The following is a 72,089-nucleotide window of genomic DNA, read 5'->3' on the forward strand; positions in this document are numbered from 1 at the left end:
CAGAGGGCCAGCAGGGTTGACCCTTACCTATTGTCTATAACTAACACCAAGGCTGGACCTTGTATCACATAAACCCATGTATTTTCTTGGTCTTATGGAGTCATTTGCCTTGAAAATATCCAACAGCTGTGCATTCCACAGTCAATTGTACATTAATCATGCATCATAGGGGAAAATGCCATCATTGCTTCCAAATCTGCTAATGTGCAGACGGGCACCCAGCTTCTGAGCTGCAAGGGAAGAGAGGCAGGTCTCCAAATTCCAGCTGGCTCCTTTCGGCTTGCTGCGAAGCCTCAGACATCTGGCTAGGAAGATTGGCTAATGTGCCGTCCCTTGGCTGTGGCGTGCATGGTTACATAAATGTTTGAGCACCACTTGACAAAGCCTCACTTGCTCTCTCCAGCCCTGCGGTGCTCTGAGACGCCCACCTCAGCTCACCTCTTTTCATTCTTTTTTTTCTCTTTCTTTCTATTTCTTTCTGTCTGTCTGTCTGTCACTCTTTCTGGCTCTCTCTTTCTCTCTCTCCCACTCCAACAATTCAGGGCAGTGTATGTCAAAAAAACAAAAATAGACTGGAAACATTAATTTTTAACAGTTCCTATTTGCTGAAGACCTATTATGCACCAGGGACTTTGCATGCACTGGTTCTAAGTCTTATCAACACTCTGCCAGCTGAGCAGTATTATCCCCATTTGCAAATGAAGAAACTGAAGCAAATGGAAATTAAGTGACTTTCCCAAGTCATGCAGCTGGGAAGTGGCAGAGCCAAGATTCAAACCCTGATCTGGTTGATTCTCTCATGACACATTTTTTTCTGTCCCGCAGTCCTATAGGGTCCTCCTATTGGACCCGGGTGATTGCCTGCATCAGCTTCCTTAAGCCCAGAAATGAAAGATGACTCACTAGACAGGCCTGGCTAACTCAGGGCGGAGCAGGGGGCAGCGGGGAGGAAGGGGGAGGAAAGAGGACTGGCAGAGCAAGAGAGCCCTATAAGGGAGGTTTTGCAGAAGGAAACTGTTTGTTGTGAAACGTTTAATTATTGCACTTCAGGGTAATTTATTATCAGGGAAATTAAGTGATTCCATTAGCCTCCTGTCGCTTTCCAAAATAAATCTGTCAGGGCAGGGTGAGGGGGGAAAAGGAAATGAGAGCTTCTCTGTTTTAATTTGTTTTTCTACAGATTGCCAACTGGAGGTGCGGGCTCCATTGATCCATGGGAAGGGAGCTGGCAGCCATCCTGGGTGAGCCTCTGCTACCCTCAGCCCCTCTGCAGCCACATTTCCATATCGGAACAAAACCTGAGCCCAGCTTGGGAAAGTGGGGCAAGTGCCCAGTCAACGCAGAAAGAAACCGAAGGCCTGGGAACAAGAGACAGCTCTGCCACCAGCTGGATCTGGCACCTTGGGCAACTCACTCCCCAGCTAATAAATGAGGCTCTCAAATGGTAATGCCCCTTCGCCCCTAACCTCCTCTAAGTACCAGCTGCACAAGCCTCCAATAATCCTGTGTCTCGGGTACCTTAACACAACATTGGGCTTCTAGTAACAGCTCAACCAATGGCAGTGCTCTCCTTCTATCCTCACCACCAGATACTCTTGCTATCTCTGTCTAATAGATGTGGCTCTCAGGGAGCAAATTCTACAGCCAGAACAGGAATCCAGGTCTGAGTCCTCAGCCAGCGCACTAAGACACTGCCCCTCACTGTCATCTACTTCTGTGCGTGCCCAGGAATTACTCTACGTACACCTCAATTGTCCTCATAGCAGCAACGTGAAATCCTGCCTCCCTGGACTGTGGGCAATTGAAGACAGGGCACTATTATTTTGTTCCTTATATCTGAACCAGCCAAGGGCCTAAACAAATGCAAAAAGCACTTTATTACTTTCCTAGCCCCAGTGCTTGGCACTCAGCAGGTACCCAATATGTATTTGTTGAATTAATAATTCTGTAATATGAGATTTCTCACTTAGCCGAATGGATAACTAGATCTTAACTGAGGGAGAGGACACTGTGCCTTTTTCATGGAAAATCTAAATACGTGGAAAGAAAAGAGCTAAGAACGGTCTGCTAATTTTACTAGGGAGAGGCCAAATTGTGCTCCTCTGCCTAAGAGCTTCAATTTCCTCAGCAACTCCATTGTGACTCTGCAGAGATGAATGCCATCAACTGATAAGGGTGCCCGAGGACATGAGCCACTGAAATCTTCTTCCCACAGATGCTCAGCCCTGGCCATGTCTGCAGGGGGCTGCAATCTTTCTCTGGGCACAGTTTCCTGCTCATTTCCTCATCTATAACATGATAACAGGGTAGCATCACTCAGCCCCTGGAGATGGAAGCAGGAACTATAGGGTACTAAGATCTGTGTTCTGGCCACTGGCAGATCCAGACAACATACAAGATCTTCTGGAAGATTTAGCACCCACTGGGGCACTTCAAGATCAGATGCACCAAGCTCAATGCCAAAGGGACCCAATTCTGTCATCTCAGAGGCACCAAGACAGGTGACTGCCATTATCAAGATATTACCCTAGCTCCCCAGTCATGTCAAGTACAGCCAGGGTGAGACTTCTCCACTGTAGACCCAAGTCTGACTTCACCTACAGCCCATGACTGCTGTTTGTTCAACAGATCCACAGCTGGGAGGAACGCACACCCTAGACATATGATCTGAGTGGTTTTCTAGGTCAATAAATAGCTTTGGTTACCACCGACCATTCAAACTGGCTGAGGATGTATCTGCCAGGGGAGCCAATGAACACGAGCTGGGAGGGAGCTCAAATGCCTAATTCAAGTCCTGCACATCCTGATTCTTACTCTCCCCACAAGGGATGGTAGGGCAGAGTGGGGATGCCATCCTATCTCTTGAGCGATCGCTGCGTGGGTCCCCTGTCTATGAGCTAGGCAGAGATCATCAAATGAACTCCCCAAATCAATGTGTCCCAAACTTTAACATGCACACAAATCACCTGGGACCTTGTCAAAATGCAGATTTTTATATAATAGGACTAGGAAAGGATCCAAGATTCTTCATTTCTAATAAGCTCTCAGGTGATACTGATGCTGCTGGTCTGCAGACCACACTTCTAGTAGCAATGCCTTAAACTCTCTAAGCCTGTTTCACCTACAAAATAGGGCTAATACTAGCTGCCTCACAAGGTTGTTGGAGATTTGATGAGATAACATACATGAAGCATCCAGCAAAGTGTCTCGCACATAATGGAGCATGTACTACACACGAGTTTTACCTTCTTTGCATTTCCACACCACTCCAGCTGACCCCTGAGCCAGTGGTTCTTGATCTTGTTTGGCTAATAGACTCCTCTGAGAACCTAATAAAAACCTGGGACTCTTTATCAGTCAGGATGGGCTAGGCTGTATAAGCAAAATCTCCATGGTTTAACACAGCCAAAGTTTAATTCCCGCTCCTGCAACATTTCCAGCATGGGTCAGTGGGTTCTCTGCTCACTGAAGTCATTCAGAGACTCAGACTAATAGATGTTCCATCTCAATATACAACCCACGATCATGATGCGATCATGGTGGAGGGAAGGAGCATGGTGAATCATACATTGCTATTACAGTGTCTGCCCAAAAGAGATACACATCACTTCCACTCACATTTCAGAGGCCAAAACAAATCCCAGGACAATGCCTCATTTCAAAGGGGCCAAGGAAGTACAATTCTATCCTTTGCCCAGAAGATGGAGAACAAGAAGCATTTGGTGAAGAACATAATGATCACCACCAATCTACTTCCTAGGGAAAATAATGCAAATAGAGGCCGGGCGCGGTGGCTCATGCCCATAATCCCAGCATTTTGGGAGGCCGAGGCAGGCGGATCATGATGTCAAGAGATCGAGACCATCCTAGCCAACATGGTGAAACCCCATCTCTACTAAAAGTACAAAAATTAGCTGGGTGTGGTGGCATGTGCCTATAGTCCCAGCTACTCAGGAGGCTGAAGCAGGGGAATCGCTTGAACCCAGGAGGCGGAGATTGCAGTGAGCTGAGATCACACCACTGCACTCCAGCCTGGCGACAGAGCAAGACTCCAACTCAAAAAAAAAAAAAAAATGCAAATATAGAAGCATGCCTATAACTCCAAGAGGTCTACAGACCTGCTCACTCCCCAAGCCCCATCCATCCTTAATACTGTCTGAGGGTGACCAACGAGATTTGGGGAGAAAAGGTGCTCATTCGTCAATTCGGCAAATGCTATTGATTGTCTACTATGACAGTACATGTTGTGTGGGCAACAAGATAGACCAGGTCCACACTCTCACAAGGCTTATATTCTAGAGGGAATACAAAGACAGTAATCAGGAAATTACAGCAGATAGTAAGTGCTCTCAAGGTAATGGACATAGTGTGATGTAACGCAGAGTTACTGGGAGGTAGGAGGGACTGACTCTGTCTGAACATGGAGAGGTCAGAGAAGGTCACTCTGACCAGTGAAGCTCAAAGATAAGAAAGAGCCATACATATGCTGAGCTAGAAGAAAATTATTCCAGGCAAAAGGAATAGCAAGTGCAAAGGCCCAGTGGCAGAAAGAGATCACTGCGCTGGATGAATAGGCGAAGGTCAGTGTGGCAGGGGCTTTGTGAATGAAGTGGTCAGTGATAGGAGATGTGGTTGGAGGTGAGCTCAGAGAGGTGAGTGGGGGGCCACTTGTGCAGACCCTGGGTATGTGTTCATGGCCTGACCCAGATCCTTGGGTATCCTTCCCTCATGGCAAGGGGAGTCAGAGGTAATCCTGAAGCACATGGGGAAAAGTCAGCTGTACTTGCAGGACAACACAGCCTGAAGCTGAGGCCAAGGCCCTCAGGGTAAATGACACTAGTGCTAAACCCAGCAGCCTGAGGGACAAGACCCTCTGTAAACACCCACCGTCTCAGTCTTCTCTCTTCCCCTGCAGGACCAAGCTTGAGAGCTCCCTCTGGAACTCAATACTTCTCCCTTTTCTCCTGTACAAAGACCCATGCTGCCTTCCTCTCCTCCCCTGGTCTATGTCAGACTGGCCTTCCTGTCTCCAGTTTCCTGCTGTCTTCCCTCCAGGCCATTATGATGGTCTTCCTCCTTAGAATACTGTTCCACGTCCTCCCTACATGAACATGTACTGCTCTTCCTGTAGAAAACCGCATAAATCCCACCTCCTCTGACACTCTAAGGACCATTTGCAGCCGAGGCCAACTGGCCTCTTGAATTTTTTACTTCTCCCAAGCAGCCTTGATTTGGCCTAGTGGCATTGGTTACCATCACACCGAAAATTCTCATCTCTCCAAGGAAACTGCAGGTTCTTAGAGGGCAAGAATGATGTAACTGAGCAGGTGTCCCCCCTCACTCACCCACCAGAGGGCCTAGCTCAGAAATGGTACTCAGGAAATGGCTTGACTCCTGAAGAAAGAGGCAGCAAACTGGGAAACGTGCTGACTCTGCCCTCTGTGCCCAGGCACCACATTTGTCCAGGCAGCTTGCCTAGCAGGGCCTGGAGCTGACAGGGGCTCAACCAATGCTGGTGGAATAAACCACCGGACCCATCTTGGCTTGGAGACTTGGGATGGATGAGCTGACACCTCTGAGCCTCAGTTTCCTCCTTTCTAAACTAGCGATGATGTGAGTTCCTTCCTCATGAGGCTGTTGTGAAGATCAAATGAAACATCAACGGGTTTTGTGAACCGTGGAGTCCTCACATATTATGAGTGGCTGAATGAGCCACTAGTCAACAGCACAGTGGACACCACACCCAGTGGAGAAGGATGTGAACCAGACGGCTGAGTGGAGTACATCCTGCTTCCTACTAAAGCAGGTCAACCAAGAGCAAAGAGTAACAATAGGGTCATATTCCAGGAAAGGGTGTCTGAGCTTTGAAGGATGAGTGTCTTCTATCCCATCATGTCTCACATCAATTCTGCTTGCCCTCTATTGCCTTCTCCTGGCCTTATGGAAAGACGGGAAGGAGAGTTGGCCAGTCAGGTGGGGAGGGACGCCTGGGCGGTGAAGTTTTAGATTGCATTCTTGGTCCCCAACCTCCTTCCACTTTCCTTGCTTTTTAGGGAGCTTATTTAGATTGGGTTGCCCTCCAGAGGCCTGCTCTGGCTTCCTGCATATTCTGTCATTCAGAGGAGAACCCTGGGCCCTGAGGAGCATCAGGAAAGGTCAGTGAGTCCTTCCATGTGCTCAGAACAAGAGGGTCCAATCCTCCCAAGCAGAGAATGATGCAGAAAATGGTTCAGGAGCCAAACTTTCCTGAAGTCCAACACCGTTCTCAGCACTTCCACACCGAGGTAACATTCCACAGGCACACAGGGCTAAGTGGAATTCAGTCTCTGCCATGTACCAACTGTGTAACCCTGGGCAAGTCCCTTAATCCTTCATAGCTTCGGTTTGCTCCTAGTACCTACTACTTAAGATTATTGTAAGAATATATCAAGAGAATGTTTGCAGAGCACTTAACATAGTGCCTGGCAATATATTTTAGCTATTTTCATTATTATACCATCAACGCATAGTTGTAGGATTTGACCTGCAAAGGACTGGAAGCTCCAGTCTTTGGTGTTCACTCACAGACCTCCCACCCCTAATAGGGAAAGAGCCACCATCCTATAATGCCTGTCCCTGAGACACTCGGGAATCTCCACCGTCACCCGTTCCCACTCTCCATACTCTCAGAGTAGCCACTGGATAAAGATGTCTTAGTTCAGAACAAACAGGAAAATGTCTACCCTGGCAAGTTCCCAGACCCTGATTGCTCACATAATGGCCACATTTTGCCACTCCTCTTATAATTAGAAAGTGAGGGAGATGGCAGGGCAGAAGGCAGAGATTTAAAACTTTTTTATTCCAAAACCAAGCCGAAGTCCAGGCACACACTCAACACCCACCATGGAAATCCCACCCTGTCAGCTGGTGAACCAAAAAGCACATCGGTCTCCCCCAACATTCATGCAGAAAAGTAATGTTGTGCTGGTCACCTATATGCCTCTCTGAATCTCTCAAAGGCAGAGGAAGATTACGCCTACCCATCTTTAGAGACCCAACACCGTACAAACAGTACACGTGCAATAAATTCTTGTTCAATTTAATTGCATTGAGAGAATCCTATTCTCTCCAGAGGTGCAGAGTAGAAAGTCCTACCTGGGAGAACTGCTCCCTAAGAACCCCATCCCCTGGGGCAGATGCACATCCAGCCTGGTGGCCAATCCTTTCTGCTCCACACAGGGGTTTCAGTCTTGGGCTATTGGTTACCTGTTCACACCTGCCCCTCTATCTGGACTTATAAACTTCTGAAGAGTAGAGACAATCTGTCTTCTGGAGCAGAGGGAGTAGAGGCATCAGTATGAGGTGCTGGCCACTCTCCATTTGCCCCTCCAGAGCCTCCCTCCACCTTTCTCTGCTCTGCTCTCTGTCCAGGGAGGCCAAACTCCATGAACTGCATCAACAAGCCTTCCTTGGTGTCTGGCTTCCAGATGGTTTCAGCCAATGGGAGGTGCTAAAAGGAGATCAGAAGGTGGGAGGAGAGACAAGTCAGGGTATTTATTTCCCCAACTCCCTCCCTGATGGGCCAGGGCTTGTTTGGGCTGCATTCCTCTACCCAAGGGCATAGCTTCTGTCAGGGGGCCCTCTCCTTTGCTTTAGCTCTCCCTCCCCTAAACTCTACAGGCACAGGTGTAGCAATGGTTTTCTGCTATTACTAATCCTGGCATCCTTCCTCATCCCTTGTTAGTGTCCTTTAAATCTGCCCACGCTCTGTAAATAGTCCCCTCACTGAATTCTCCTCAATTACAACCCAAGTGACATGTGCTTCCTGCCAGAATCTTAACACATAGACCTGGAAATCTGAAGAGCTGGGTTCTAGTGCTGGCACTGGGGCAGCTATGTGCCTTTCACAAGGCCCTTCCCTTCTAGGTCAGTCTTTTCCTCTGCAAAATGGATGACATAACTAAGTGTCTCTAAGACCCCGTTAGGTAACAAAATTGTTCTTGCATCATCTCTCAGGGTCCCTAAGACACTGCTGTACCCATAGATGGTGCTGGAAACGATTTGATCAGAGGCTGCTATGGTGAGGAGAGGAGAGAGCGTCTGGCGAGTGCAGGGGTATCAAGTGCAGGGGTATACTGTGTTGTACATTGGCAGAGAAACAATCAGTGCCAGAGGAAACTGTTTTCCAGAAACCTATGTTAGTGCTTTAAAAGGCTGAAATGGCAGAGAAGTTTGGCTGTGTATAGGTGTATAGAAATAAGAGAGCAATGGCTAAGAGCATGGGATGAGATGGAACAGTCCTGAGTTCAGGTCTCAACTGCCATTTCCTTATTTTGTGATGATTGAAAGCCCTTTCACCCCTCTACATTCCCCTCCCTTACATGTAAAATGGGGGTGAAATGAACACCTCCCTGAAGAGGCTGATATGACAGTGAGAAATAGATGCATAGCATTTACCACAATGCCTAGCACACAGTGAGTGCCACATAGTGGGAATAAATACTACCTATCACAATAAAAAATGTCTTTGTCCTTTGAAAAAAACCAACAGCCCTTCATGCTAAAAACTCTCAATAAATTAGGTATTGATGGGACGTATCTCAAAATAATAAGAGCTATCTATGACAAACCCACAGCCAATATCATACTGAATGGGCAAAAACTGGAAGCATTCCCTTTGAAAACTGGCACAAGACAGGGATGCCCTCTCTCATCACTCCTATTCAACGTAGTGTTCAATTAGGAAAAGAGGAAGTCAAATTGTTCCTGTTTGCAGATGACATGATTGTATATTTAGAAAACCCCATTGTCTCAGCCCAAAATCTCCTCAAACTGATAAGCAACTTCAGCAAAATCTCAGGATACAAAATCAATGTGCAAAAATCGCAAGCATTCTTATACATCAATAACAGACAAACAGAGAGCCAAATCATGAGTGAACTCCCATTCACAATTGCTTCAAAGAGAATAAAATACCTAGGAATCCAACTTACAAGGGATGTGAAGGACCTCTTCAAGGAGAACTACAAACCACTGCTCAATAAAATAAAAAAGGATACAAACAAATGGCAGAACATTCCATGCTCATGGGTAGGAAGAATCAATATTGTGAAAATGGCCATACTGCCCAAGGTAATTTATAGATTCAATGCCATCCCCATCAAGCTACCAATGACTTTCTTCACAGAATTGGAAAAAAAACTACTTTAAAGTTCATATGGAACCAAAAAAGAGCCCGTATCGCCAAGTCAATCCTAAGCCAAAAGAACAAAGCTGGAGGCATCACGCTACCTGACTTCAAACTATACTACAAAGCTACAGTAACCAAAACAACATGGTACTGGTACCAAAACAGAAATATAGACCAATGGAACAGAACAGAGCCCTCAGAAATAATGCCACATATCTACAACTATCTGATCTTTGACAAACCTGACAAAAACAAGCAATGAGGAAAGGATTCCCTATTTAATAAATGGTGCTGGGAAAACAGGCTAGCCATATGTAGAAAGCTGAAACTGGATCCCTTCCTTACACCTTATACAAAAATTAATTCAAGATAGATTAAAGACTTAAATGTTAGACCTAAAACCATAAAAACCCTAGAAGAAAACCTAAGCAATACCATTCAGGACATAGGCATGGGCAAGGACTTCATGTCTAAAACACCAAAAGCAATGGCAACAAAAGCCAAAATTGACAAATAGGATCTCGTTAAACTAAAGAGCTTCTGCACAGCAAAAGAAACTACCATCAGAGTGAACAGGCAACCTACAGAATGGGAGAACATTTTTGCAACCTACTCATCTGACAAAGGGCTAATATCCAGAATCTACAATGAACTCAAACAAATTTACAAGAAAAAAACAAACAACCCCATCAAAAAGTGGGCAAAGGATATGAACAGACACTTCTCAAAAGAAGACATTTATGCAGCCAAAAAACACATGAAAAAATGCTCATCATCACTGGCCATCAGAGAAATGCAAATCAAAACCACAATGAGATACCATCTCACACCAGTTAGAATGGCCATCATTAAAAAGTCAGGAAACAACAGGTGCTGGAGAGGATGTGGAGAAATAGGAACACTTTTACACTGTTGGTGGGACTGTAAACTAGTTCAACCATTGTGGAAGACAGTGTGGCTATTCCTCAGGGATCTAGAACTAGAAATACCATTTGACCCAGCCATCCCATTACTGGGTATATACTCAAAGGATTATAAATCATGCTGCTATAAAGACACATGCACACCTATGTTTATAGCGGCACTATTCACAACAGCAAAGACTTGGAACCAACCTAAATGTCCAACAAAGATAGACTGGATTAAGAAAATGTGGCACATATACACCATGGAATACTATGCAGCCATAAAAAATGATGAGTTCATGTCCTTTGTAGGGACATGGATGAAACTGGAAACCATCATTCTCAGCAAACTATCGCAAGGACAAAAAAACCAAATGCCACATGTTCTCACTCATAGGTGGGAATTGAACAATGAAAATACATGGACACAGGAAGGGAAACATCATACACCGGGGACTGTTGTGGGGTGGGGGGAGGGGGGAGGAGGGGGGAATAGCATTAGGAGATATACCTAGTATTAAATGAGGCTGTATATGTTCAGGGTGTAACTATCTAGATCTTATCAGAGAATGCCTACTACAAGTTTGAAAGTGAAATAGAGAGGCTGAAGAGTGCTGGTGGACATTAGCACTCTGACCCACACCTCATTAACATGCTGAGTACCCAAATAAGATATCAGACTTAAAGGAATTAAAGAAAAATATTATCCTAATTCATAAATAGATGGCTATCTCAACAGGAAGAAAAACGAGAACTGTACAATCGCTAATGCAAAAATTTTACTAGATGGGTTTAACATCAAATAGGAGATAGCAGAAGAAAGAGTTAATAAACTAAAAAACCCATTGAAAGTATTAATCTGAAGAACAGAAAAAGATTAAAGAAAAATAACCAGAGCCTCGATGACTAATAGGAAAATATCAAATGACTCTGTATGTCTATAATTTGAATGCTAGAAGAAAAGAGAATGGAAATTTCTCCAGAAAAATCTTTGGAGTTATTAATAGAAAAAAAAATCTAAATTTGGGGAAAACTACTGACTTACAGAACCAAGAAGCTCAGTGTTTTACCCTGTGTTTTTCAAGTAGGATAAGAAAATTAGAAATAAAACCACAAAACAGCAAAACCTGACACATGATAATTGAATTGCTGAAAGCCTCCCTTGCCTCACTCTGCCCCAACCCCTATTCCTCCTAACCAGTCTGATTGGGACATTACTATGACCTCAGAGTTGCGCTGGGCCAAGCAGCAAAGTTGAAGGAGAGGTAACCTTAAGCTTCATCACCAGCGTGATAGGTACTAGGAGGATCCAGAGCCATGGGAGCAGCAGGCCTGGGTGTAAGCATGTGAGATGCGACTGCATAACCCAGGTCAGAGCCCAGGTGCACACCGCTGTCCATCTCTGCAAAGCTGAGCCCAGTGAGAGTTATAGGATGAGGAACACTATCTATTTCTTCAGAGAAATAAGGGTTGTCCCTCGGTAAAACATCAGCTAGGCTTCCCTCTGTATTCATCCAACTCCTCTGACCCCTAGAGCCAAGTCCGCTTAAAACTGTGAATTCTGACTCCAGAAAAGAGAAGGTGTGTTAGGGTTCTCCATAGAAAAAGAAGAAACAGGACAGAGAGAGAGAAAGAGAGAGAGAGAGATTAATAGAGAGAGGGGGAAAAAGATTTATCTTAAATAATTGCCTTACATGAATGTGGTAGGCTGGCAGGTTGGAGATCCAGGGAAGAGTTGTAGTTCAAGTCCACAGGCAGTTTTCTGGCAGAAATCCTTCTTCTTCAGTCTTTTTCCATTAAGGGGGAGGTCAGTTTTTTGTTTTTTTGTTTCTATTAAGACTTTCAACTGATTGGAGGAGGCCCACCCATTTTATGGATGGTAATCTGTTTTACTCAGTCCACTGATTTAAATGTTGATCTCATCTAAAAAATACCTTCATAGAAATATCTATAATAATGTTTAATCAAATGTCTGGGTACCATGGCCTAGCCGAGTTGACTCATAAAATTAACCATCATACTATCATTCTGACAAAATGTGTCTCCTGCAGGAAGGGGCTGTGCAGGACAAAGATGAGCCTGAGGACAGCACCAACTAAGGGTATAGAGAAGGGGCTGTGACACCAAAATCTAACATGCTCCAAGGCAGCACCAGTGGAAGTAAAGAGGCCCATTTCCTTCCAAGGAGACTAGATCCAGAGCTGCTCCAACTTAAGCATGTATGTGAACCACCAGCCTCCTGATCCAGGAGGTCTGGATGTGGGCGTGAGAGTCAGCAGTTCTCACAAGGCCCCGGTGGCTGCCTGTGCCGCTAGTCTCTGGGCCATACTTTGAGTAGCAGGGTGCAGGGCCTCAGAGCCTAGATTCCTAGGTCTCATCCCAGCTCTGCTCTTCATTTGCTATGTAACTTTGAGCAAGGGAGGTATTTAACCTTCCAGAATCTCAGTGTCCTCATTGATAAAGTGGGAGGTAACAATATCGACTTCAAAAGGTGATTGTGAGATTAAAAGAGAAAATGAACATGAAGTATGTGGATAGTTTGAGCTCAATAAAAGCTCTTAGCTACTGTCATTATTATGGGCACCTGATTTTTAAAGAGTATAAGTCAGGTAGGGTATAAATAAATCTTACATTTGGTGATCAGCATGGGGAAAGGACCTAAACATACAGCCACAGGAAAAAACGTTGACCAAATTGAAACCATTCACCCTAGAGAGGAACAGATGTAGGAAGGAGGTGGGAGGGAAATGGAGGCCCAAAAGAGGTGATGAAAAGCTTCCTGAACATACTTGAAATGGAGTGTTCGTGGAAATGAAGTGAGAATTATCCTGCAAGCCTCCATGAAATTAACAAAGACCAAGATGTGGAGCTTCCTGGTAAGTCAAAATGAGATCAGTGACAAAGCTTGGGAGTATCCAAAGCCGACCAGAAATGAAGAAGGTTGTGTGGACTGAGTTGTCCACCTACCACCAGAGGCACGGCAGCAGACTGTGCCACCACTCCTTCACCAGAAAGCCAACAGGCTATTGCCACAGATTCATGTGACAACTGCCCACACCCTCCAAGCACTTCTGGAACTCCAGAGCAACTCTGTTGATGTCTCTCCCGGAGCATGGCCTCCTTCCTGCATGCAGAGTCCTGGCACGCCAGCTCTGCTGTCCAAGGGCCACTCCTGGGGGACAGTTGGCACATTCCAAGCTTAGTCATGATGCATCAGACAATTCATTCAGATTTCTTCAATTCCATTATCAGGCCCTGTGGGAGCCAAATGGGAAAAAGAATCAATGCATATGCTGGCCAGGGAAGCAGCAGTGTCCAAACAGCCTGCCCCCCATGAAAACATTGGCCTGTCCTTTCCCCAGACCCCCAGACCAGGACTACCATGTTGCCAGGACAGTCAGACAGTCACACTGTCCCATCTGACAACCACTGCTACACAGGCCATCTGCTCCATGGCCTCGGGGTTGCCCCTAGGCCTCCTCCCCACGTCTCAGCAGTAGCAGTGGCCCCTAGGAGCAGCCCCACTCTGCTCCCCTCTCTGGGGCCTCCACACTGCTCTGCATTGCCCATGTGCTTGTGAGGTCATCGAACCTCTTGGAACCTCAGTTTCTTCATCTGAAAAATGAGAACAAGGATAAGAATAATACCTACCTCACAGGGATGTCATGAGGTTAAAAGAGATAAAGATACACAAAATATTTAACCTGATTCTTGCATTTGGTACTGCAGAAATGTGGGCATTGCACCCCGTGAGAGAGATATCCTCCCTGCTACAGACGAGGCTCTAAGCAAGTGTTCATCAAACTGAATCCTGCTGGAGAATACTCATGGCTCCCGGGTCTGAACTAAAGCAGATACCGGAGGGGAGGCAGTTGCCTCCCTCACCTCCTCACCCTTGTCAGCAGGAGCCAAGGTCACGAAGCTGGGGCCTCACCCTCTAAGCCCTACCCAGGGCTTAGAGACAGGAGCTCTGCAGGGTTGCAGAAGCCCAGAGCTTACGCCAAGGGAGCTGCTTCAAATCACAGCTCCTTCCAGGCACCTCCCCAGCAGGCCTTGCTCCCAGCTCTGTCAGGCTCAAGCAGCTTTAGTCTGAACGTTCTGGCCTCGGCCTGACGCTCCCCTGCCCTCGATTAAAGGGCCACCCCCGCCCACTGTCTGACCTATCGATTGGGACAGATCTGAGGGTGGCTGTGGCCTTGGACCCCCAATCCCCAGCCAGCCCAGGCTCCTGCCACTAGGCTTATTCGGGACAACTCAGTTAACAGTTGGACATCTGTCGTGTGCCAGGCTGTGTGCTAGGAACAGGGGAGAACCAGTGCTTGGTGTGCAGAGGGAGGGAGAGAGATGGCAGCACCAACACCTGTCGCCTGGGGCGGCTGGGCATGTCCACAGGGACCTCTCACAGATTCTGTAACAATGCAGATTTGTAGGGCTCCTGGAAATGCTTGCTTGGGGATACAGGGCACTTTCCTCAGAGAGGAACTTACAGACCAGTGGAGGAGATGTGCTCCCAGCAGAAGACAGAGACAGGGGAACACGGGTCAATCCTGGTGGGGCGGCAGGCATGAGCACCTGAAGCAGGGAAACATTTGTGGAGGGTCTTTCAGTGCCTGGAATCTGAAACTGGCAGCCCAGGATGCTCAGAGAAACACTGACTGGAAAAGGAAGACATGCACCTGCAGGTGCTGGTGTGTCCTGGAAGCTTCCATGGAGTAGAGGGCGATCTTAGAGCTCACCACCTCCACCAAAACCCACCCCAAGGAGAAAGGCAGGTGTCATCTCAACCTCCTCCCTCCTTCAGAGCTGGAGACCCCAAATCATTCAGGCACCCACCCTCCTCAAGTCTACCGGAGGGCCACAGGGACAGGGCTCCTTGCAGGGGGGCTGGGCCATCGCACCCACATCTGGATGCTGCACCCTGGGGGTGGGCATCCCAGGGACAGAGCTGAGAGAGCCTCGGGGTGGGTAGAGCTGGAGCTCTGGAGCCTGAGGGGGAAACCTGCCTGGCCCTGGACTCCTTGCTATGAGCGACGATAAATTTCCTCACTGACTATGCCCCTTGACTTGGGGTTTTCTTACTGACAGCTGCAGGCCTTCTGAGAGACATAGGGACCCTATCTCCTCTCCTCTCCCTACGTCATGCTTGAAAAACATCCAGACCCTATCCAAACTAGGGTTGCCAAACAAAACTAGGGTTAGCAAATGAAAATGCTGGGTGCCCAGTTAGATTCAAATTTTGGGTAAACAATGAGTAATTTTTCTAATATATTATGTTTTGTGCTATACTTGAGGCATACTTATACTAAAAACATTACCCATTGTTTAACTGAAATTCTATTTTAAGCAAGCACCCTGTGTTTTTTCTGGCAACCCTATCCCAAATCCCTCATTTTTCTCGCCTGGCAGCACACCACCCTCCAGAATGGTTTGTCACCAGGAGAGGCTTCTGAGATGGCACCCAAGCACCCCCTGAGGTGGCCTGGGAGGGGTCAGAGAGCCCCGCTGACCCCCTGGCACCTCCTCATTGCTGTGGATTAGGGCTGGAGGGGGCTCAGTAAATGGCCTTCTCTTGCCTGCTAGGTCCTAACAATGGTGAAGAGAGAGAAGTGAAGAGGAGGAGAGACCGAAATATCACCTTAGCAGCTGAGAAAGCTGATTTGGGGGAATAGGGCTGAGAGCTGCAAGCACCTGGGCCTTCTGATATCGAACCCCAGAACTCGACAAATCACCTACTCTGTTCCCGCAGCCCTGAACCCTCCCAGTCCTGCTCCAGGGCAGCTCAGGCAGGGGAGGGAGGCTGCCACTCTCCTGGCTCACTCTGTGATCAAGAACAGTAGCAACCCAGGCACCCTGCAGGCGGGAGAAAAAGATGAGGGTTCCTGAGACCTGTTTCTTCTCCCAAATTCACCTATCAGCGAAATCATTCATCCTACCTATCCCCTTGGGAGAAGAGAGGTCAGGAATATTGGGCTACTGACGGGACTCCACGTGGAGGCATCCACCACTCTCCTTGGCAGCACTAGGGGAACCCCGTCGGTCCCCACTGGTGGCAGGCCACTCACAAGAGCACCCTTTGATGAGCCAGCCTGGACCATGTAGTCACCAGTCAAAAGAAGTCCTGGCCAACAAACACAGCTCACTTCCCAACCTGTGCCTGCCTCAGTTTCCTCATCTGTGAGAGGGGGAGAAGAGCACTCACCTGGGCTCGTTCATGGATATGCCTGCAGCACACCTGGCGCACAGAGAGGGCTCACGAGGGCTGTGGCTGTTACTATCCCTGGCTCTGACATGGAGGGGAAGTGGGGGTGACGAAGCAAGGACAAGGCCCTTGAAGGGGAGAGAAGAGAGGAAGAAAGGGAGAGTTTAGCTGGGCTAGTGTAAGACCTCTGCTTGGAGGGCTGCTGGGGGTCGCGCAGTTTCAAGGAGGAAGAGAGATAAACATCAGTCTGGCCTCCCAGGTGAGGCTGGTGTGGAAGCAATGAATGGGGGGAAGCACCTTGTCCTCATCACACCCATAGAACCAGATGCTCTCAGGGTGCTGACAAGCTCGAGATGCAGGAGCTGAGGCCACTTCCTGGGGAAGTGCAGAGACTGGCACAGCTAGCTGGGAACTTGGAACCCCCGCCAGGCAGGCTGTGACTCAGAGGGTGGCTCCAGGCCCAGCCGGAACAGGGATGTTCACCGGGACCCAAACAGAAACCACAATAGACCAATGGACAGAGACAAGGAGGGAGGATAAAGGGCAGCAGTTGTCACATGGATACCCCGAGTTCATGCTGGATTTCAGGCTTACTAACACTTACCCTCAGTAGTCCATTCAATGAAAGTTGGTTGTCTCATCTGCTGTGGGCTCTGGGGATAAAAGAGTGAATGTGGCAGCCATGGCCCCAGCCTCTGTGGGACAGCATTCTCACACATGAAGCAACTGCACATTGTGGAAAGCGTCTGAAGGAAACATAAGCGCTGAGACAAAGAATCAAAGAAATACGGCTTTCTTTGGTGGTGAGGGGCCTCACCAAGAAGTGACATGTGCACTAGGCTCTAATGGAAATGAAAGCTCCAGCGCTGGGAAGAACTTTTCAGGCAGAAGACGCAGCAAGTGTGAAGACCCTAAGGGGGAAAAGGGCAGGAGGATTTAGGCAGCAAGGCCAGTGCCCAGCCCTGTGCTGGTGTGAGAAGCAGCTCAGCCCAAGGCTGGGGTGACGCCTGCTAGGCAAAGGGCCAAGAGTGGGATCAGGGGCGTGGTCAGGAAGATGGCTCCTAAACGTCCACTCATCTGGGAGGAGTCAGTCACCACGGGGTAGGAAAGCATGGTGGGACAAAGTGTCCCTGAGTGCCAACTTGTGACGCCAAGGTCCTCAGAGGAGGACGGCTCCCTGAGGGTTGGAGGTCTCCAGAAGACTTCTTGGAGAAACCTCCCGGAGGACCCCATTTGGACAGGTTGGAGATGTCAAACGGATGCGAGCAACAAAAGACAGCAGTGGCCCCTGGCTGTCTGTGCAGGAGAGAAGGAACTGGTTCGCCACTGGGTAGGGATGGGGTCATAGGAGGAAACTTCCTTGTACTTTCTGAAGAAGAGGGAAAGGGTAAGAAAAACTGCAATATTTGTTAGCTGCCCACTCATCTCCCAGCCCTCTTTTCCTCTTCCTAACTGAACCCTGGTTGGCCCTGGAACAGCCACCTGCTTTCCATGTATGAACACACACTCATGTGCTCTGGAGGAAGTGAAGCCCCCAGTTCAAGGGGTAGGCCCCACTGGCTCACACCAACCGGCATATTCCATCTCCTGGCCAGGGTCATTGGTCCCAAAGACAGCCTGTGACTAAAGCCCGTCTACTCAAAGGGATCACCAGGCCCTGGCTCAGTCTATGAGTTCAGCCATGAAGCATGGGCCTACTGGCAGTCATTGTAGACAAGAATAGAGGGATGGAAAGGACTGGGTCTCTGGTGACATCACTGAGACCCTGGACCAACCAATCCTGCAACCCACCCACCTCTGGACTTTCCAGTTGCATGAACCAAACACCACCTTTCATGTGATTAAACCTGTTTGTGTTGAGTGCTGTATTCCTTCCAGTGACAGCAACAGTTTGGGGACATCTAGTATGTACTGGGCACTGAATTAAATCTTGATACACACTGTTTCATGCAGGAATCATCCTTCTCACTCTTCAGAAGGGAAACCTAAGGCTCAGGACATGCAGTAACCTGCCTCAGATCACATAGCTGGACATAGAACTCCGGGGCCTGAATCTGGGCCTGGGCTCCTACCCCCAGTTCCTTCAGTCCCTCAGGGACCAGATTTCAGGGACCCATAACCGAGGGTCTGAAGCCATCCTAAGTCAGAGACCTTACATCAGACACTACTGAGGGACTTTGGACTAGGACTGTGAGAGCTCTAAGCCTCGTTCAGGGGAAGTTGGGCAGGGCAGAGGCCTAGGCTTTGGACAGCAGAGACCTAGGTTTCATTCCAGACCCCCACTTAGTGGCCATGTAACCTCGGGCAAGTTACTTGCCTTCTTCAGCCTTAGTTTCCCCATGTGTGAAATCAGGGTTCAGTTAAGTCCCTATTATCTCATCTATTAATTACTTTAAAATACTCAAGTATAAACAAAGTGAAGGAAATGTAAACGTGTGTATAAATTTGCTTTCATCTTCACCCTAAGGCAATTAGTAAATAGTTGAGATTCCCTATCAGGAACCCATGCTCTAGAAGGTACTATCAAGGACTTCAACTATCTTTATCTAAATTCACACCATAGGGCTTATAGCCTAACCTCATATAGGTCAGACGCACCTGTCCTGGGTAAATAACAGGGATCAAGAATCGGGGCTGATTAGAAAGACTGTCCAGCATTCTGGCCTTTGCATAAACAGGGTTTAAGCATGCAGAAACCCAGAGGCCCAGCACAGCTCTGGGACTAGAATTCCCTTTGGTTCTGTGTGCCCCAACCCCTACGTGATGGAGGGGTCTGCCACCTGGTGTTCCTAGAAGGATGGCAGGTTCTGCCACCAAAACACTGTTTCCTTCTCTTGGAGTGTTCTTACACACAGTGCTTGTCCAAATGCCAAGGACCCTCCACACTCACAGGCATGGGGGTGATGCTTTGGTGGACACTTACCTCTCATTCTTCACATGGTGGAATCTGGCCTAAGACTGACTCTCACTGCTGCACATCTCCAAGTAGCAAGAGGAAGATGCCAAGCTCCAGCCCAGCAGGGTTCACTGGAAGCTATGCATCAAAACCAAAAATCCTGGCAATTGTTGAATGGTCACCATGATTTAGATTCCTTCCCAGCTACTCCTTCCAAGTCGTTGGGAGGATAAGAGACACGAAATACCAGCAAATGTTGTTATTATAATCATTCTTGTTATTGTTCAGGCCTGTCTCTTCTTTAATCAAAGAACATATCTATGATGAGGAATTGTGCTGAGAAGTAGAGGGAGGAGGAAAGATAGGGGTTGTGTTTTGAGATTTATAAGGCTACAGTGTGTCCAGGCAACACTCCCAGCCCCCAGAGGTTGCAATGTGTGTTAAATCTCAGGACGCATGAGGCTCTCCCACTGGAGACAAGAGGCCATGAAGGCCCTCCACACCCAATCTCATGGTCATAGACAAGCTAAGCTACCAGAGCCCTCCCTTCTGCCACCCTCCAGTGACACATGACATTGAGATATGGCTGTTTTGGTGTGGGGACACTTTGTCATGGAGACACTTCAATAATGATTATCAGAATCATAACATCAGCAATAAGTGTATTGTACCTGGTACCTAGTAAATGAAATCAGTGTTAGCTGGGTTCCTTCTGTGAATATTCTCATAACAGGATACTGTGTGGAGTATTCAATAGAGAAATTGAAGTTTTAAAAAACTAAGAAATTTGCCCACTCACAGAGAAAATGGCAATTGGGATTTGAATGCAGGCAGTCTCATTCCAGCATCTACGTTCCTAAACACTGGTCTATAAAATACTAACACAATTAGGGGTGGAGGGTGACATCACAGGAGCAGAGAAGCTGATTTTAAAGTTCGTGTAGAAAAGTAAACCAACATATCCACAGAAATGGAAAAAGAAGAGCTATGAAAAAGGGCATGGTATCTATTCCCAGTAATAAGAGTGTCACTGGCATATGCTCAGACAAACATCCCAATAGAACAGAATAAAAATGTAAGAAATAGACCCTGCTATGTGTGGAACTGAGGATGTGATAAAGGTGACATCTCAGATCAGTAAGGAAAACATAGTTGAATCAATAAATAGTATGGGACCAACTGGGTGGCCATCTGGAGAAAAATAAAGTTGGAACCATACCCCACACTATATTTCAGGATAAACGTCAAAAGGATCAAAGACTTAAAACTAAAAGCTATGAAACTACAAAATGCCTGGATGAAAGCAGCAGAATTCCTATAAAGCCATAGGTAACATCTCTAGCCAACACTCACATTCCAGAACTCATAAAAGACTGATCCATTTGATTAATAAAAATTAAAACTTCTGCATGGAAAAAAATAATAACAAGCAGGCCAGGTGCAGTCTCTTGCCTGTAATCCCAGCCCTTTGGGAGACCTAGGCAGGAGGTTTTCTCGAGGCCAGCAGGTCGAGACCAACCTGGGCAACATAGCAAGACTCTGCCTCTACAAAAAAGTTAAAACTTAGCCAAGCAAGGTGGCACACGCCTGTGGTCCCAGCTAGGGATGGGTGAGGGATGGGATCGGATGACGTGGGAGGATAGCTCGAGCCCAAGAGGTCGAGGTTTCAGCGAGCTGTGATTGTGCCACCTCACTCCAGCCTGGGTGACAGAGTGAGACCCTGTCTCTCAAAAAAAATAACAATAAGCAAGAAAAATCTAAGCAGACATATTTATAAGCCATTATCACAAATTGAGGGCTAATCTTTCTAAAATGTACAAGCTCTTACAAATTGCTAAGAAAAGGACAATCACACAAATGGATGTGAGTAGACAGTTCATAGAAAACAAATTTATGGTACCACAAACCCCCATGACACAGGTTTACCCATATAACAAACCTGCACATGTACCCCTGAACTTAAACATGAAAAAAAGAAAACAAATATATAAATGACCCTTAACTCTATGAAAAGATGCTCAACCTTATTCATAATAAAAGCGCAATGAAAACTATACTGAGATAACACCATTCGTCTAGCAAAGTTGGCCAAGAGCCGAAAGTTTAAGAACTCACTCTGTTGGAGAGGCTGCGGAGAAACAAGTTCCCTCACACGTTACTGGTGGAAGAACGCCCACAGAGGGCAATTTGGTAAAATCTATCAAAATTGCAATGCTTATACCCTTTACCCGCAGTAATCCCACTTCTGAGAACTGATCCCAGATAGACTTGCAAACATGTGAAGTGACATATTTATAAGGTTATTCACTACAGCCGTAATGTGTTATAGCAGAAGAAGATGAGAAACAAACAAACGTTCATCAGTAGGGACTGGTTGAATAAATTATGATGTTACAGTACATCCACCCAACAGAGTACTGTGCAGCTCTTTGGGAAAAAAAAGTAAGAATGAGGAAGCTCTTTATGTGCTGACGTAGAAAGAGCTCCAAGAGATACATCGTTTAGGGGCAGACCAGTGTTTACATTATACTGCTTCTGGTATAAAAAACTGGGAGGTGGGGCTGGGCGCGGTGGCTCACACCTGTAATCCTAGCACTTTGGGAGGCCAAGGTGGGCGGATCATGAGGTCAGGAGATCAAGACCATCCTGGCTAACACGGTGAAACCCCATTTCTACTAAAAGTACAAAAAATGAGCCAGGCATGGTGGCGGGTACCTGTAGTCCCAGCTACTCGGGAGGCTGAGGCAGGAGAATGGCCTGAACTCGGAAAGCAGAGCTTGCAGTGAGCCGAGATTGTGCCACTGTACTCCAGCCTGGGCTACAGAGCAAGACTCCATCTCTCAAAAAAAAAAAAAAAAAAACTGGGACGTGGAAAGGATTTTTAAACTAAAACTTATAAAACAAAAAATAAAACTGCTTGTCTGTTAAGGATGGGGGTGGTAATTGCACAGAAGTAAAACTGGGAGGGAGATTTTTCACTCTAAACCTTTTTGTGTAACCACATGAATATATTACCTATTCAAGATAATAAATTTAAAAATTATAAGATTATGTTTTCAACTTTCTTCATGATTTACCAAGTACTATGTGAAAACAAATATCCTTCCCCACTTCCTCAGCCTCCTCCTATCCCAAATCCTGGAGTGAGGCTCAGGTACCATTTAAGTTAAAAACAAAACAAAACAAAACAAAACAAAACAAAACAAAAAAACTGAAGGTCAAAAATAACTGATGGATGTGTTACTTGGAAATTACAAGGAGGGGCAGGTGCAGTGGCTCAGGCCTATAGTCTCAACACTTTGGGAGGCTCAGGTGGAAGGATCACTTGAGGCTGGGAATTCAAGACAAGCCTGGGCAACATAGTGAGACCCCATCTCTATGAAAATAAAACATAAAAAAAAAACTAGCGAGGCATGGTGGCTTGCCTGTAGTCCTAGCTACTTGGAAAGCTGAGGTGGGATGATCACTTGAACCCAGGAGTGAGCTATGACCATGCCACTGAACTCCAGCCTGGGTGACAGAGCTAGACCTTATCTCTAAAAAATAATAAATAAATAAATAACGCAATTTTGCATTTTGATGGGGCTGTATCAAAATGTCCCACATACAGTCACACAGATAGGAAGAGAGGGGTGGGAGGGAGTGCCTTGGATTTTGTACCTGGGCTGCAGAGAGTGCCCAGGTATAGAATTGAAAGCACTCCCTCCCACTCAACCCCCACCCCCACCCCTACCACATGCTCTCCCTCCACCCCCCCCAACCCCTGCCCCTGCCCCTACTGGCGAGCCGTAGCCCTGCTTGCACCTTAGAATCGCCTGGAAAGCTTTAAAGACAATGCCAACACCCCAACCACACACCAAACCAAGCAAGCCAGCTGGCCCTCCCTCACACCTAGGTGCTGGCTGCGGTCGTAGTGGCACATTCATTTGTGTGATTGTTTGATTAGTGTCTTACTCTCTTAGACAGTGAGCTCATGGATCCAGGGTTTACCATTGTATACCATGTGCCAAGCAAACAGTTGGTATTCAATAAATATTAGTTAGATGAATGAAGAAAGGGAGGAATTGTGGAATCCATGAAATGATGAAAGGAAGATGACAAGGCAAGGAGGTGAGGCAAGCAGCAGGCCCCTCAGGGAGATCCCAGTAGGCCCAGCAGCCCACGGTGGGGGGCCCAGGACCAGGGCTGACATCCGCACCAAGCCCTGACCCCTTACTTGGCTGTGATAGGCAACTTGTTTTCTCCAGGGAGCTGATGGATCCCACCAAGGGCTGAGGAAACATTGATCTTCAACCCTAATCACTGAAGGCTTTCTGATTGGCAGGCACTAAGCACAGCCCAAGGCCAAGAAGCAAGGCTGGGCCCCTCTGCTCTGGACAACACCACTTCTGGAGCTCCCAGTGAGGACTGTCATATTTGCACATGACAGAAACTGGTCAAATGGCAAAATGCCATACAGGTCACCCTGCCCCAGGCTTTTGGCCTTTCTCCTGAGCATGGTAAAAGGAGTCATGAGCTGCCACGTGGATTTAATAAACCAGATACTCATGATACAAACCAAGCTGACAAAGTAGTCCCCTAGGAGATCAAAGGGGTGGTCCTCTCCTTTGGAAAACAGCTCCCCCTCCACCCACCAGTATCCTAGCCTGGCAGCTTGTTGCCCAGGAAGGTGTTGGGAGGCCTGGTGAGCCAGAAAGAATGGACCAGTAGACTAAAGGGCAATAAGAGCTAATACCGAGGTGGACACAGGATCCAAGTTTAAGGAAAGTTGCTTCCCAAAGCCAAATCCAAAGTGGGAGAACTGCACACCCCCCAATCCTGCCTTCAACACTAGCAATAAAATGAATGAGCATTTACCAAAGGTTTTCCCGAGCCTGGGGCTGTGCTAAACTCTATGTATGTATTATCTCTAGGTACTCTTATTATCCCCATCCATCAGATGAGGAAACAGAGGCACAGAAAGGCTAAATAACTTGCTTAAGTCTTTGAGGCTTTGCTGCCCAATGCAATAGCCACTAAGGACATGCCACTATTGAACCCTTGAATGTGGCTAGTTTGAACTGGGGTGCACTCTCAGCACAAAATACACCGCAGTTCAGACTTAGTATTTTACAAAAATGTAAAACAGCCCATTAACAATTTTTATATTACTGAGTGTTGAAATAACATTCCAAATAGATTGGATTAAATAAAATGTTTTACTAAAATTAGCTTCACCTGTCTCTTCTTAGTTTTTTTAATGTGGCTACTAGAAAATTTCCAATGACATATGTGGCTCCCATTCCATTGCATTTCTATTGGGCGCATTGCTTTGAGGTGTAAGTTAGGGAGAAGGGGGCACGGGAGACCTTTTAGTCAGGCCATATACTATTGATAGCAAACTCATTTCACACAACTTTCTGAGGATGGGCCTGTGTCCCAAATAGCTTCAGATTGTATCCAAACTGTATTATTTGCCTGTCAGTATTAATCTTGTTTCTCTACTGAGCTCTGAGCACACGGAGGACAAGTAATCTCCAGGGCGTGGTGCCAGCCACCCCACATGGCCTTGGTCAGGATCAGCAGAGAATGACCATGGCAGAGCCCCAAGTGAAAGCCTTGCTGCCCCCTGGGGGAGACTCTGTGGGACCAGATTGAATGCGCTGACCTTCCTCAGCCCTGTGAGGCAGCGTCACCGGCGCAGTTCTTTGGGAAGAGATGGGGGAAGGGTCTCGGGACACTCGGAGTGGCCCAAACTCTTTCTGCTCGCTACACATGCTCAGCCCCAGGAGGCTCACAGACTCCCTTCAAATCCCGGCTCTGCTTCTCACGTTCTGCCCTTTCCGGTCATGAGATGGGAGGGATGGTGGGCTGCAATTGTGGCTCTGCAAGTGTCACCCTCCCTCCCTGCCTTTCCCGTTAGCCAGAGAAGCTGAGTGTATTAGTCCATTTTCACACTGCTATAAAGACATACCTGAGACTGGGTAATTTTTGATTGACTCACGGTTCTACATGGCTCAGGAAACTTACAATCATAGCGGAAGGTGAAGGGGAAGCAAGCACCTTCTTCACAAGGCAGCAAGGGAGACAGAGAGCACGCAGGCGGCAGGAGAGAGAGAGCGCGCCGGGGAAACTGCCCCTTATGAAACCATCAGATCTCATGAGAACTTCCTAACTATCACATGAACAGCATGGGGGAACTGCCTCCATGATCCAATCACCTCCCACCGGGTCCCTCCCTAGACTCATGGGGATTACAATTCAAGATGAGATTTGGGTGAGGACACAGAGCCAAACCATATCACCAAGTGTGAGAATGATGACAGGGTCACAGCCAACTCTGTAGCGAAGCCTACAACACCAGTCACCTCCAAGAGATGCCATATTCCACACAGATACACAAATCATGTCTACTAGCCACCCAAGAAAAGTAAAATCAACAGACCAGTGAACACTACATTTTGGGATGCAGCTTGGTGGAGCTGGGGATCTGGGTGAGAAAGAAGCAGGGAACGCTCCCCCTGCTCAGCACGGCGCCCAGCGTGTGGTGGAAGTTAATGCACACGGCTCATGCCCTGCACATGCTGTTCCCTGCCTGGAACAGCTGCCCCACCCGACAAACTCCCACCCTTGCATGTTGGGCTCTGGCTGCCCCTCTGTGGAACTGTCCATGCCCTCCCACCAGGGAAACGGTGTCTCCCACCTCCATCCCACTGCCACCCTTTATACTGCCCCCCGTGACAGTGCCTAGCCTGGTGCCACCCTCCCCACTTCTAAGGGAGGATTAGACAGGAGGCCCTGCTTGGAGAAGCCTGTTCAGCACTGAAACAAGCACCATTTTATCTCAAGCTTCCCATTTTTATTCCAAACACAAAATAGAGAAGTTTTATCAAGCACATTTAATCACCACTCTTCCTCCTTTCCTCGCATTCCAACAAATGCGATTTAAGCCTTGGCAGGCTAGAACAAATGGGAATCAAAATTCAAGTCACTTTACAACACATCCTGGAGTTCATTCATCCTCACGTTGATTGCTTCAGTCATCCTTCACCAAGTGTCTTCTGGAAGACAGGGGCAGTGCTACACCGCAGCATCCCATGGTGGTCTCTGTCCTCCGGAGGCTGCCAGTCTAATGGGAAACAGCTTGCTGCGTCTTTAGTTGTCTGTCTATATGTCCCTGTGCTATGATAGAGAAATGAACAGAATGCTGTGGGAATACAGATGATGGAGGGAAGGACTAATCTGTCTGGAGGGATCAGAGAGGACTTCATGGAGGAACTGACATGTTAGCTGGATTTTTTTTTTAATGACAAAGCCAGGTTTATTGCTCTGTGTTGAACCTGTGAAGGTAGGACCTGGGAAGGGGGACAGGGGCAGATGAGATTGGTGCCTGTATCTTCCTGGCCATTGCTGGGTTCTCAGCACCCTAGGGTCTGCTGCCCAAGGGCCAGGCTCCCAACGAAGTTCTAAGTGAGACCCAGTGCTAGGGGACAGGGTCTTCTTCCTGACAGGCAGCCTGTGGGATCACCTGCAAGGTCCCATCGTGGATGCGGGGGCTGCGGTGTTGGCCTGTGCCGGGGCCAGCGTCCTCAGGAAGGTGTCTTGTTGGAGGAGGCGGCAGCAGCCGCCCCTTTCTTCTTGGTCGGGGCCTTCAGCAGTGCCAGCTTCTTGGACAGGCTGTTGCTGGCTTTCATCACCACGGCATGTTCGATCTTCTTCCAGATCCCGACTTCTAGGTTCTTCTTAAGCTTTTGCTGCTGACCGACGCGCGCCTTCTTGGGAGCTGTAACACGACCGTCTTTCCTGCGGCCCCGGTTCCTTTCAGAGGCCGCCGCTGCCTCTTCGCTGGCTTGTGCGCCTGGAACTTGCGCTGCCCCTGTGCTAGGATCCGGCACGCAGCGGAAGAGGCCAGCTGGATCTTAAAGGATAAGAAGAAAGGAAGAGATGTTCCAGGCAAAGGGAACACACATGAGAATGCAAGAATGTAGGAAAGGGCACTGTGAATTCCGAACACAACGAGAAAAATTCCACACACCTGGACTATAAGGTGCACGTATTGCTGATGAGGCCAGGGAGAAAAGTTGGGTCCACGTGTTGAAGGGCTATGTGTGTTGCTGTAGGTGGCAGGGAGCTGATGGTATCTATTTTGTAGAAAACTAACTCTGGGCAGGGTGCAGTGGCTCACACCTGTAATCCCAGCACTTTGGGAGGCCGAGGAGGGCGGATCACGAGGTCAAGAAATCAAGACCATCTTGGTCAACATGGTGAAACCCCGTCTCTACTAAAAATACAAAAATTGGCTGGGCATAGTGGCGGGCACCTGTAGTCCCAGCCACTCAGGAGGCTGAGGCAGGAGAATTGTTTGAACCCGGGAGGAGAAGGCTGCAGTGAGCCAAGATTGTGCCACTGTACTCCAGCCTGGCGATAGAGTGAGAGTTTGTCTCAAAAAAAAAAAAAAATTTTTTTCACTCCAAAAGCTGGGTGAAAAGCAAGACCGTTCTGGAGTGCATAAGGTGCCCTACTGGGCACAGCATATTGCACCCTTGTAGAAGAGCATTGACTTTTTATGTTAAAGGTCTGTTTGCTACAGACTAGACAGATAGGAGTGGGGAAATTAATCTCCTAAATAGGGGATGGCACAGGTGTCCCCACTCCTGCCTCCCATGGCCATGACAGGCATTGCTAATCAATCACAGTACTACTTTCTGATGAGTCTGGTCTTGGCCCCAGATTCTTCCCAATACAGAGCTCCATGTTACCATCACAATTTAGCCGAGGCGGCACATGAAATGAAGCATATTTTCCATTATTACACCAGGGAAATAAGCCTATTACTGATGTTAGTCCAAACCAAGCAACATCAGCTAGGAAAGCTTAATGTAAAAGTTCCTGAGAAGTACTATTCAAAATAAACACAACGAGTTGGAGGGGAAGAATCAAGTTCATAGCCTTGAGAAAGTAGCATTTAAAAGTGACCGGGGGCGGGAGGGGTCTTGGGGCTCGAGATTAATTTTTTTCCAATGCAGCAGACCCACAGGTTAATCATCATAAAGCTGTCACTCTCTCCACCCTGCACTTGGAGACGATAAGCAATGTTCAAGGCCTTGCCACCGCAGGTTTTACCTTCCAATTTCCCCTTTCACCTGCAGGAGAAGGGAGTTGCAAAGTGCAATGTAAAAAAGAAATCAATTAGGATTCCTAAAGTGGGTGAGGGGCCAGCCATATTCCTGGTCCAGCCCAACAAGTCGGCTGTTCCCCTGGCTAGAACGAAGCAAGAATCCATCTGGCCATGGCCCCCTGCCCTGTCTCAGTCCAGAATTCAAGAAGGACAGCAGGGCTCAAGTTCTGAAGATCCAGGCTTTGTGCTTCAGGGGTGGCCTTTGGCAAGGAAACGGGACAAGCAAATACCACGTTGGTCTTTTCATCCTCTGTACTTGACCTCTGCCCAGGGCCTGCATTTCCTTTTCACACCTCCCAGCCCCACCCCAAAAAGCAGAAGAAAAGCAATACTGGCCCCTGGGCTTCCCACTACCAAGTGCCCAGAAAAGCTGGAAAGGTGCAAGGAGAAGGAGTCCCACCCCATTCCCCTGAGCACGCCTCCACCTTCTGTGCAGGGCCCCACAAACAACTGCCTATTTGCTTCCACTTCACCTAAGTAGGAGGCCCCAGCAGCTATGGCTGGTCCCTAATAGGGTGGGAGCTCAGCTCCCCAGACCCTAAGTCAGCCGGCATCTGTGAATCCTGAAATTCCCTGACCCACAACGAAAACCAGCAAGGACGCAGCAAGCAGGGCAGGACACTGGAAATCTCATCCAGTGTGGACATGAGAACTGGAAGACATGCATGGGAGGGAGGGTCCTTCTAGACCAGGACTGAGTCCCCAACCCCAGCCTCAGCTTCCTCCTCTATAAAATGGGAATTCTAATACTGACTTTGCAAGCTTATTGGAAGGATTAAAAACTGGGTACAGGAGGAGCCACCTAACAGAGTAGCTGGCACAAAGCAGAGGCTCAGTACATGCACAGCTAGCTGTCTAGCTGGACCATCCGCCTAGACCATGTGAATGGCAGGAGGCCTGGAGCCATGGGTCATTCATACTGGGTGGTGGGGACTTTGCTGTTTTCATTACCAAGTGAAGCTTCTGCCATGGAGCGTTCAACCCCTCAGCCCATGGTCACCCCTGAGGCCCATGAAATTTCAAGGAGATTCTGTAGGATTAGGAACAGAAGGAACTGGGCCAGCCTCCATCCAGCCTTTGCCTCTAGGGCAGTGGCCTTTGTGAGACACACTCACTGCCAGCACCCCCACCTCCCGGGCCACCTGAATTCCTGGCAGGGTTTGCTTTCCTCTAAGCATGACCAGGTCCACCCCAGAGCGGTGCAACCATCCAGGGAGTTCCCACAGCATCTGCCTAATATATGCGCCCCTATCACGTCAACCTCAGGCTGGGGTGGGACAGTCTGGGTAAATGACTTAATAGCAGGACAGTCACATGCCTGATATTCACTGCACCTTCCTCCATTTCCAGCTTTCCAGCCTCAGCCCGGACTCATGATAGACAGACCCATGTATCCCATGGCAAGGGGGTTCCCCAAGCCATTCATCTTTGGCCCCAAATACCCCCAGCAAACCGAAAGCTCCTCAGATGGTTGTCTCCACCCTATTTAGGGACCATCTTATGCTCTTGGCACTCACTCTGGGAGACTATGCTGTATCCCACACAGCTTATCCAAAAAGGATCTTCCCATTTCATCAAACTTTCCCTGAAAGCACTTGGGTAAACATTGCCCATGACATTAAATTTCCAGTGGGTTTTTTTGTGTGCGTCCCCCACAGATGGGGCTCTAGACAGCTGCCCATTGCTTAATAGTGCTGAGTTGCCAAGATAATTTCCTTCTTAGAAACTCACAGCCTCACAAATGCCAGCCATTATCCAGATGATGCCAGGTCAGACTCTGGCCCACAGCGGCAGCTTCTCTTAATCCCCTTTCACTGCTGAAAGGACACGCGTATCTCCAAGTCATTGCAGCTTACAAAATGCTTTCCCAGCTTGATCTCTTTTGGTCAAAGTTCTGGGATTTGGGGTGGGCAGAAGGCATCATCTTCCTCCTACAACTGAGGAAACAAATGGGCAGAAAAGTAGCCCAGGGGCCCATGGAGCTAGAAGTGGCAGAGAAATGGCAAGGATATCTCTTGGCAGATCCAGAACACAACAGACATGTCTGTGCCTTGAATTTTTAAACTATTTACATATTCTTTAAGCTTCTTTGGCTGCAAGTTGAAAGAGATAACAGATGGGACCCTCTGGTAAAGAGAGAGGTGAAGACTGGGCAAGATACATAGAGCGAGGGGACATCTGCAGCAAGAAATAATATTGATAGTATGAATAGGGACCATACATTGAGCACTTCCTACATACTTCACAACCATTATCACATTCTACCCAACTTGTGAGAGGATAACATCCCCATTTTACAGCTGAGAAAACTGAGGCTCAGAGAAGAGAAGTGACTGTGCAGATACTCACCCAGTAAATGGAAAAGCCTCATATACACCCATGTTTGTCTGAACCCCTGACCCATCACTTCAGTCACTACGCCGCTCCAGTTGCAGCCCGGTTCTGCCGCTTCCAGCTCCACGGGCCGCTGGGCTATTTTTCTTGCCCTTTCTGTTTCCTCAATTGTAGGAGGCAGATCATGCCTTCTGCCCAACCCAACTCCCAGAACTTTGACCAAAAGAGATCAAGGTGGAAAAGCATTTTGTAAACCTGCAATGAACTGGAACTGCCAAGCATCTCCCAGCCTTCCTGCTGAATCAGAGCAGATTCCTTCAACGGAGGATCTTGCCCCTCTTTTCTCCCACCACTCTACAGGGCACTGGTTCCTCCTCTTCTTCTTGGAAATGCTTCTAAAATCAACAAGATCATCAGCATCAAGCCCCAGTCATGCCAACATCAGGCGCCTGAAACCCTGAGCCCTGCGGGTCGGTCATTCTCATCGGTCCCCTCGCATGATCCAGAGCAATTACATGCTTAAAATTCAAAGCCAGGTTGCACAGGGCCCCAACGTGGGAAAATATCATGATTTTTCCCATGTGAACAAGTGACACAAAATATGAAAATAGCAGAGGGACTCCACCCCACTGCTTATTGGTCTCACACAGCTAAAAAGGAGAACAGGGTTTTACGATGGGACAAGATCAACAATGAATTGGCTTGTAGGGAGGGAAAGAGATGATATAATATTTTCTTGAGCTAAAGGGACTAAAAATAGTGTGAGGTTTTCCAAGTGATGGTGGTGGTGATAGTACTTCAGGATGTGGCTGCCAATCGTACATTGCAACAGCTATTGGCATGTTCAGAGCCGTTCATAGGGACTGGCTGCTCACCCAGCTCCAGGAACAAGGAACAAGGAGAGGTCCACCTGTCCCCATTATTGCACCTTTGCTCCTGCAGTGCCCCTCCCTGAAATGTCCTTCCTTCAGCCCACGCTGAATCCAGACATCCCACGCCCTGAGCTCCAGCCAGCTACTCCAGGCGGCATTTCTCAAAATTTTTCCCCAAATCACTCCAACAGCAGAGGAGAATTTGCAGGGGGCTGGGTGAAGGGTGAAATTTGAGACTCGCCTGTCAACACCAACACAAGCATGAAATTTCCTCCACATCTCAGTTTCATCCTAAGAATTCATGAATGTCATTTACTTTAAAAAGTTTAAACTTATTTTAGTATTTAAAAATCAGTTTGTGTCCTGATGTCACAGTTATACGGTTACTCAGGAGGGCTGTTTGCCTTGGGCCATCAAGAGCTCCTTGGCCCAATTCTGCCAGTGTGGAGTGCCCCTCAGCGACAAAACAAAGGCCTTTGCTGAGGACCTCAGAGCTCCTATGGCCATTGAGGCAACTCATTCATTCATCCATCAATTCATTCACTTATTCATCCAATAGGTATTTACCAAACTCCTCCTCAATGCCTACTATCAGGGATATAGCAGGAAGGAGTTCAACCCTCCAGGAACCCCATCTCATGGAGGAGACAGATAAGGAGACTGTGTGTCACAGCCTGGTGAGAAGTGCTCCAGCAGAAACTAATTATAGGGGCATGGGAACTGGGCACTGGGGCTCAGGAAAGCCTTCCTTGCAGGGAAGGTGCACGCCAGGCTACAACCCAGCCTAACAGAGAAGAGCCATGTGTCATGGGGCAAGCCGGTTAACCACTCAGTTTCTTCATCTGTAAAATGGGTATAACGGAATCATATGGTTTTCATGAGGATTAAATGTATTTAATTAAAGCAGTGCAAATTGCTTACTATGGCACCTGATCCATACTAAGTGTTCAATAAATATTACCTATTGAGCTGGGACCTGAGGAATGGGTGGAATTGGGACGTGGGGGTGAAAGAGGAGAAGGAGGGAAAAAGAGAAGAGTATGTTTCAAACACAAGGAACAGCGTGCTTAAGAACAAATATTCAATACATATTTCTTGAATGAATACATTCTATAAGGGAAATTAGATTAATGCAATCTTGATAGGCCACACCCTTTGTCTATTGTTTCCTGGTGAGTGCGTGTAGGTGGCACTGAGTGGCATCTGAGCCAGGCACCCAAAGGCAAGTCCACTGCACTTTTCGAAGCAGGATATGAACTCCTTAAGGGCAGAGATTGCATCTTTCCCCTCTTGGGACCCCACATTTCTGAGCCAGGGTGAGCTGCAGGGTCTTATTTTTCTATCTCCAAGGGTGACTCATTCACCCCTCTCCTCCCTCTTTTGGCTATTTCACCACCACTTTCATCCTGGGGAAAGGCCTTGGCCAAGATCATTGGAGAGATCCAGGTGTCCCACTTCATGGAAGGACCTGAGTAATGCAGGCTGGGGGCAAACAGCCCTGGATTTGTATTCAAGTCCTAGCTCTGCCAGCAGGAGGCTCTGGGTCCTTGGCTGAGTCACCTGGGACACCAGTCCAGAGATGGTTCTCCCATGAGGAGCAGGCTTCAGAGGTTTTGATGGGAAAGGATGACCAACCATCCTGGTTCTCCCTGGACTGAGAGAGTGCCAAAACCAGGAAGGCCCAAGGCAAACAGAGATGAAGTGGTCACCCTACAAGGTGGCCCCAGGGAAACCATCCTCACTCCCAAACTTGTTTCTCCTCTCCCACATTCTGCCCCCTCTATCTCCCCAGACCTGAGTCGCAAGTCAGCACAAAATAGCATCAGAGTCCTTTAGCTTTTTGGCTGACTCATGGATCTGTGTCTTTGCAGGAGGAGAGAGGATGAGGAAGAAAAAGCGTCTGGCATTGCCTCCATGATGCTTCCACACTCGAGGTTGGCGTCAATCCTCTGTTTGAGGGGGAGGACTGGGCCGCGTTCTCTCATAGAGTCCATGTAGGGCCAAAATCAGCTAGCCAGGGTGCTGGCAAGGCAGGGGAATGGAGAGGTTGGTCCACTCTGCTCTCAAGAGGTCAGGGTGATGGAATTTATGACCTCTGGTGGCACTGAGCCCACCACTCCTCCCCATGAGGGCTAATTGGACTGGTCAGTCCGATGCTGACCCGCTAGGCAGGGTGTGGGCAGGAGGCTGCATGAGGGTGCCCTCATCCAGGCCCCAACCCCACCCACACTGGGAAACCCAGGACAGTCCCCTGGGGCTGCTTTTCCGATCCCCTTGGCATGCCCACCTCAGAGATCACAGCAGGCTCCCCGTCATCCCGTCCAAGAGACCTCTCGTGCTTTCAATTACCAATCCCCATTTACGTCCTGGTTGGGACTTGAATGCCAGGCTATATTAGGCCATGCAGAGCCAGGCCTGTTGTGCTTTCTCGTTAGCCACATCACATCATATTTTTAGGGGTGGCCAATGCCAGGATGCCAGTTTTCTTCCTGAGTTCCCTAGAACCACATCCATAAAAAAAAATAAATAAATAAAATCACACTTGAAGGTCCAAGGGCCCCTGTAGTTCCCATCACAGTCTGGAAAGGTACCCTCTGCGACCAGGGACAAAGAACTAGATAAATCTGAGGCAATGAGGGACTGTGCCTGTTCTTCCATCCCCTGCTGCTGCCTGCATCCACCATCCCAAAGCCCTGCTGAGCCTCTGGTTCCTTGTGGCCCAATGCAAGAAGACAAAGATCCGCGACTCTTGTGGGAACCAAACGCCCTTCCTTGGAGCAGCCTCTTCTGTCCCTCCCTGTCCCTCTGCGGACCCCCAGCACTTCAGTGCAGGGCTCCTGTGCTCTGTCGTCCACCATGTCCATCAGCACTGTGGCAAGGAACAGTAGAGTTTGCAAAGTGCTGCCTCACCTGTGGTCTCCTTAGACTTACCTTTGGAGTGGGGTGGTAGGATACCCATTTTACAGATGAAAAAGTAGAGACAGTGGAAGGGGAGATGGTGTGCTCAAGTCAGGAAGACAGTAAATAGGAGGGTCAGAGCCTCTTCGCATGGCCCCAGGGGCTCACTCAGCTCGGGGGCCAGGCCCAGCTGCCTATACAAGTTTACACACTTGGTAACCCAGGAGGAGCTGCTGTACATTTGAGTTCCTTTCCCAAAAGTACACTTCTGGAGGTGAGAAGCCCTGGAAGCACTGTGCCCTCTGTACTGCACTCCCTTCCCAGCCTCCTCACGCCCAGGACAGGCAGCTTTCGTAGGGCTGGGAACTGGGGCAGTGGAGAGGGAAGAAGTGCTGTCTGCGACTTCCTACTTGTTCTCTGCCCCCAATTTTATAGTGACTCTCTCTCGCTCTCTCCCTCCATCTCTCTCTCTCTCTCACACACACACACACACACACACACACACACACAGAGGCACATCTGGCATCCAGCAAGAGACCCCGGACCATCTCGGGTGGGGAATGGAAGGGCAGGGTCACTCCTCTAGTGAGCTGTAAGTTTCTTCCCTGGCCAACAATTGAGCATGCTGCCAATGTGCTGGGGCCTATGGTTCAGGAACGGCTCCCGCGGAGGCGCAGCGGGTAAGCTGAGGCAGAGGTGGTAGGAATCAGGGCCTGCTGCTTTGAGAGCAAGGCTGGGTCTTCCTGCCTCCGTCAGATCCTGAGGATATGGCTGCAGACAGTAGAGGATCAGGGACCAACTCCAGGTCCCCTCCATGCTTCCCATCCAAGAAGAATAAGGGCAAGTCCTTTGCCCACAGCTCTTTGGCCATTAGCCCCTCTATGTCCTTCAGACCCCAGGGGGCAGGACACAGACCACCTAACAGAACTGGCCCAAGAGAAGGGCTGGCCCAGGGGAAGGACCCCACATCACCAGGGCAATGGACCTTGGTTAAATGGCCATGGTTGCTTCCAAGTCTCTAGCTCCACCTCAAGCCATGAATCCAGGTCCATTCTCAGTGAAGCTAATGGGCCACATGAACCTTCCTCGGACAAAGAAGCAAAGTTCTAGCCTCCTTATTTCACTGGACCCCCACTCTCTGGGCCACCCCACCCACACCTCTCCTCCCACCCCTAACTTCTGCCCTCAGGCTCTTCCCTCACACCTACTGGCCAGCCCCATCACCATGGCAGCAAAGGCCCAAGGGTCAACAAGGCCATACCAAACACCCTCAACATGCAGGCACTGTGCTAGACCTCAGGTGGGGAGTGGGATAGGCACAGCCTTGACCCACCCAGCAGTTTCAGGCCAGAGAGGGAGGAAAGGCTTACATAGACCAATAAATAATAAATAATCAAATACTATGGCAAGACAAAGATCCACAATACATCCCCTTTCATTGTGTGATGAAGCAGCCCAAAAAGACTGTAAATGGGAAACATGGAGGAATTTGGTGAGTCAGTGACACCCCAGCTGGTTTTGGAAAGACAAAAGAAATGTGGTCCCCAACATTCCTCTCTTGCTCAAGACAGACATTCCTCATTCCTCAGGTGAATGAGGAACACAGGTGTGCAGACTTCAGGGTCCACACATTTGACCACAATGCTCATTTATTTTTCACTGGATTCATGTACACACATAGATGATTTACAAAGATTACTGGCATTTACAGAGTCTTGTGTCCAAATACTGTTGTATAGTTCTGAAAGCTGAACTTCTATAGAAATGTGAGGGGAATAAAGCAGAATATTTAAGTGCAGAAAGCTGGCAGCCCAAATGACCTATGCTCTCAGCTCATCTGGCTTCACTTTGCCAACTAGATCAAATAATGTTCCCAAAATGCAATGCACAAAAATACATACACATTCCAACGATGTCTAAACCCATTTCTGGAAGGTTTCACCATGAAATAAGTCACTTGGTGGCAACAGCTCCTGTTACAGGACAGCCAGGATTTGTGCCATGCCTCTGGGACGATGACGGTGTTGTGCTATTTGCAGAGCCAGGAAATAGTTGTGAGAACAACTGTTCTGTCCTCTTTAGAAACATGCAAATTGTAAGTTGGACCCTGAGACTATAAACCCAGACGGTCAGAAGTCCTCTACCTCCTATCCAATAACATAAAAGAATCCCAGAAATTGATGGATAACTGAAAGTTCCTCCCACCCTCCCAAGGAGTTTTTCCAAGTAACCTTATATACTCGACCTGTTGGTCCCCATAGGACAGCATATGGGTTATGGGTTTCTGACCTTGGTTTGATGGACTCTAGATAAGTTCAAAGAACTGTTTAAGGCAGTGTCAACATAGTTTGAATTAGAAAGTTGATCATAACACAAGGGCAAAGTGACACCCAACTAAAGAATCAAAACAAAGAAACTCATTTCATATTCACACAATCTTTGAGCATATTGATGAGGTGACTTTGACCCAAAGTCACAGGACTGTATCTATCAGGACTTCCTTGTTGTAAGTGACAGAAAACTCAACTCAGATTGGCTTAATTAAAAGAATGGGGATGTATTGGCTCATGAAATTTTTTAAAAGTCTAGAGATAGGTCTCACTTCACACACAACTAGATTAAGGACTCAACTGGTGTCATTAGGGCTCCATTTCTTTTCCTTTTTAAGAGCTCTTCCATCTTCCCTGGTGGCCTCGGTCGTGGATGGACATGGCACATCCAGTGGGAAAAAACACTGCCTCTTTCTCAACAATTCCACTGAAAGTCTTCTGGCATCTTATTGGCTCTGACCGATTCAGGGATGGGCCCCTAACCCATTCATTGTGGTCATAGTGGGGGATACACTGGCAGGCTACAAACCTGGGCTTAGCTCATAGAGTCACCTTGGAGCCCACCCCAAACACACTGATTGAGAGTAATACATAGATGGAGTGAGGCTATTGCCAGAAGAGAGAATGATGGCTGAGGAGGCAAACCACAGACATTCACCACATAACAAGCGGGTTGATTTTCACACATGGCCTCCATCCCACACATGACCCTGATGAGCTACAGACTGAATCCAATCCCCTCAATACCATCACCTTGGTTCTCTCTGCCCCAGTGAAAAGAGGTTGCTGGGAGTGCTGCAGAAAAGCAGGGAATATGCAGAAGGTACAAGAAAGTCTCCAACCCCACAAAGAGCCTGGAGCTGATACCTCACAAAGAGTGTCATGTGTCTACTGCTTCCATCAATTTTGCTCCCATCCGGCTCCCAGGCAGGGAAACTGTCCAGATCGCATCTGCAAAGCTGAGACCAGCAGAGTCTGAGTCATCCCTGCCTCATGATAGTAGCAGCCCAGGGCTGGGTCAGAGGAAATGTGCATAAGACATTCTCCATTGTATTGCTGGGACAGAGAGTGAGGAATCATTATCACCAAATAGGTGGTATCATCATCATCATCATCATCACTAAGAGGAGACAAAACCCAGAAGACAACAACAGCATGTGCCAAATGCAAACCAAAACAATTAAGAACTGAGAGAGGAAGGGACCACATTAGTCATCAGGACAACTGAAGTAAGATTGGACAGCACAAGGCAAGTGAGTTGTGGTGAGTGATTCAGGACTAACACTGCAAACAGTGAGCACACACCAGAGCTGCTGCAGATGAGCAAGGGCAGTGATGGGGTGCCAAGACCCTGCCCGACCCAGGCCACACAATAGAGAACCCAGAAGAAGTGGCTATGAATACATGCCCAAGTGACCCTGACTTTGAGGCAGGGAGCCATGGAGGTTCCATGGAGGGTGGCATGGAGGACAGGAGTCACCCAGAGAGCAAAACAAAGGCTGACCTTTGTTGCTGCACACACAAAGGATGACCAGGAATGGTACTGTGAAGCCCTGAGCCATATGAGCTTATTAGTTCTGACCCCTTACTCCTTTCTGGTTCTTCCCTACAGATCCAGGGCCATCCTTACTTAATGAGCTGAGACCACCTTTTGTCTCCAGTCTAAAAGCTAGGACAAGAACACCTTCCTCCAATTCCACTGTCCTGAGCACTGGCAAACTCCTAGATCAGGGTTCTGTTTTCAATCCCTCTCTCTGTGTTTAAAAGCTAAGACTCTCCCCCAACTCAAAGCAATCATTGCCATATATAGAGATATATAGAGAGAGAGAGACAGAGGAAAGACATATGTATATGTATAGTATATAACATGTGTGTGTATCCCCCACACACACACTTGTGCATGCACACACATCCACTCCTCCATATCCCCAAGATCCTGCACAAAGCTATTCTCTCTGAGGATCCTTCCACAACCCTCCAGGCAGTGCCTATCACAGCCCTTGACAGCCTATAGGTGTGTGATGGTTACTACTAAGTGTCAACTTGATTTGATTGAAGGATGCCTAGATAGCTGGTAAAGTGTTGTTTCTGGGTGTTGTCTGTGAGGGTGCTGACAGAGGAGATTGACATTTGAGTCAGTGACCTGGAAGAGGAAGACCCATCCTCAATGTGGATGGGCACCATTTAATCGTCTGTCTGCACGGCTAGAACAAAGCAGGCAGAAGGGGGAATAGCTGGCTTGCTGGGTCCTTTGGCTTCATCTTTCTCCCATGCTGGATGCTTCCTTCTCTTCCTCTGATGCCCTTGGAAGACTGCAGGTTCTTCGGCCTTTGGACTCTTGACTTACATCAGTGATTTGCCAGGGGCACTCAGGCCTTGGGCCACAGACTGACAGCTGCACTGTCAGCCTCCCTGCTTTTGAGGCTTTTGGACTGAGCCACTACTTGTTTCTTTCTTCCCCAGCTTACAGATGGCCTATCATGAGACTTTGCCTTCTGATCATGTGAGCCAGTTCTCTCCTATACACATAGACATATAGACATATATCCTATTGGTTCTGTCCCTCTGGAGAACCCTGGCTAATACAAAGTGTATCCACACAAGTCTCTGCACATCCCATCTTCACTTTGTAATTGTTTCAAGCACAAAAATGCATCAGAGCCACAGGTCTTGGGAAATCAAACACCTGTAGATCTCATCAGGTTTGATCTTAGCCCTTTTACCAAATCAACCACTGATAATTTAAGAGCGAGGACTTTGCCAGCCAGGAGGCAGGCTCTTCCCTGATGGACAGCACTTCTTCTGTCCTTAAAACACAAGTACTTAAACATTCTCTTTCCTGCGGAACTTAGCCCCTGTGAGGTGAGCGATTCCCTCTGTCTTTGTGCACATCCAGGTGTGGAGCAGTCATGTAATGTGTGTGCCTTGTCACGCTTGACACCATGTTCTCATCTTTGCATTCACCATTCCTGCATTAACGTGGTTCTCAATGGTCACATCTACTGACTTAGGTGTATTTCATCACATTAAGTATCATTCATTCATTCATCCACCAAATGTTTACTGGATGCCTACTATGGGTTGTAGGTGACTGAGATTCAGCAGGAAACAAAGTCCTTGGATGTGGCATCATAAACATGCAGCCACATGTTATGGGAAAAGCTGTGGACTGTGCTCCTGAAGAAGTGGTAGAGCAGAGACTAAACTCTGAGTAACTTTAGCATGTCACACGGATCCACCACAAAGTCAGAATGACAATATGCACCCACTTGTGAGACTGCACAAGAACTCAGATATGAAGAGGGCATCGCAAACAACCCTGATGCATATGTGGTGTTACGAGAATATGCCACGTCCCTATGAGTGGACATCGGATAGTTTTCAGTGCTTGCTAACATAAACAGCATTATTGTGGGCATCTTTTTTCTCTTAATATTAGTTCTTTAGTGAGTGTTTTTCAAGAGAGTGACAGTGGAGAAAAATAATATTGTAAGTGATGTTATGGCTCGTCTTACAATATTGCCAGATTTCTCTCCAGAAGATAAGGCCCAATTTACATATCATACCAGGTATGTATGAACACATGTGTTTCAAGGGGGGCTATTTAAAATTTTAGCACCCAATAGAGCACGAGCATGCAGCACTCAGAACGGACACCTGCTGTCGATCTCTAACACAGCTGTGGCTTTCCTGGCCTTGCATGCTACGATTTCTCCTTTTTACTGTGATTTTATTATGCGATTTTATTATTTCCATATTTTTTTTTAATGTGAGATACCCCACAGTTGTTCTCAGGCTCATTTCTTTCATTGCTAGAAAGTTTTTCCATTAACCAAATGGAGATGCATTTATTTCCCTATGTGCCGGCCATCAACATCGATATCAAACTCCTCTTATTATAAGGAATCAGTCTTAAATGTGCAGGATTGGAAATTTTTCTGAATATTTTCTACCTAATGTCTTTTCCCATTGTGTCGATTTCCTTTTTGGTGAGACTGGCTTTTTTTTCTGCTGTAAATATCCATTTTTGAATTTTTATGAATTGATTATGTCCATCTCCTCTCATCACAGCCTTCATTTCTTCAATAGACATAACATACCTTCCCTCTAAACTGGGACACTATAGTGTTTCCCTCTTGCTTTCAAAAAATTTTCATTTTGCTACAAAAGTTATACATGATCATTACAGAAAAATGTAAGAAGAAAATTTTAGGAAAAAATTGACTACAAACACCCCAGCCAAAGGTAACTACTAACAGTTTGGTGTTTCCAGTTTTTTTGTTTTTTTATTTTTCAGTTTCTATGAGATCATACTCTATTGGTTGTCATCTGTCTTTTTCTTTTAAATCTATATTATGAACAGTTTTCACATAGATTTGTTTTCTTCTTAAATACACAAAATATTCCAGTATATAAATGAAATAAACATTACAGTTAATCCCCTACTATTGGTGAGAACTACTGTTTCTAATTTCTTGCCATTGTCTATAACACAGTGAGTTACTCTAGTTATTTACTTTATCTCCAACATGAAACTCAGGACAGGAATTAGATCTTTCCCATTTTGTATCCTCAGGACTTAGCATAGTGACAAATTCACAGTAAGTGCCAAATAAATAAGTAAATAAGAGCTAACCATTATTGAGCAATTACTTTGCACCATTGTTCTAAACACTTAACTTACCTTAACTTGTTTGTTTCTTACCAAAAAACAAACAAAAATTTTTACATATGAGTAAACCAAAGCATAAAGCAGTAAAGAAAGTACTCCAATTAGTTCCCTTCACTTCCTCCTATTTGCTCTGCCCTTTCAGAACTTACACTGGGACAAAGACAGGGAACTCTGGTGCAGCCCTGAAGTGAAATATGGATCCACAGGCCACATTCCACAAAGCTGGGGGAGCAGGAAGCAAGTGTTGGAGATGGAATCGAAGAGTGTCCAGAGATTACACAGAGGCAGCCCTGCCCCCAGACCTACAGCTCACAGGACCAAAGCCATCTTCTATGTCCAATGCTGAGTTACTACTGCAAAGTCATCACCTCGTTTAATTCTACAGCAGCCCCATGAGACAGGTAATATTTTACCCATTTTTACCTGATACCATGGGGAAAAAAAACAACTTGTCCAGCGTCAAGTAGACTGCCAGAGTTGAGGCCAGGATGCAAACCCCAGTCCATCAGACACCAAAATCTAAGCTCTTCTTAGCCCCATGCTGGAGAGCTTTGGAGAACTCATGAGTTAGGGGTGGCTTAGAGGGGAGAAAGCTTTCCCCTCCAAGGGGAAAATCTGCATGTCTCATGATTTCCTTTAGGTTTACGTCTCTTTCTTTCTTTCTTTTCTTTTTCTTTCTTTCTTTCTTTCTTTCTTTTGAGACACAGTCTCCCTGTATCACCCAGGCTGTAGTGCAGTGACATGATCTCTGCTCACTGCAACCCCTACCTCCTGGGTTCAAGCAATCCGCATGCCTCAGCCTCCCAAGTAGATGGGATTATAGGCATGCACCACCATGCCCAGCTATTTTTGTATTTTTAGTAGAAACAGGGTTTCACCATGTTGGCCAGGCTGGTCTTGAACTCTCAGCCTCAAATGACCCACCCACCTCAGCCTCCCAAAGTGCTGGGATTACAGGCATGAGCCACCACACCCGGCTCTTTTGGTTTAGGTCTGAAACTCTTCTGACCAAAAGCTCTCCAGTAGTGGGCACAGAAGAACTGGGGAAGATACCAGTCTCCGGCCCCAATTCATTTGAACGAGAAGAAAGAGTGATGAAAAGACCCTCCCTCGGAGCTTTCGAGAATGGGAGGGCAGGGGGCAGGCCCATGAGTAGCTCCTCCCAGCAGCAGTATGATGCCCTCCACCATGTGCCCCTATTGGGCATTTGCCACCTTTGGAGATGGAGAGCGGAACTGACAGGAAGACAGACCCAAGGATTAAGCCACAGTATAACTGATGCCAAACCCCAGGTTCTTTCCACTACTAAAATTTAAAAGTGTGGTGGTGTAGCTTGGCTTTAAAGTTTGGGTGTGATTTGGGGAGGCAGCAGATTTTGGCATTCCACATGCAGGAGAATCGAAGCAGAGTTATGGAGGCAGAAATGAGCATTAGGTTCAGAAGATAGTTAAACCACCCTGGGGTGCAGCGAAGCAGCAAGGAGCACTAACCTGGCACCAGGAGATCTCAGTTTCAAGTCTAGAAATGCATTGTGGTTGTTACAGGTCTCGTATGGGTCTTGGAGTTCTTCTAGGCCCACCCTCTTGTGCTACTGAAGACACAAGGTCTTCCATCAGGCTGGAAAAAGAGAAAGCTAAGACGTAAGAGGTCAAATCTCTGTCACGAATCACCCTAAATCACTACCCCACCCAGCCCAGCTCAGCCCAGGGCAGTTACGGGAGTAAAAGGAACCACCCAGCTCCCAAACTGGAGAAGAAAAGGTTAGCACTACTGAGCCTCTACCAGATGCCAAGCATGGGCCTAAGCAACCTCCCCAAACACTGGTAACTTCTTCTACAAGTTACATGTGGAGAAACTGGTGCTTAGCCATCTGTTCGAGGTTAAACCAAAGCTATGTGATGGAACCAGGATTTTAATTCAGGTCTTCCTGATTCCAAAGTTTTAGCTTTAAAGTGCCCTTCTCAGGAATACCAGCCATTCCCTCCAAGACCTGGGAATTGCACAACGGGAAGCTGTGAGCACCTTCAGAAGGGGCGAGATGCTACCCACACTATTGGAGCTGGGACTTGGGGGAAGGATGCCTGGCAGGCAGTGCTGGCAGACGACCCCTGCAGCCATTGCTAAGCTGTGTCCGGACAGGGAGAGAGCAGGGAGAATCAGCACATTCTCCACTCTCACTCCCGCACCCTGATCTGCTGGTGGCTGCCCTTAGGCAGAACTCAGAGAGCACAGAAGAAAGAGTACAGGGGCGGCTCACAGGGCTCAGCCTTCCAGGGCCCAGCATGGACAAGGGCAGAGACTATAGCCGGAGGTGCAAGTAGAAAATATCTAGTATAGAACCCAAAGCTCTCTCCTCAATTCATTCACCTGGGCTGCCATCTCTGGGAGCTCCCGGGAGGGACAGCTCCATTCCAAGCAAGTGTTCAAAATGGGAGAATTAGGTTTCAGGCAAACAAGCAAATGTGGAGGGTCATAGGAAAAGGCCCAGCCAAGAGCAGTGAGTTCGCTGCTGAAAGCTCCTCACGGCAGGCAAAGTAGACATCCCTGTCAAGTCGCAGGTTCCCTAACTTCTTGGAAATGGATGACTTTTATCTTTGAGGACCTCAACAGCCCAGAACAGGAGTCAGCAGCTCAAGTTCCAGATTTGGGGCTTATCAGATCTTCTGACCCCAAGCAGAATCCACGGGGTTGGCCGGGGTGAGTCCTTGCAAGCTCTCATTCACCCTTCATAATCAACTAATCTTTGGGGACATGACATGCTTGTGCTCCACGGTCTCTCCTCAAATCCTCCCTAGCCTGTCGTGTCGATAAGACAGGTGACGTTCAGAAATGAGAAGCGAGTCACACCTGGTCAGGTCCCGTGGCCTGTTAGGTCAACATACCACCATGACTGACTGAATTCACGCTCCAGGAGATGTTTGCATTTGACCATGAATAGGAAGCTTGAGCCAAGGAGCCACTCCTTGAAGATGGAAATTCACGGAGGGTAGGAGCAGTGGTGTACAGTATTTTGCAGGCAGGGGAAGCTCTAAAATCCCAATATCTGGGTCTGCACAGAGACTGGCGCTGCCACTGGGTGACCCTGAGGGAGTGAGGGCTCCTGGCCTTCCCTGTGGTGTCAGCACCGTGGTCAGGCTATTAACACTCTGACTGAGTTACTGCTCCCAATACCCCTCCCCCATCAGTCTCCACCCAGCAGCCAGAATGATTGTTCTGAACCAAAAAAAATCTGATCATGTCCCTCCTTTGCCTAAAAAACCTCTCATGGCTCCCCATGCCCTCAAGATAAAATCCTTTACCTGCGGCTGCATGATCTAGACTATCTTCCTCCAGCCTCTCCATTTTCACATCTCATGGTCCTATTAAAGTGGACTTCATAAGTTGCTTGAACATGCAATGCTCCCCACCCCTGGCACTCCCAGTCCCTTTGCTGGACTTATTCCTGCCCATCTCTCGTCTCTCATCTGGCTGCACACTTCTCTGGGCTCCCTCCCCAATGCCTTCACCTGGGCCAGCTTTCCCCACCCACCCTGGCACCTGCATCACCAGGCTTACCACTTGCTGGAGCCCACAAAAGAAGAAGCTTCCACCACAAAAGAAGCTCTCCCCCTGACAAAAGAAGAAGCTCTCCCCCCACAAAAGAAAAAGCTCTCCCCCAACAAAAGAAGAAGCCCTTCCCCCACAAAAGAAGTTCTCCCCCAACAAAAGAAGCTCTCCCCCAACACAAGAGGAAGGTGTCCCCCGATAAAAGAAGAAGCTCTGTGAGGTAAAGATCCTAATTAGTTTTTTCCCCACTCTACCCCAACACCTAGTACAAACAGAGTGATGTTAGTGACATTAGCTTGGGGCAGCTCCAAAACATAGTTGAATGAATAAAGGAAGGAAGGGCTCTATCATTCATTCATTAAATGTCTCCTTGTCTCCTCTAGGGCTAGGGCATAAAAAATAATCCCTTAAGTGTGTCCAGGGAGCATGCTGAGAACAGAGCAGCAGACTCCCCAGTGTAACCAGGGGACAGGTGAGGACATCAGCCTGGGCCAGTCCTCATCTCCCCTCACCCGGGCCCCAGCCTCAGTGGCCATCACTGCTGGGCAGCTCTGAGCTGTGTCTGAGCCACAGACATGGGATGGAGATTATGCAGAGAACTGTGGCCAAGAGCCAGCCACATGGGTCCCTGGGGCTCTCTCTCTCTCACCTGACCAGGTGGCAGGGAAGACAGGGAAGCAGAGAGAGAGAGAGTGTGTGTGTGTGTGTGTCTGTGTGTGTGTGTGTGTGTGCGTGCGCACATGCTCACACAGTCTGGCCACACATCATAACCCCACACACAGCCTTGCATCTGCACAGTCAGGGAGGAAGAAGGGCCTCTGCTTTTCTTCTACAGATGCCCAGTGACCCAAGCAGCTGGCCCTTGGACAAACTGCAGAAAGCAGGCAGCTGGCCTCCCTCCAGCCTGTTCCCCAAAGTGCTGTTACTCTGCCTTTCTCAGGCTTTGGGTTCTACACTAGATATTCTCTACTTGCACCTCCGGCTATAGTCTCTGCCCTTGTCCATGCTGGGCCCTGGAAGGCTGAGCCCTGTGAGCCGTCCCCTTACTCTTTCTTCTGTGCTCTCTGAGTTCTGCCTAAGGGCAGCCACCAGCAGATCAGGGTGCGGGAGTGAGAGTGGAGAATGTGCTGATTCTCCCTGCTCTCTCCCTGTCCAGACCCAGCTTAGCAATGGCTGCAGCGGTCCTCTCCCAGCAGTGCCTGCCAGGCATCCTTCCCCCAAGTCCCAGTTCCAATAGTGTGGGAAGCACCTCGCCCCTTCTGAAGGTGCTGACAGCTTCCCACTGTGCATGTCCCAGGGTACTTCCCTGGCCCTTGTAAGTTTCTCTTAACCCTGCCTGTACCTTGCAAACAGTCAGTTTTCAATTCCGCTTCTTTCATCCCTTCACAGGGTGCCATCTTGTTTTTCTCAGGTATAGATTTTAAAAAGGTCTCAAGTCCTGGGGACAACATTAACAGCCTCTCACTCCTGCCTCCCATCCCCTCCAGAATTCTCTGTAGTCAGATAAACTGCCCCTTCCACAGAGAACAGGACAGCCTGGAGGCTACAGAATATGCCTGCCAGAGAAGCAGTGTTGGCTGCCCCAGAATGCGCACATTGCATCATCCCATCCTCCTCCTAGATTGGCTCCATTGCCCTAGAAGGAGAGTGGCATTCCACCTCGGGGGAGCGGACTCGCAGGTAGGGAGGGGCCAACTGACATGACAACAAGTGAGATGCACCACACTCCCCTTTAATTCCCTTTATGACCTCTTCCCCTGGTGTGTACATGTATACCCTCAACTCCCCAGATGCTTCCATGCCAGGCCCAGGTGAGCAAAGTGGTCCTCAGTGTCCATTTGTACCTGTTTACACACACACAGATACATACACACACACACCCATACACACTCACGTTACACACACATACACATAGACTTAGCCTATGTTTGGAAAACACACCAAACCCTCACTTCTACCCGAGGCTCAATGAGGCCAGTGGCCCTTAGCACCAGCTCTCCCTACAGAGATCACATGGGCTTGGCCCTGTCCAGTGTGCCTCACCTATGGCCTGGACAGAAGGATATAGCAGACCCGGCATTTCATAGAATTATAAAATGGATCAGCAGAAAAGCCCCGTGAGATCCCTTAACCCAGTATTACCCAACAAGTGTTCCAGCAAGCATGATTCACTGAGATGCTCTGTAAAAAATAATGAAATTCCACAGTCCAGGGAGTTTGGGAAACAGCACACCACATCATGCTCTCTCAGACGATCGCAAACCACATAGGCACATCAAAGTCTCTGAGAGATCCTGAAGGAGAGGTACCTATTAAAGACGGCTTACCCCAGCATTTCACCAGATAGGTGGCAGACAGGGAAGAGACAATACATAGGCGATAGACAGTAGAGACAGATAGAATGATAATGTCCATAGATAATGTAGATAATATAGATTTTGTAGTTTAATTAATTGCACAGAACACACTTTTAAATAATATTAGACCAACCACTTGTATGTCATAAATGAAGAAGCAGGGACTCGGAGAGGGATTTGCTCAAGATCACATCGCTGGTAAAAGACAAAACTGGGCCTAGAACCCAGGCCTCCTAATCCTCGGTCTAGGCTCTTTCCAACAGGCCCTGTTCTATTTCTTTGTATTTAACTAACCCTAAGCCCCAGGATTTCTGGTAATCAAATAGATCAATGCTATTTCCAAAACAAATCCGAGTGTTAGTGATTTTGCTCTGTGACTTAACGCGGCCTCCCTCTTGGGCGTGCCCTCTGCTGAGGAAGGTGCCCCTTCACGCACCCCGGACTCTCAGGCCCACTGTGAGGGGTGGCAGGGCCCAGGGCAAAGGCCCAAGGGCTAGCCTGGCACTGGGCTCTGGACCTGGGTACCTGGATCCTATTATGCTACTGGGTCAAGGAGGTAGACTTCCTTACAGGTGTCCCCAAATGGGGACAGGACCTTGTCATGCCATCCCCAAGGATGAGGTTGGATGAAAGCTGAGGTCTGACCTGGGCCTAGGTGCCACTGCCCAGGCCTGGCACTTGTCCCACAGGACTCAGCTGCTAGAACCAGAGCTTCCTTCGCGGGCCTAGCCTTCTCAGAATGTGGACATCCCAACCCCCACATTCTATGCCCTGAGCTCCCAGCCACAGCCCCCTCTCTCCCACTGCTCATTCACAGTACAGATGCCCATTACCCTTGGTGGGCACACAGCATCCTCTCCCCCACTGCCACACTGTCACTGTGTGTGGCTATTTAGTGCTTTTCACAGGCACATCCTGTCTCCCCATGTAGCTCCAAAGCTTCCAGAGGGCAGAGGCAGGCCCTAATCTCACTCCACAGGGACAAGTGGTGAGCTTTGCACAGCACATGCAGGGAAGGAAGAGAACTGCCTTGCAGTGCCTAGGATGGTCCTTGACACAAAGCAGGCACAGGGGGTCCTCTGGGGTTGATTAGCAACTCTCCACATCCCAAAACAAAATAGAATTCATGTTGGGTGTATACGGCATCAGACAGAGAGTCACAGGGAAGAGTGGGCTCAAGGGCTCCTGGAATGCTACATAACCAACAGCTTTTCTAGGTCTCAGGTCCCTTGATCTGCCAGTACAAGGTAGGAGTTAAGGATTGATGAGGATGCTTCTGGCTCTAAATCTCTGATTTCATTACAGAGTCATAGACAGGGGAAAGCCCAAGCCACGTTTTCATCATTCTCTCCCCCAGCCTTTTAGCATAGAAGAAATTGAACAAAGCCTTGGGGAGGAGGAGATTGTGCTTGTGCCCAGGCTCAAATGAAGGCACTACCCTTCCCCCAACCCAGCGCACTTGCACTTGCACGAGTAAATCTAGCAAGACACACTTCAGACCCAAAAGCCAAGGGCTTTTGATATCCCAACCAGAGTTACATAAAACAGGAGATTCAGCCACGAAGACAGACCCTCTTGGCCCAGATACTCGGGAACAGATACTACGCACAGGAAAATGTGGGGTTAGCTCTTTTAAGCCAAGATCCCTGTGAGAGCCATTTCACCTCAATTTCTCTCCCCTCCCCACACCTTGGCAGACTGTTGCTTGAGCCCTTTGCAAATGAATAAACAGTGATTCCTACTGTGAACTCAGAAACCCACCCATGCCTGGGCTCCAGCCCTCTCTCCCCCACTTTCTGCAACCTCCATCCACCTCTGAGGCTTCTCTGCTTCTGTATCGAGGAGGAGGGAGCATGACACCAGAGGCCCCTCCATGTAGCACCTCAGCCCATGCTTCTTCCCCTTCTGGGGATGGAGGCAAGGCAAACACTTCCCTGACAGACAGGACAGAGCTGAGAGTCAACAGCAAGCAGTGTTTGTATCTGCTCCTGTGGCTAGGACACACAGCCTGGGTCCTGGGGGCTTGCCAGGCAGGCTATTGTCTGGCACTATTTGCCTTTGGGGCACTGGAGTGAGGAGGGAGAGGAGAGGCTGGGGTGAGGGTGGGATGGGGAGCAGAACCAGACCACAGAACCAGACCAGGGAGCCAGCCTTGGCGCCACAGGCCAGGAGGCTGGTTTGTGAAGCCTCTGAGTCAGGGTCACTGGAGCCCAGCACCTGGCCATCCTCCTGTCTGCCGGCTCAGAGGATCCAGGTGACAGCAGGAACTCCTCACCCCCTCAGAGCCATGGTCTTCCCTCTCCCAGACCCCTCAGTGCCCAGATCATTTCTCAGGGCTCTCCACCACCCCACCGCGGCATACACAGACACCCTGTCCTGCACCAGAGAAACAAAGGAAGATGAGGAGATGCTGCATGTATGGCCCAGAGGGTGCAGAGGACCTGCTTCTGGGGGGTGTCCAAAGCCGGTCCGCACATATTACAGGTGGCTGGGCTCACAAAAGCTGGCCTCCCTCAAAACCACAACCTGACACTTGTGTTTGCCCCTCAAACCCCCTTCCTCCATGAGTGGCTATTCATCAGTACTGCATCTGACTACATGCACAGAGCTACTACTACACATCTCTCAGCCGCTCCCTAACCCAGGCAGCCTGGAGCCAGAGCCCTGTCACCTAGTGCCGTGGGATCCTGAGCAAGTCACTTCCTCTTGAATCTGCATTTGCCCTCCCTCTCATCTGTCAGATGAGGGGTTGGACTCCTGGATCACTAAGGCCCCTTCCAGCTTCAAAGTGCCATAACCATAGTGTGAGGACCATAAGCCCTCCTAGACAGCAGAGCAGACTTTGATATTATAGCAATGCAACAAGAAGGACACGTGCCTTCTGGCCAGAGACAATTCAAACCACCAACTAATACATGGTTCTATTCAGGTTTTCGACCATACTTTGTGCATAACCACACTATGGAGTATATGCTACATGTCATATATTATCATGCTTTAAGGTGTGATATACATTTTGGAGTATATTCCACACTTGGTGCATATACCACACTTTGGAGTAGATACACACTTTGAGGTATATAGACACATTAGGTCATATAGACACTGGGGTATGTATACACCTTGTGTATATTACATACTGGCATATATCTCACACCTGGTGTAGATAGCACACTGCATAGACACCTCTCCACTGGGAGTGTTCTGAGAAGGGCTAATGCCAAAACTCTGGAAAGGTTCTGGGGTTAAGAGTACAGGCCCTAGAACCAGATAAAGCTGGGTACAACGCATTTCCACCACTTGTTAACCTTGAGCAAGTCACTTGCTCCGAGACTCAGTTTCTTCACCTGTGAAATGGGGATAGTAATAGAACTTACCTCACAGGGTTCTTGAGAAAAGTCAATGAGGCAATGCCTACAACCAGTTCACTGCAGCGTCCAGCATGTCAGAAACAATTAGTAAATGGTAGCTTTGTTATTGATGGAACGTTTAAAAAATTATAATGTACATTTTTTATTTTTTAAAAATCCACAAAATCAGATGTTTCCAGAGTCTTAAAGCTTTTGAAAACTCAGATAACAGACAAGAGGACCACTCCATTCATATTTATTTCACATTTGATCTGTAAACTTTTTTATTTAAAAAAAAAATCCACTGTCATTAGCAACATGTGCTGACATTAGTTTTTCTTTAGTCGAGTAAGGGTGCAGGCCTTAAATTGTCTCTGTCTAAAACATGTAGAAAGGCAGATGTAAACACAAGGTCTCCGCCCTCCTCCCCTGACTTTGGCAGTTCATCAATGACATGATCTCAATCAGAAAAGCAGGGAGGGGGGAAAGGACAACATTTTGATACCTAACAGCTCTTGGGGAAGGAACTGTACAGTTTGGCAGGCCCATTTGTCTTTTCAAACTGTTTACCTTGGGCAAATTGTATCAGGTTTGCTTCTTCCACATAATTTCCACTCCTTGGTGTCTAAAAACAGCAGCTAAAAGATTTCCCCATAGTCAGCACTTTCGGGGCAGGAGGGGCTCACAGACATACAAGATAGAAACATACATATTCTTCTTCAAGCAGTGGCCCTGGAGAGAGAGAGGGAACACTGGAAAGAGAGGTTTTAAAGTGAGTTACTGGGGCGAACAGTGCATCAGAGAATAATGGCTTTATACACAGGGCTGATGTGAGGCAGAAAGGTTCATTTACTTATGTCTTGATCCATCATCGTAATATTTACATAGGAAAAGGCAATTATGCTGTTAGGCACAGGAAAAAAATGGACAGAAATCTTTTCCCTGTCAGGAAATCTCAAAGCAGGTCCGTGTCGAAGGGACAGTCACCAGTTGCTGGTGAAAAGGACGACATAGAGGGACTTCATAACACCAGAAAGGGGTTGCATTGCAAAGGGGCTTGGCCTGAACCAGGCAGCTGTGTCTGCCTGGAAGGCATCTCTCCCAAGGCCAGGATTTCAACATCAAAACCAAGGCCAAGAGATATGGGGTCCCCATGTGTACTATCAAAAATAGTGTATATTTACAGTGGAGGTTGGGGAGGGCAGGCAGGGCTGCCCTTAGCGTTTTTTTAAAAAGAGAGAGAGAGTTGGGAATGGAAGGGGAATTAGCCAGGGCTAGGTGACCCTCATCCATTAACCCTTTGTGAGCCATGCCCTTGTAGTCCAGTGCTTGCTCTGAAGAGCTGTGAGGGCTGTACCAGGCAAAGAGGGTGAAAATACCTTTAGGAAGCAATACTGATTAGGGGTGGCCCGCTAGGAAGATGGCTCCAGGTCAAGAGTGGCCAAACCAACAACTGGGGATGCATGGGCCTCGCAGCAAGAACGTTTCCCTTGTAGGAGCAGCAGACGCCCGCCCGCAGGAGGCTGCAGAGCCACCCCAGACGAGGAAACGCAGAGCAGGCAGGGCCCGGGTTTCTGAGTGCCCTGGGGCTGAGCACCCCTCGATGCCCCCCGCTGCCTGATGCCCCCCGCTGCCTGCAGTCGGCGTGAGTCTACGCCGGCGCCAACGGAAACCTCACACGATCCGCTTCCTGTCCCCCCGACAGAGGATCTTCTTGAAGGCGCGGCGGAAATCGTGGTTGAAGATGGTGTAGATGACTGGGTTCAGCGAGCTGTTGCAGTAGCCGAACCAGAAGAAGAACTTGAAGAGCGTGCGTGGCACGGAGCACCCAACGGCCGTGAGCGTGTAGGTGAAGAAAAAGGGGAACCAGCACACCACGAACACTCCGATGACCACGGCCAGCACGAAGGTGAAGCGCTTCTCGCGGTTCTGCCGCCCGCGCCAGCGCGACGCCTTGGCGGCCCCGACGCGCTCCTCCCCCGGCCCTGCAGACGGGGTCCCGATCCCTGTCGCCCCCGGCCCGCGCCGCGGCAGGCTGTCCCCCGGCTTCACCTGGCTCGCCCGGGCCTTGCCCTTGCCCCGGGGACCGCGCTCGGGTCTGCGGGGCCCCGGAGGCCGCTCGGCGTGGTCGGACGACGAGCTCTCCTCCAGGTCCAGCGCGTCGGCGTCGCGCGGCCCGGCCGGCGCGGGCTCGCCAGGGGCGCCGTTGAGCTGGGTGGGCAGCGGTTCGGCCTCTGCGCCCCCCGGGCCCGCGCCGCGCTCGGGGCCCAGACCGTTGGGCCTCCGCTCGGCGCCCCCCGGCGGCGCAGCGGCGGCATCCGGACCCCGGCGGCTGGGTGGCACGCGGGTGCGACGCTTGGCGATCTGGTAGATGCGCACGTAGACCAGGATCATGATGAGGCAGGGAGCGAAGAAGGAGCCGATGCACGACGAGATGACGTACCACTTCTGGTCGTTGATCTCGCAGCGCGGCTCGGCAGGCTGCGGGCCGCCGCCGCCGCCCTTCTTCTCAATAGAGATGAGCGGCGGGAAGGAGATGACGGCCGAGATGACCCACACGGTGATGATGATGGCCTTGATGCGGCGCGGCGTGCGCTTCAGGTTGTACTCGATGGCCTGTGTGATGGACCAGTAGCGGTCCAGGCTGATGGCGCACAAGTGCACGATGGACGACGTACAGAAGAGCACGTCGAGCGCCAGGTAGATCTCGCACCACGCCTTGCCGAAGTACCAGTAGCCCATGACCTCGTTGGCCAGCGAGAAAGGGATGACAAGTGTGGCCACCAGGATGTCGGCCGAGGCCAGAGACACCAGGAAGAGGTTTTGGGGAGCCTTGAGCGCGCGGCTCGTGAACACCGCGATGATGACGAGCACGTTGCCGAACACAGTGAGCAGCATGAGCAGACCGGCCAGGCACACCAGCGTCAGCGTCACCTGCAGGGAGTAAGGGGTGGTCCGGGCGCCGCCACCCGGCGCCTCGGTCCCGTTCCAGCTCGCGTTGCCCGCGTCCGGCTGCAGGGAGCCCATGGGGGCAAAGCTGCCCTCGGCCAACGACTGCTCCTGGCGGAACATGAACGCGGGCGCCCGCTGGCCTGGGCCTGCTGCCAGCTGCCTTCCGGCCCGGCGCCCGTGGGTCCTCCTCTTCCTCCGGCGCCCCGCTCGCCTGGCTGCGGCTCACATAGGGAGGGGGCCGCAGGGAGGCCGGGCCCGAACTGGGCGACCGCTAGCGGCCCATGGCCCGGGTCCCGCGAACTGCGCCTGGCTCGCGCTCCAGACGCTCTCGGTGGGCGCCTTCTTGCTCCGAGCTCCTAATACAGCCAAGTTTTATTTCTAAGCGGCGGGAGAGAGTAGGGAAGAGCCGATGGGTAAAGAGAGATTTATTCTTCAAGAAGGGAGAACAAAAATCATCGGTGGCCTGATAACTTGGAAGGATGACAGGAAATTAAATATATATATATACATATCAATATCTGTATCTTGACTCTTGAGCCTGAGCGAAAGCAAGAGGTCTTACCGTGTGCGGGGCCCGCCCCCACCCCGGGAGGCAGCCGAGGGGTGCTGATGCGAGCTCAGGGTCCTATGTCTGTCGCCTTATATCCCCGAAGCGATTACCGACTCTGTGGCTTCCCCCAGACGCTGCGGTTCTGGCCCGGCCCGGCCCGGGGCTGGGGCGCGGACTCTGCCGCCTCTCGGAGCGCCGCGAGCCTTCCAAAGTTGTGCGCCCTGCTGGGGCTGGGGCGCACTGTGCGGAGCTCTGGGGCGGCGGCGGGGTGAGGAGTGTGGGGGCCGCATGAAGGCACCCCCGTCCTCAGGCGGGCCGGGGCAGGTGAACGATCAGCTCTCCAGGAGGCAGGGGTTCTCCTGGGCGTCCGCCTGGTGGGCGCCGAGCGCTGCTGGATGGGCCGGGGTCCGACGACAGCGCGAGTTGGGGCAGGAGCGCAAGGCGGGGAAGAAGGCGCTGGAGGGGCCGGGCGGCGGCACGCCGGCTGCTGGGCGTCTGCACGGAGCCGGAGCTGCTGCTGCTCCACTGCGCTCACGGTGGACTCGTTTTATAGCCCCAGGATCAAGCCGGCGTTGCTGAGCAGCCGGCGTCAGCCCCCACGTGGGAAGCCGACCCTCCCCCGCCCCTCGCACCACCCCTCCGCCAGTCTAGCGCCCGCGCCCAGCGCTGGACCTCGGGGAGCGTTGCCCTCAGGCGGGACGAGCCCTTTGGAGAGGCGGGTACCTTGAGCGAGAGGCTTAAAGAGGGAGCCCGGGGGTGGGGGGTAGGGGAGGAGCGGCCCCTGCTGGGAGTTGGCCATGCAGCTCCGGGCCGACGGAGCAGAACGCAACGGGCACCCGTGAGTGCCCCCAAGGAGCTGGATCTTGGGAGAAAAGGGAAGAAAAAATGGAAGGGAATCCCCGCCCAAATCGAGGGAAGTAACCTCCGGTGTGAGTTACATCTGGAGCAGCCCAGCTCCGGGCCAGAGCCGACCCGGTCCGCAGGTGCTCCTGGCTGCTGGGGAGAAAGGGGTCCTGGAGAGGGAGGAAGGCGCGGGTTCGGATGGAACCCCTGGGGCGGAATGGACCTCACCCACGGGGTAGTGGCAAAAGCCAGAGTTCAGACCTCCGCTTAGGGAAGAAGCGGCTACGTGTCCTCCCAGCCACGAAGCTGTCTGCGGGAAACGCGAGACCCGGGGTCTGGACCGCGCCACCTTAGACCGAGGTGGGGAGGGGTCCAGGAGCCGAGCGCCAGGGCAAAGCGAGGACGCACTGACACCTGCTGGCCGCTCGTGGTCACGGCTGAGAAGCGACCCGCTGACGCCAGGCGCCTCCTCCCGTCTCTTAAGTCTTCTGCCTACAGAGCCTTCTCCTATCTCAGAACAAATTGGTTTCTAAGCTCAGGAACGGAGAACCCAGATTTTGAATTGCACCGTGCCGTGTTGCAGAAATCTTCCTAAAGCAGATACTTGTGTGTCTACCCCTGGCGGGAGTGGGGGTTTGTCTAATAAAGTCACATCACGAAGGGCTCAGCAGGCACCGCCGGCCAGAACGGGCATCCCACCCTGGACCCGCACAGCCCACCCTTCCTGCAGATCCGAGAGAGGCCAGGATCCTGCCTCCTTGGTTGCCCAGCTCTGGCCTGCTGGGAATCATTATGTTTTTGTTGAGGACCGAAAGCTAGACTCCACACCCCCGCATCCCACCCCCATTCAGATGTACACACAGCATCCTTAAATAAGGGGAGGAGGGAGTAGAATATTTTCCATGTTCTCTCTGATAAGAACAGCGTGGGGGGGGGGGGGGTTGTGCGGCGAATGGCAAGTTTTTCCGTGCGTGCTAGCTGTCCTAGGATAGATTTTAACGGTCACTAGAGCACTAGCTTGCACCCTGCTAGCTGCACTTTTCAGATGAGCAGCAAGCAGTTTAATGGTAAAGCCCAAGAGGGTAGGAAATTTCAGCAGGAGAGAGATTAAAGGAACGTCGTCGTCTTTAAGGAACCACTAAACCAAAATGCCTTATGTAGTCAGCTAAGTTGGAATTCCAAGGGTGGAACAGGCTGCCTCTCTGTGCAGCCATCTGCAGGCTTAGGTCTGGCTGGGGGCTGATGGCTAAATTAAGGGCCCCGAGAATCACCTTCATTCCCAGCTGATGTCTATAGCCCACACCAGTGATACAGTCAGTTATTGATGCTGCTGCTGTTCATGTAGTCCCAAAATCTGTACTTTCCGAAGTATTTCACAGAAGTCTCATTTGACTTCAGTACCTTTGTCTCCCAATTTTTGCCCTAATGGTATAAACTCCCTTTCCAGTCTTAGTTCTGAGGAGCCTTTCTGATCTCCCTTTCTGGACAATCTAAAGGAAGCTGAGAAGACAGAGAATTTCCTCGCTCTGTTGAGTCACTCATTTTCCATCTTCTACTAAAGTCTGTGTTCTGAGGCTCTTGGCAGGGGCTTTGGACATCGCCAGTAGGCTCAGTTGGAAACATGGCTACACTCACTTTTGCACAGCAACTAGGAACCCCACACTTCAAGCATGAATGCTAAGAAACAAAAATCAGAGCCCGTGGCAATCTGGGGTTTGCTGTGTTGCTGTTTGCAGAACTTGGGGACTGAGTCTTGGGAGACCATCACTTGCCATCTGCACCCCAGCTTCCAACACACTGCTCTTCTTCCTAATTTCAGAATCAAAAGGGGAAATAAAAACAAAGTTTACAGTAATTATCTTGAAATTTCTGCTGCGAGCCTGTGTTTGACACCTCTTGTCACATTTTCTAAGTGCTTCCCAAACAGCCAGGTGGTTTCTTAATTCCATGATTTGGAGTCTTGTCTCCTAAAATGGGAACAGGTCTTTTCAGAGCCAGGAACCCTGAGGCCAATACACAACGAATATCAATAATAACAAGTGCTGCATTTTATTAAGTACCATGAAGTATGCACCATGTGTAGGGTGATATACACAGCCCCTTTATACATAGAGTTCTTCTTCCTGTCATATGTTCCTTATCACCACAGGTTCTGCCTCCTCAGTTTGTCACACAGGGTCAGTATCTCTGAGCTTTGAAAAGCTATGTGGACGCCATTAATTTTTGCTAGAAGATTTCATGCTGTGCAAGCTGAGTGAGACATTGCTGAGCAGAGAGATATCCACAAATATAATAATTCTCAACCAGGCCTATAGATCAGCATTTCCTAGGAAGACAAAACACACTTACCAATGCCCCACCAGGGAAATTATTCACCAGGTCCAAGGTGGGATGCAGCATGTGTATTTTGACAAAACTCCTTGAGAGCTGCAGGTGTGCACACCCTGCTGAAGACTTACCACCTAAAGCAATAAATCTCAGTGGGGGACAGGAGTGATGAGCAAGTGCCCTTGTGGGGATAGGAGGCAGTGTCGAAATTACCTGGGGTATGAAGCCAACTTGAGCTAGAAAGAGTGGGCCCCAGATTGAGAATCACTGCCCTGAGCCAGTGACACTGCTATGACAGTGTTATAGCCCTCCAGGGAGCTGGGACAGAGCAAATCGTTGAGAGCCACTGTAAATATGGAGTTTGGGTTTGATGGCCTGAGAAGGAGTCATTTCTGGGGACCCAAATGGGGGTCCATTATTATTTATGTTATTACTAAAAATAAATAGTACTTATTAGCACCGACCACATGCTAGGCACAACAAGCAGTTTATGTACTATATATTATATGATTCCCAAAATAATCCTATAATGTAGATTTTATTATCTGCCTTTGTAGATGGGGGAAACTAGGCAACAGACTGAGTAAACTGTCCAGCTAATAAGTGGCAAGGACAGAGCCGAACTCCATGTTTCCTGGTGGTAAACCCAATGAGCTTTGTAAGTTCCTTACTGTGAATCTCCAGCCTTGATCGCACTGCCAAAGAGAAACCTGCAAAATGTTCATCAGAAATGAGAGCATTGACAAGTTAGCACATCCTCCTTCTAGCCCTGACCTTTCAGTCCGTTGATGGCTACTAGATTAGGACAGTACAGGGCAAGATGTATTCCCTCTTTCTGTATCTAATGCCCACTCTTGGAGGCAACATCATGTACACTCTGGGAGACTGACCATTCCCCAACAGCCAAGGTGATGGAGAGCAAGCACTACACCAACTGGTTAGGCAAGCCCTCCTCCTCCTAGTAGAAGCAACCTCTCTCTCTCATGGACGCCATACATATTTTATCATGGCTTAGATGGACTTTTCTTGCTCTAGCTTATCTATTCATTTGTGTGATGATCTAGCAGGGAGAAAGGACTGTCCTTTCCATCTGTATTCCTAGAGCACCTTTAAAACAGGCTTTTTAAAAATCATATTTCTAGTACCTACTCCTTGGAGATTCTGATTCAGTAGGATGAAGGCGGGGCCTGGGTATTTGCATTTTTAACAAGTGCATGAGTAATTCAATAAATACCAAAATATAAGACACACGAGCATGGATACTTGATAAATGTTTGTGTGATGGATGAATGAATGAATGAATGAATGAATGAATGAATGAATGAATTCTACTTACACTGAAGCTATCAAAGAGGCAAGAGGGGCCCAGAAGTTGGTGAAGTTGGTGACCACGATGGCTAGCATTTTATTGCAAAATCAGGATTTCTTAATAGTTGAGGTAGCTTAACTAGTTCAAGGATATAACTATAGGATTCTCTCATTCTCTTTTTTCCTAAAAGGAATATGTAAGTAGAGGAAGATAAATTTATAACTATCAGCTAGATAATTTACCAATAAAAGAAAGCTTCTTAAGATAAATCATCTGTCTTCGAGTTATATCTGAAATTAAAGTATCAGGCAATACCAAAATTTGTCTTGGCTTCTGTATCTTTGATGGTGACTTCATCTAACAGAAGTGAGGGAGCTGGCTGGGAAAGAATATTAATTGCTTACTTTTTGAAAAAAAGACTTGACTGTCTAAGAAAAAGAAAACATGACTCATTTAGCCTGGACTCCTAGGCTGTGACAAAATCCTCACAGATAGAAGCAATTTGGTCACACACACATACATAAACACAGGCCACCCCCCCACCGCGCCCCCAACACGGCCTGTACTTAAACACACACTCGCTAGTCTGAACATGATGAACAGGTGGGGAACGCAATGTTCCCACTACTACTCATGCCGTGCGCACAGCTGGAACCAAATGCTGCAGTAAGCTACAAACATCTGTCGACTCACTGTATTGCTGACAAGGGGGAAGGGGGGAGTCAGTAGGGAAAACTCTATTGCTTCCTCTAAGCTATTACTTAATTCCTCCACCTCTTTGTACCTGTGCTGAAACCCTTGGGAATCCCATAGTTATTGAAGGTTAATGGAAGCCAAAAGAAAAGCATCAACTCCAGGAGTGCTGTAAGGAGCTGCCTTATTCACCACCTACCATGTTCATCATTTGACTGCTGGATCAGTCTTGCTGTACTCACAAAAACAAGCGATGAGTCTTGCCTTCGCCTTTATCTCTTTCTAACGTGCTAACCCATCCTGCCCCAGCCTGGAAAATTAAGCCAGGTGTTTTCTATCTCTGCAAGGGCTTCTGGCCAATACCAAAAAGACAGCAGTTGGTACTAGGATCAACTCCACCTTGAGGATGCCAAGAAAGATTGGGCTCCCAGCTGGCTCTTTGCTGGTGTGCCACCCTGCAGGGCATGTTTGTGTTGCCACTACAATGTGACTTTTGAGAGCTTGTACGTACACACAAAGTTTAACATCACCTACCACAGTCTTCCAAATCAGTCCTCACAAAGCAGTGACCTCTTCTACCACATCCAGATGAATTATTTTGTGTGCTTTGTCCAGAAGCATGAGGAAAAGCAAACCTTGAAACAGTTATGGTGAGCAATGCCTACTTGTTCTCAGGTATAACAGGTGAGCTAGAGCCACTGGGTATAAAGGAGATATTTGTCACCAACATTAATAACTCTTAAGCTAATATTCCATTAATCTAATTAGGTAAGGTAAATCACCTTTCACATTTATTCAAAGAAACCATGGAGACGCCACGCCTGAAACATATACACCCATGCACGCACACACACACACACACACACATACACACACACACGCACACAGACATATTTAAGAGATGGTCTGGCTCTCACTGCTCCCTGGAAATGATCTTTTTTCCCCCATTCTTCGTAATTGATAACATGAAGCACAAACTCTTCCTTGCTAAAAGGACCACTGCCTGATAGTTTCTGGGAGGCATTCAAGTGAAGTCGTTAAGAATTTAGGCTTTAGAGTAAGAGAAACCTGAGTTCTGGTCCTGCTTCTGCCATTTCATAACTATATTTACTTAACTTCTCTAGACTTCAGTTTCCTCATATGGAAAAAGGAGAAAATAATTTCACATACCTCATGCATACCCTCAAAGATTAAATGTGTGAATACATGGAAAATACATAAGACAGTATTGGGTTTAACAGGTGCTCAGATCAGCCTGGCCAACATGGTGAAACCCTTTCTCTACTAAAAATACAAAAATTAGCTGGGCAAGGTGGCACGTGCCTGTAATCCCAGCTACTTGAGAGGCTGAGGCAGGAGGATTACTTGAACCTGGGAGGTGAAGGTCGCAGTGAGCCAAGATTGCACCACTGCACTCCAGCCTGGGCAACAGAGCAAGACTCTGTCTCAAAAAAAATAAATAAAATAAAAAATAAAACAATAAATCTAGAGAAAGAGAAGAGAGTTGGAATCTCAAAGCTGATGGAACCTTAAATAGGATAAAGAGGAGAATGGTTTTTGAGGGTGATTTCTTTTGCAATTCGAGCCAACTCAAACTGCCTAAAATAGAACAGAAAATGGATTGATTCACATAAATGAAATTTATTTTAACCTGAGGCAGAGCTGGCTTTGGGCAAGATGGATGCAGTGACTCAGTACTGTCACTAAGAAGCTGATAACTTTGTGGAGAAAGGAAAGAGGATTAAGCAAATAGAGAGTAATAAATGTAAGGAATCATGCAATCCTCCCCACCAAAAAAAATATATATATATGGGAAAGAAGCTGCCTTGGTTTCTCCTAGCACTCCAAATTCCAAATGTTGTTGCTAGGAAGTTGAGATGAACCTCTGGCTTCTTGTTCTTGGATTCCATGAGATTTCAGAGCCCATACGACTACTTCCCCTTTTACTTCAGCCTCTTGGAGTTGTTTTCTATTTTGTGCAACCAGAATATATGACCAGAATGAATGCTAGACCTTTAACTTCATAAAAATAATTTTCATCTTCAATAAGCCAGATTCCATGCTACACAATGATCATATAATCATCAAAACATAACTTCCAATAACTTCTATACACTGCAAAGTCTTTGAGAGGAATCTTTTCCATTAGCGTTACAGATATTCAAAAAATTAACTAACAGCTTTTTTTTAAGCACCAAATATTTTCAGTTGATGATGGCACTCTAAGTTCATGCTTCTTCTCTTCTTAGAGATGGAGTCTTGCTATGTGGCCCAGGCTGGCCTCAAACTCCTGGGCTCAAGCAATCCTCCCAGGTAGCTGGGTCTCCAGGCCTATGCCACTGCATGTGGCTTAAACTAAAGACTTTGAATCGCCCCTTTGTCCAATCATGTAGAAATGAAAGATAAACAAAAGAAATTTTAAAAGACAGACCCACTCCCGATGCCAAGCAAGATGGAGCACGTCTATTACAGCCTCTCTGTCCCACTAAACAGCACAACTAAAACATCCAGAAAATTCAAAAAGCAGCTATCTGAAAGGTAGACAGTAACAGGCAGAGTGGGAAGGGAAAACAAAAATTGAGGAAGAAAGCCTCATGAGAGAGTCTCCTATTGATTTTTTTCCTCTTTTGTCTCTCACATTTGACCCACGGAAGGCCTCAGTTGTGGAAATGAGCAGCCCAGCCAGTATGAGCAACTCAGAGGGTGAAGCTCCCTCTTTCGACAGAGAATGGTGGAGAGGTCCACTGTGAGCTAGGAAATGTGGAGAAACTCTCTGAACAACATTTTTTCTTATTTGTCTTGCTTTTAATCTCCTCACCCTGCCACTAGAGTGGCCCCAAATAGGGAAATGTGCAGTAGCCGTATAGGCAGCTACAACTTTGAGAAGGAAAAAAAAGGTCTTTTCTGGCAGTAGGAACAGGGAAAGGAAGACCCTGTGCTCTGAAGGGCAGAGCCAGGGAGGGATGTCAGGACTCTTACTGTCTTTTTTGCTCTTTTACCTTACCACTCTGCCCAGGTACTGAATCAGTCATGCAGAACTGGGTGGCAGGACCATGGGTAACTAAAACTCTCAAAGAAACCTATCTTTCTGTCCAGAGGAATGGGACAATGGGTCCCTGGAAGACCAAGAGTATATAGGGGAACCCAAAGAGAAAAGAGCTGAAGAAGGGAATCCTCCAAGCCTTGTGTCTGATCAGGTGTAAGTCCCAGGCCCACCTGTGACCTGTGCATGCGTGAGACCAATGGCGGGCAGGATAGCCAAGGTTCATACCCCTGACATCCAAACACTGGTTACAGAAGGGGAGATGAGACCTGTGATTTGAAACCAACTACTAGGTTGATGTCCTGTGAACATAAACCAAACAGACTTTCACAGGACCAAGAGTAATACTCATAATGTCCAAGACAGAACCCAAAATTGCTCTGCATACAAAGATCCAGTTAAATGCTGGGAAGGGAGAAACAATGAACAGATGTTTAACCTGAGATGTTAGAATTAATTATCTGACAGAGTTTAAAGCAACTATTATAACCAGGTTGCAAGAGGTAAAGGTAAGTATTCATTAAGTAAATTAAAAGATAGAAGTTCTCTGAAATAGACATGCTAAAGAAGAACTGAATGCCAAATCTTAAAACTAAAAAATTCATTCAAAAAATTAAATCTCACTGGAAAGGCTCTGTATGGGTTTCCTAGGAATGCTGTAACAAATTACCACAAACTAAGTGGCTTGAAATAATAGACACATATTCTCCCACAGCCTTGGAGGCTAGAAGTCTGAAATCAAGGTATCAGTGGGGTCACATGTCCTTCGAAAGTTCTAAGGCAGAATTCTTCCTTCCCTCTTCCAGCTCCTTGTGGCTTCTTGCATTCCTTGGCTTGTGGCAGCATCAGTCCAATCTCTGTCTCCATCTTCACATGGCCTTCTTCCTTCTATGCTTTTCCTATCCAAATCTCCCTCTTCTTTCCTTACAAAGACAAAAAGCCACTGGATGTAGAACCCACCCTAAATCGAGGATGATTTCATCTTGAGATCCTTAACTAATTACATCTGCAAAGATCCTATTTCCAAATAAGGTCATATTCTAAGGCTCTGGTTCAACATGAGTTTGCGGGGAACACTATTCAACACATTACAGGCTCAGTAGCAAAAACAGAGAAGACAGAGGAAAAATCCAGTGAACTTGAAGATAAATCGATAGAAACACTAAAGGAAGTTGCTCAGTCCGAAGGGAAAAATACGAGGGAAACTTGAGACCTCAGGAATGAGGGAGCAACACAGAAATGGGAAGTATTTGGCATACTCATTGGCTAGGGCTGCCATAACAAAGTACCACACACTTATTGACTTAAGCAATAGAAAATGTTTGTCTCATCATTCTGGAGGCTAGAAGTCTAAGATCAAGGTGTCAGCGGAGATGCATCCCCCCGATGTCTGCCTTCATCTTCACATGGTGTTCTTCTTGTGCTTGTAACTTTGTGCCCAAATTTTTCCTATTTCATATTGGACAGAGGCCTCCCTAAAGACCTCATTTTAACTTGATTACCTCTATAAAGACCTTATCCCCAAATAAGCACATTCTGAGCTACTGGGGGTTAGGACTCCAACATATCTATTTTTTGAAGGGCACAATTCAACCAACACTTGGGTATCTATAATGAGGGTAAATATATTTTTTCCTTATGAGTTATTTAAAATATGATTGATTTTAAGATCAAAATTACTACATCTGGTAGGGCTTTCAATGCATACAGATGTAACATATATGACAATTATAGCATGGACAGTGTAAAGCAATCTATATAGTTATAAGTCTTCTACATTTTAATTTTTCCAGCTTTATTGAGGTATACGTGACAAATAAAAATTGTAAATATTTAAAGTGTACAATATGATTTTGATATACATATACATTGTGAAATGAGAATGACAAGCCAATCAACATTATCAACTCACATAGTTACAATTCTTTTGTGTAATGAGAAAACTTAAGATCAACTAACTTAGCAAATTTCAAGTATACAGTATTAGCTATAGTCATCATATTGTACATTAGAAACCCAGAAATTATTCATTCTGAATAACTGAATATTTGTACCCTTTGACTAACATCTCCCCATTTCCCTACTCCCCAGTTCCTGGCAACTACAGTTCTTTATACTTTTTTTAAATTGACACATAATAATTGTACCCATGTATGGGGTACATAATGATGTTTCCATACATATGATGTATACAGATCAGATCAGGGTAATCAGCATATCTGTCATCTCAAACATTTATCATTTCTTTGTGTTGGGGACATTCAATATCCTCCTTTTAGCTATTTGAAACTATGTACTATTGTTAACTACAGTCATCCTACAATGGTAAAGAATATAGAACACTAGAACTTATTCCTCCTATCTAGTTGTAATTTTGTATCCTTTAACAAATCTCTCTCTACCCCTTTATTTCCCCTATCCTTCCCAACCTCTAGTATCTTCTGCTCTACATTTTACTTCTATGAGATCACCTTTTGTGTGTGTGTGTGAGATGGAGTCTCTGTCACCCAGGCTGGAGTGCAATGGTGTGGTCTTGGCTCACCGCAACCTCTGCCTCCCAGGTTCAAGCGATTCTCCTGCCTCAGCCTCCCAAGTAGCTGGGACTACAGGCGTGTGACACCACACTTGGCTAATTTTTGTACTTTTATTAGAGACAGGGTTCCACCACATTGGCCAGGCTGGTCTTGAACTCCTGACTTGGTGATCCGCCCGCCTTGGCCTCCCAAAGTGTTGGGATTACAGGCATGAGCCACCGCACCCAGCCAAGATCAACTTTTTTTTAGCTACCACATAAGAATGAAAACACACTGTGTTCACTTTCTTTTCCTGGCTTATTTCACTTAACGTAATGTCCTTCAGCTCCATGCCTGTTGCTGCAAATGACAGGATTTCATTCTTTTTTATAGCTGAATAGCATTTCATTGTGCATATATGCCACATTTTCTTTCTCCATTCATCTGTTGTTAGACATCTAGGTTGATTCTATATCTTGGCTATTGTGAATAGTTCTGCAATAAACATAGGGGTGCAGACATCTCTTCAATATACTGATTTCCTTTTCTTTGGATAAATGCCCAGTAGTGGGATTGAAAGAAAATTCTTTTCTTTAAGAATGTTGAATATTGGCCCTCAATATTCCTCTTTTTAGGAACCTTCATACTGTTCTCCATAATGGCTAGACAAGTTTACATTCCCATCAAGAGTGTCCCTTTCTCTGCATTCTCACCAGCATTTGTTATTTTTTGCCTTTTTGATAACAGCCATCCTAACAGAGATAAGATGATACTTCATTGTGATTTTGATTTGCATTTCCCTGATGATTAGTGATGTTGAGCATTTTTAAATATTTCTCTGTTGGCCATATATATGCCTTCTGTTTATAAATGACTGTTGAGATTACATGCCCATTTTTTCATCAAATAAACGGTAAGATTGTTTGTTTTTTATTTTTTATTTTTTTGGCTAGTGAGATGTTTGAGTTCCTTGTATATTCTGGGTATTAATTCCAAGTCAGAAGAATAGTTTACTAATATTTTCTCTCATTCCATAGGCTGCTTTTTGACTCTGTTGATTGTTTCCTTTGCTATGCAGAAGCTTTTTAGTTAGATATAATCCCCATTTGTTTATTTTTGGTTTTGTTGCCTGTGCTTTTGAAGTCTTGTTCATAACATATTTTCTAACACCAATGTCCTGAAGCATTTCCCCTGTTTTCTCCCAGTACTTTTATAGTTTCAGCCCTTACATTTCAGTCTTTGATCCATTTTAAGTTCATTTTTACATAGTGTAATAGCTGGGGGATATGGATGTTCAGTTTTCCCAGCACCATTTATTGAAGAGACTGTCCTTTCTCCAGTGTCAAAAATCAGTTGGCTTTAAGTATGTGAATTAATTCTGGGTTGTCTATTTCATGCATTGGTCTTTGTCTGTTCTTACGCCAGTTCAATGCTATTTTGGTTACTACAGCTTTGTAGCATATTTTGAAGTCTGGTATTGTGATGCCTCCAACTTTTCTTTTTTCTTCAGGGCTGCTTTGGCTATTCTGGGTCTTCTGTGGTTCCATACAAATTTTAGGAATTTTTTCCCACTTCTGTGAAAAATGTCATTGGTATTTTTATAGGAATTGTATTGAATCTGTGGATTGCTTTGGGTAGTATGTTCATTTTAACAATATTAATTCTGATCTATGGGCATGGGTGTCTTTTCATTTGTTTGTATCTTCTATTTCTTTCCTCTGTGCTTTGTAGCTTTCCTTTGGAAGATCTTTCCCCTCAATTAAATTTATTTGGTAGTTATCGTAAATGTGATTGTATTCTTGATTTTTTTTCAGCTAGTTCATTGTTTATGTACAGAAACACTACTGATTTTTGTACATTGATTTTGTATCTGCAACTTAACTCAGTTTGTTTATTAGTTCTAAGAACTTTTTGTAGAATCTTTAGGTTTTTTTACATGTAAAATAATATTGTCTGCAAACAGGAACTATTTTGTTTTCTCCTTTCCAATTTGGATGCCCTTTATTTCCATCTCTTACCTAATTTGCTCTGACTAGGGCTTTCAGTACTATGGTGAATAAGAGTGGTGAGAATGGGTGTTCTGGCCTTGTTCCAGCTGTTAGAGGAGAAGCTTTCAGCCTTTCCTATTCAGTATGGTGTTTGTCATATTGGCCTTTTATTATGTTGAGGTACTTTTTTCTATATCAAATTTGTTGAGAGTTTTTAGTAATGAAGAGATGTTGAATTTTATCAAATGCTTTTTCTGCATCTATTGAGATGATCATATATGGTTTTTGTCCTTCATTCTACTGATGCAGTATGTGACATTTATTGATCTGTACATGTTGGAAAATCTTGTACTCCTGGATACTTCCCAGGAATGTGCAGACGATTAATCACGATATATCATCACTTAATCATAATGTATTATCTTTTTGATGTGTTGTTGGATTGGTTTGCTAGTATTTTGTTGAGAATCTTTGCATCCATGTTGATCATTGACCTGTAGTTTTATTGTTTCATTCATTCATTTATTTATTTATTTATTTATTTATTTTTGAGACGGAGTCTCACTCTGTCACCCAGGCTGGATTGCAGGAGTGTGATCTCTGCTCACTGCAACTTCCACCTCCTGGATTCCAGTGATCCTCCTGCCTCAGCCTCCCAAGTAGCTGGGATTACAGGTGGGCACCACCACACCCAGCTAATTTTTGTATTTTTAATGGAGATGGGGTTTCACCATGTTGGCCAGGCTTGTCTTGAACTCCTGACCTCAAGTGATCCACCCAGTTCAGCCTACCAAAGTTTTGGGATTACAGGTGTGAGCCACCACACTCAGCCTAGTTTTCTTTATTTGTTATGTTATTTTCTAGTTTTGGTATCAGGGTTATGCAGGCTTAGGAAGAATTCCCTCTGCTTCAATTTTTTGGAAGAGTTTGAGAAAATTTGTATTAATTGTTCTGTAAAGGTTTGGTAGAAGTCAGCAGTAAATCAAATGCAGTCCTGGACTTTTTGTGGGGGACACTTTGTATTAGTGAGTCAATATCATTACTTATTGGTATGTTCAAGTTTTCTGCTCCTTCTTGGTTCAATCTTGGTAAGCTGTGTGTGTCCAGGAATTTATCCATTTCCTCTAGGCTTTTGAATTTATTGTTATATAGTTGTTCGTAGTAGCCTCTAATGATCCTTTGTATTTCTGTGTTGTCTGTTGTGACATCTCCTTTTTTATTTCTAGTTTTATTTATCTGGATCTTCTCTCTGTTTTTCTTAGTCCAGCTAATGATTTGTTTATTCATTTCACTGACCTTTTGTATTATTTTCTAGACCCAATTGTATTTACTTCTGCTCAAAACTTTTTTATTCTTTTCTTCTTCTAATTTTGGGGTTGGCTTGTTCTAGCTTTTCTAGCTTTTGAGATTCATCATTAGGTTGTTTATTTGAAATTATTCTCATTTTTTGGTGTAGGCATTTATTGTTAAATACTTGCCTCTTAATACTGGCTTTGCTGTGTCCCATTGGTTTTGGTATGTCGTGTTTCTATTTTCATTTGTTTAAAGGAATTATTCAATTTCCTTCTTAATTTCTTCTTTCACCCATTGGTAGTTCAGGAGCATGTTATTTAATTTCCATGTGTTCATATAGTTTCTAATGTTTCTCTTATAACATTGTGGTCAGATAAGACAGTTGATGTGATTTCAGTGTTTTCTAATTTGCTTAGACTTCTTTTGTATCCTAACATATGGTCAATCCTAGAGAATATTCCATGTGCTGAAGAAAAGAATGTGTATTCTGCAGCTGTTGGGTGAAATGTTCTATAAATGTCTGTTAGGTCTATTTGGTCTATGGCATAATTTAAATTTGATGTTTCTTTATTGGCTTTCTGTCTAGATGATCTGTACAATGCTGAGAGTGGGGTGTTGAATTCCTCAACTATCATTGTATTGGGGTCTATCTCTCCCTTTAAATCAAATATTTGCTTTATGTATCTGGGTGCTCTCTTACTGGGTGCATATATATTTACAATTATATTTTCTTGCAGAATTGACTCCATTATTATTACATAATGTCCTTCATCTCTTTTTACAGCTTTTGACTTGAAATCTATTTTGTCTGATATAAGCATAGCTAATCCTGCTCAATTTTGGTTTCTGTTTGTGAAGAGTATCTTTTCACACCTCTTCACTTTCAGTCTATGTGTGTCTTTACAGTTAAGGTGAGTTCCTTGTAAGCAACATATAGTTATGTCTTTTTAAAAATTTTATGCATTCAGCCTGTCTATATCTTTTAAATGGGAGACTTAATCCATTTACATTCAATGTTACTACTGATAGGTGAGAACTTGCTCCTGTCATTTTATTTTACTTTATTTTATTTTAGAGACTGAGTCTTGCTCTGTCACCCAGGCTAGAGTGCAGTGGCGAGATCTTGGCTCATTGCAACCTCCACCTCCTAGGTTCAAGAGAGTCTTCTGCCTCGGCCTCCCAAGTAGCTAGGATTACAGGCATGTGCCACCACACCTGTCTAATTTTTGTATTTTTTAATAGAGACATGGTTTCACTATATTGGCCAGGCTGGTTTTGAACTCCTGGCCTCAAATGATCCACCTGCCTCGGCCTCCCAAAGTGCTGGGATTACAGGCATAAGCCACCCTGCCTGGCCCTGTCATTTATTGATTGTTTTCTGGTTGTTTTGTGTATTCTTTGTTCCCTACTTCCTCTTTTATTGTTTATTTTTGTGGCCGGGAGATATCCATAGTAATAAGGTTTACTTCCTTTCTCTTTCTCCTTTTTGTGCTGGCTCTACCAGTGAGTTTTATACTTTTCCATGTTTCCATGATGGTGGTTATAGTCTTTTCACTTTCAGGTGCAAGTATCCTTTGAGTATGTCTTGTAAGGCGGGTCTAGTGGTGATGAATTTTCTTAGTTTTTGCTTCTCTGTGGAAAATTGTATTTCTCCTTCATTCTTGAAAGGTAGCTTTGCTGGGCATAATATTCTTCGCTGGCAGTTTCATTTTGAATATATCATCCCATTCTCTCTTGGCTTGTAAGGTTTCTGCTGAGAAATCTGCTGTTAGTCCAATGTGGATTCTCTTATATATGACTTGATGCTTTTATCTTGCTGTCTTTAGAATTCTTTATCTTTGACTTTTGACAGTTTGACTATAATGTGCCTCGGAGAGGACCTATTTGGGTTGAATGTATTTGGGGTTCTTTGAGCTTCCTGAACCTGGATGTTCATCTGTCTCCCAAGTTTTCAGCCCCTCTTCCATAGGATGCCACTGATAGGCATGACCCTTCCATGGGATGCCTGATAGCCTTGGACTGAAATCCCAAACCTCAGAAATAGCCCCATGGGCACCCCCTCAGCAGACACACCCACAGGCCAGCTGAGAAGCCATGTGACCATAACCTGAGCCTGAGAAGCAGCCTCATGGGCTGCCCCAGCAGACACACCCCACGAGTTGAGCAGCAGTGTGCCTGCATCCTGGGCCTGAGAAACAGCTCCATGGCCCACTCCTGGCAGGCATGCCCCAGGCTGACTGAACAACCATGTGCCTGTGCTCCTGGCCAGAGTATCAACCCCAATCTCAGCAAGTCAGATCCCAAGTTGGCCAATGCACCATGTGCACACACACACATACACATTCTCCCAATGTGAGAAACAACCCAGCAACCCACTCTGGCACTACCCCCACAAATTCTCAGCCTAGGCCACTGAGACATTCATAAATATCAGTAGTGTGTATTACAGATGAAGAAACTACATGGAGACTACACTATTGCATCTACCTAGAAGCAAGGCCAACACATCCCAACCAAACCAACACTCTATGACCCATTCATATGAATAAGTATTTCCCTTCAAAACCTACTCCATAAAATTGGAAGAAGTGACTCTTCCACCAGATGCATAGAAATCAGTGTAGGGACAGACACATCACACATGTAAAAGCAAGGAAACATGACACCTTCAAAGGAAAACAGTAATTCTCCAGTAACAGATCCCAATCATAAGGAAATATGTGAAATGCCAGAAAAAAATTTCAAATATTAATACTTAAGGAAACTCAGTGAGATATAAGAGAAAACAGATAGTTAACTGAAATTAGAAAAACAATTCACGATTCAAATGAGAAATTATATATATACATGTATGTATGTGTATATATATGTATGTATGTGTACATATAATATCTATACATACACGTGTGTGTCTGTGTGTGTAAAAAGAACCAAACAGAAATCCTAGAGCTGAAGAATTCAATGAATGAAATAAAAAAAAAATCAAGAGTTTCAGCAACACTAGACCAAGCAGAAGAAAGAATCTCTGAACTTGAAGACAAGTCTTTCGAAATAACAATGGACAGATGAAAAGAGAAAAAGAATTAAAAAGAATGAAGAAAGTCTGCATGATTTATGGGACATCATTAAGCAAACAAATATTCATATTATGGGTGTTCCATAAGTATATGGGTGTTCCAGAAGTATAGAGAAGGAAAAGGGTGAGGGAAACACCCTGGGGGTGTTTCTGCAGGGGTGACCCATGGGGCTATGTCTCAGGCCTAGTATGCAGGTACAGGGCTGCTTAAATGGCCCTAGGGTATGCCCACCAGGGGTGGCCTACAGAGCTGTTTCTCAGTCTGGAGCATGAGTGCAAGGCTGTTCAGCCAGTTCAGGGGTATACCCACCAGGAGCAGCCCTCCAGGGCTGCTTCTCAGGTCTGGCGTGTGGGTACAATGCTACTCAGCCATGCCTGGGGAGTGTCTACCAAATGGAGTACTTCAGGCTGTTTCTCAGGTCTTGAGCATGAACATGTAGCTGCTCCACAGCCCCACAAACATAGCATCTGTTCAGAGGCTCACGGGTGTCTCCCACTTTGGGATGGGCACACAGTGGTTTGACTGGCTCAAGAGTGAGTTTGTCTTGGGCAGGGCTGCCAGACTATTGCTCCAGCTGGAAGTGCAGTAATAGCGGTTGTTCATGACCAGAGTTATAGTCAATCTGGGTCCTGGGCTCCAGGCACGCTGGTATTCATCCATGTGTGGGTTTGGTGGAATGAAGACAGAGAGGTGTAGTCACTGCTAGCCCTCAGAGCAGGGTACACTCCAGAGGTGGCTCTGGTCTCAAGATTCTGCTGTGCTACAGGAGCTTGGCTCACAGGTGGTGGATGAGGGATGTGGAGGGCACCCTATTT

The 72,089-nt window shown here is 47.2% G+C and overlaps 1 protein-coding gene and 1 pseudogene across 3 annotated transcripts; both read right to left on the bottom strand.

Moving 5' to 3' along the window:
- Positions 1 to 12,686: 12,686 nt before the first annotated feature.
- Positions 12,687 to 54,802, bottom strand: ADRA2A (adrenoceptor alpha 2A). Of its 3 annotated transcripts, XM_058436023.1 has the most exons (6): positions 51,256 to 54,802; positions 50,713 to 50,763; positions 42,923 to 43,049; positions 16,878 to 16,926; positions 16,274 to 16,401; positions 12,687 to 13,329 (listed from the first exon to the last, which is right to left on the bottom strand). In XM_058436023.1, exon 1 carries the CDS (start codon positions 53,755 to 53,757, stop codon positions 52,360 to 52,362), a length of 1,398 nt encoding a protein of 465 aa, XP_058292006.1. In that variant the 5' UTR covers positions 53,758 to 54,802; the 3' UTR covers positions 12,687 to 13,329; positions 16,274 to 16,401; positions 16,878 to 16,926; positions 42,923 to 43,049; positions 50,713 to 50,763; positions 51,256 to 52,359. The 3 variants fall into 3 exon arrangements, with proteins under 3 accessions (XP_058292006.1, XP_058292007.1, XP_032033836.1); XM_058436024.1 differs by lacking the exons at positions 12,687 to 13,329; positions 16,274 to 16,401; positions 16,878 to 16,926 and adding an exon at positions 19,455 to 19,505; XM_032177945.2 differs by lacking the exons at positions 12,687 to 13,329; positions 16,274 to 16,401; positions 16,878 to 16,926 and adding an exon at positions 26,977 to 27,066.
- Positions 26,273 to 29,555, bottom strand: LOC131383156 (leydig cell tumor 10 kDa protein homolog; annotated as a pseudogene).
- Positions 54,803 to 72,089: the final 17,287 nt, after the last annotated feature.

This window comes from Hylobates moloch, unplaced genomic scaffold (genome assembly GCF_009828535.3).
Source record: "Hylobates moloch isolate HMO894 unplaced genomic scaffold, HMol_V3 SCAFFOLD_3, whole genome shotgun sequence".
Classification (NCBI taxonomy): Eukaryota; Metazoa; Chordata; class Mammalia; order Primates; family Hylobatidae; genus Hylobates; species Hylobates moloch.

Coding starts and splice junctions, on each gene's coding strand:
- ADRA2A (XM_058436023.1), bottom strand. CDS start 53,757: ATGTTCCGCCAGGAGCAGTCGTTGGCCGAGGGCAGCTTTGCCCCCATG.